Source organism: Adiantum capillus-veneris, chromosome 21 (assembly GCF_014529385.1).
Source record: "Adiantum capillus-veneris isolate H3 chromosome 21, ASM1452938v2, whole genome shotgun sequence".
Classification (NCBI taxonomy): Eukaryota; Viridiplantae; Streptophyta; class Polypodiopsida; order Polypodiales; family Pteridaceae; genus Adiantum; species Adiantum capillus-veneris.
In genome coordinates, this window is record NC_140951.1 from 5,689,285 (window position 1) to 5,761,373 (window position 72,089).

The following is a 72,089-nucleotide window of genomic DNA, read 5'->3' on the forward strand; positions in this document are numbered from 1 at the left end:
TTTTTTGCGGCCTCACATGACGGCATTGAAGATCCCAAAATGGGGCAAGAGGCAGATGATTTGAAAGTGGACATAGTGGGTTTGTGGTCAAGCTCCAAGGCCAGTGCATAGGCCAACTGGGCAAGGCAAAGCAGAGTACCCAATGCAAACAAAAAATGAGGCTTTTTTTAGTTTAGGGGATGGTTTTTTTGAGGGCTTAGAGGCCGCTTAAGCCAGCAGATCGCACTTGGCGGGCGGGGAAGAACCCATATGCGCAGCCAAAGGCTTGGAGGGCACGCTATATAAGATATCCTGTGAGCCCCATTAGGAGTATGAGTTGGAGAGAGGGGAGCTCCCTCCCGTTGGCTATGACATTTCGGTGGTGGGCGTTGCATAGGGGTGTCCGCGGCGGTTTTGACCGGGTGGGGCGGCACAGTGGCGCCCGCGTGAAGGTTTGATGGCGATAGTGATGACTTGGCAAGGCTCACCAATCTTTTGAAGCAACAAGAGGAGGGCAATAGTGACCTCGCTATTGCCCCCCCCCCCCCCCCCCCCCCCCCCCCCGCCCCCCTTGCATGCCAGAGGTTGGTCCCACAAAGGTAGAGCTCGGCCCGGGTTGGCCAAGGGGTTAGGTGCAAAGGGAGGAGTTCCCGTGGTGGGGTGCATAAAGTGAGAGAGGATGAAATCAATGGAGGCCAAATGGGCCAAGCCAAGGGTTGTCCGGGCAAAGTGAAGGCCAAGTGGACCAAAAAGCAAAAGGAGCAAAGGAGTCGCATAGAGAGAGGGAAAACAATCAAAATCAAGCAGTGCAAGGTTGGAGTCACAAAGGCGTAAAAATTGAAAGATAAAAAATAAAAAATAAGAAAGCTAGGGGGAAATAGCAACATCACTAATGCCCCCCCGCCAAGTGCAAAGAGTGAAGAAAAGAGCAGATAGAGCAAAGCGGTGCCCCCTTTCCCAAAAATGCCAATTCAAGGTGCCAAGTGGACCAATTAAAATGTAAATTCCCAAATTAAAGGCCCCCCTATAAAAGTAAAAAATGGATCAAATTAAGGGCTTTTTTCATGGACTTTTGAGTGCCGTTTGAAGCCTGCAAAGTGGGGTTCTCTAGCAAGATAGCCCCTTTGTAACTTTTGCTTGAAAATGGCCATGGTGATGGCAGTGCAAGTGGGTGTATATGTTTTTGGAAGTGCAATCAAGCCACAATTGACTCCCGTGCTGTTGTTTCCCTTTCCCCCCTTCTCTTTCTCTTGCTTCCATGTTTCCCCTTGGTGCCGGCTGTGTGGAAGTGTGTGCCCCCTCAGACTGACGGTGTTCTGAGTGAGAGAGTGAGATTGAGTGGCTGTGTGTGTGTGTAAGGGTGGAGACAGGTAGTGGTAGCAGGTGCACCTTGTGTGGTGGTTTGTGGAGTGTGTGAGTAGTGGAAATTGAGCAGACGGTGGTCTGGTAGTGTAAAGTGTTTCTTTGAAGTTGTTTTCTGACAGGATAGGGGTGCTGTGAATACCCTGAGCTATAGAGAGTCCTTTGTGTTGGTGCCGAGTGTGTTCCCCCATTCCCCCTCGCCATCTTCTGGTGCCCCCACGGAGGAGCACAGTGATTGCTCCTAGTTGATCGAAGAAAAGTGGTTTTTTGCGTTGGAAGTCATGGCAGCTAGAAGCTATGGACCGATTTTCATAGGAGAAGAGAGCCCTGATGAGTGGATGTCAAATTTTGAGCTGTATATGCTATCGTTGCGTATGCCGAACGAGGATAGTAAAATGCAGAGTTATCCTTTGGTGATGCGTGGTAGAGCTAAAGCATGGCAGGTGAGCCGAAGCAAGCATCGCTGGCTCTACGGGCGAGATTTCTTCACGACTTTCGCAAGGAGACTTCCCGAGTCGAGATGGATGAAAAACTGAAGGCACTTAAGCAAGATGTATGTGAAGAATTCAATCTGTTTCTGGCCATTTTGAAGAGTGTTGGACAGAATTAGCGGCAGCCATGCAATTGGCTAATGGGAACTACTTCAAGCTAGACAAGTTCATGGCGTGTCTGCACCCCAAAGTGAGATAAAAAGTCTTTTGAGAGCCCACATAATTACAATGGTGCGGTAGCGATTGCAAGGTCGAAGAGCAGAAAGATTTGTTCGAGCAAATGCAGGAGTTGCGGCTCAGTGTCATGGATAGAGGACAACCAAGAGGAGCAAGGGGCAGGGCAAGGCCACCCCCTGGTAGGTGTTATAATTGTGGAGAAGAAGGGCACTATGCACCTGATTGTCCTCAACCACAGAGAGAAAGAGGAGGCATTTACCCGCTGTTTGGTAGAGGTCGAGGTCAAGGACAATACAATGGTCCAAGAGAGCAAGCGGTGGAGAATCATGTGCAGCCAGCTCCGCAAAACGGAGGTGAGGTACCAAGAGTAAACATCATAGGGGTGGATAAGCAGGATGTTAAAGTTTTGGCTAATAAGAGGGCAAGAGCTGAGAGAGAGATAGAGACAAAGCGGGAAACTAGAGCTTGCAAAGGCAAAGAGAAGGTGTACGAAGGTAGAGAGCAACCCGAGCCTAGCAAAATAAGGAGGCGTCGCAAGATCAAGCAGGCGGATTTCCAGCTATAGGGCGTGGCCATCCTGAGTACAATCAGGTGAGTGATGTTCAAAATCAAAAGGCAAATGTTACTTTTGGTCAGCTGTTAGCTTTAAATCCAAAGTTAAGGAGACAATGGTCCACAAGTGTTAGCACCAGGCTGCCAAGAGTTAAGGGAAATGTGCAAGCAATGCAAAACATGGCTTTGAGGGTAGGTAGCCCCACCGATGTTCTTCCGTTGGTGGATGCGATTATAGATAAGAGGATGTAGGTACAAGCCTACATAGACGATGGAGCATAGGTTTGTGTCATGACGAAAGTAGCCATGAAAGAGACAGGAGTCAAGTCAGTAGTCAAGCCAAATGTATAAATGAGGATGGCTAACCATACTAAAGCCAGGTGTCTGGGTGGATGTAAAGGTCAAGGTGATGGGCATAGAGTGCCTGATTGATTTTTTTGTGATGAAGGCAGGGGGTAATGCTTATCCAATCATTTTGGGTAGGCCATGGCTTTTGACAACAGGAGCTAAGCAGGATTGGGAGAGCAAAGTGTTTACTTTGCCTGACAAAGAGAAAGGCAGACAAGTTGTGCTTGATTTGAAGACCAAGGAGAGCAGTTCTCATCCTATGGCAGTTAAGGATGAAGATGACACAACGAGCTATGAGTACGAGACCGAGACGGGCTATGATGAAGGCTATACTAGCATAGAGGAAGAGGAGAGTGAGTATGACATGTTGAAGATAGATTCATACTTATTCGGGGTCACCATAGACGACTCTCCACCTAATGAAGAAGGTATGTAGTCTCAAGCTCATGGTTTAAGCATAGAGGAGATTTCAAGCATGTTAAGTGAAGACTTAACCGAGGGTGAAAAGGAAGGCTATGTTCAACTGTGTGAGTCCTATTCAAATTTATTTGCAACAGAGTACAAGCATTTGCGAGGTGCAAAGGGGTGGAGCAAAAGATTGTTCTTAAGGAGGGACATAAGCCTAAATCACAGAAGCTGAGAAGACTAGGGGAAATCCAAAAGGAGGCCCCTTGGTAGGAGATCAATAAGCTGCTAGATGCTGGCATCATATTCCCTGTGAAAGAGTCAGAGTGGGTCTCTCCAGTGGTCATAACCCCTAAGAAGAATGGGAAATGGAGAGTGTGTGTCGACTACAAGCCATTGAATGCCGTGACCAAGAGGAATCACTATCCATTGCCATTTCAAGACAAAATCCTAAACCAGGTGGTTGGACATGAAAGATACTCAATTATGGACGGCTTTTCGGAGTACTTTTAGGTAGGTATTTCACTTGAAGACCAGTTGAACACCACATTCACATCTCCATGGGGTTGCTTCGCTTACCGCAGGATGACGTTCAAATTAGTGAATGCATATGCCACCTTCCAAGGATGGATGAACAGGGTATTTGGTCCATACTTGGGCCGTTTTATTAGGGTATTCATGGATGATATTGGCTACTACAGTTCAATATTGGAGCACCTATCGAAGCTCCGGTTATGCTTTCAAAGTCTCGATGAAGAAGGAGGTCAGCTGAATCCCAAGAAGTGCAAGCTAGCACAGCCTCGAGCGTAGCTGTTAGGTCATGTGGTGTCGCAAAACGGTATAGAGGCTGATCCCGAGAAGTTGAAGGCATTGGTGTTGATGGAGTCACCATCAGATGCTCAAGGTTTGGCTTCATTTGTTCATAAGTTGAAGTATTTATCACGTTTCTTTTGGATGCTGTCGCAATATGTGCATCCTCTTCAAAAGAGGGCTCAGCAGGTGCATGGTTATGAGTGGGATGAGGAAGCTCAGGAGGCTTTTGATAGAGTCAAGTAAATTTTGTGTTAGTTGCCAATGGTGTGTCCTCCCAATCAAGAGGATGACTTATATGTGTCTATGACAGTGGGCATAGTTGCTATTGGAGCGGTTCTATTGCAGAAGGTAGGGAGAAGCTACAAGCCAATATACTTCAAGAGCAGGGTTATTAGCCCAAGGGGAGGCTACCTACACCGAAGAAGAGAAATGGGTGATGGCTCTGGTCTTCGCTTGCAGGAAGTTCAAGGTGCATTTGATTGTGTGTAAGTTTTTTGTGTTGACAGCTAATAATCTATTGCTAGAGGTAGTGCTACATTTGAAGCCAGGAAGGAGGATTATGAAGTGGGTGTTGGAGCTACAGGAGTTCGAGTTCGAGTTCGAGCTCAAGGTAGATCACACGAGTCGGTCTAACCTGGCAGGCGTTCTTGTTAGCAAGGCCATCGATTTTCCGGCCTATCCAAGGGTGGTGCAAAATGAAGCTAAGGAGGAACCAGACTTGGAAGATGCTTTTACTATGTGGTTTGATGGAGCATATCGAAGGGTAGTGTAGAAGGCAGGAGGAGGTGTGGTGATACACGATCCACACGGCAAAGCTATATTCTCGAAGGAATATGATCTAGAGGATGTGCACACCAATAACAAGGCAGAGTATCTCACTCTCCATTTGGGTTTAAAGCAGTGCATAGAGTTTGGCATTTCAAGGTTGGTGGTGAAAGGAGATGCGTTGCTAGTTATCAAGCAACTATTAGGCCAATGGCAGGTAAAGCGCGATTCTTTGAAGCATTGGTTTTTTTCCATCAAGAAGATGTTGAACTCTTTTGAAGAGATCCAATTCAAGCATGTGAGGAGAGAGTAGAATCAAGAGGTGGATCAGCTAGCTAGCACCAACGTACAAGTGCATGTTGCAGGTTTATATGTAGCCCCATCCACTTATGTGGGTAGAGAGACTCTTAAGGAGATTGAAGGTTTTTTGGGCACGGGGCAATGTTCAGAAGGTTTGTTCAAGCTGCAAAAGAGAAGAGTCGTGCGAAAGGCCCGCAAAATTACACTGGTAAGCAAGGATCTTATGAACTATGGACGTGATGGAGTACTTAGAAGGGTGTTGTACAAAGAAGATATAGGAATGGTGCTGGAGCAATGCCACAAAGAAAGTGGGCATGAGGGCAAAGATCAAGTTCTCTTTCGAGTGCTTAGAGCAGGCTTTTGGTGGCTTTCCATTGTGAAGGACGTGCATTACTGGTGCAAGACATTCCACGAGTGTCAGACTATAGGTGAAAGACAACTGGTAGCAGAGTCAAGGGCGCCATCATCGCACAAAGTGCTTTCGAGAAGTGGGGCTTGGATGCCATATGCCCTCTCCCAAAGTCTACAAGCGGTAAGAAGTACGTGGTGGTAGCCATTGACTACCTTACAAGATGGGTCGAGGCCAAAGCATTGAAAGAAGTAAATGCTAATGTGATGGCTCAGTTCGTGTTTGATAACATCTGTTGCCATTTTGGTGTTCCATGGGTGTTATTTTTTGATAGGGGTCAGGGGTTTATAAGCAAGCTCATGAGTGGATTAGTGGAAAATTTAAAGATTCAACATCGGTTTTCCTCGCCCTATAATCCACAATGCAATGGTCTAGTCGAGAGTGCTAATGGGCAAATTGTCAAGATGTTAACGAAGTATGTGTATAAACAAGAAGCTGAGTGGGAAGAAAATTTAGAGAAGTGTTTGTGGGCGTATAGAACGTCCTATAAAGTGGCTACAAAATTCACTCCGTTCGAGCTTGTCTATGGTAAGGAGGCTGTGTTTCCAATGCATGCACAACTAGGTGCTTTGAAGGGTATGTGGCGTGTCAGTGCCACCCAACAAGGGGTTCTACAGGATCGGATAGCTAGTTTGGAGGCTTTGCAGATGGACAGAGAGGCAGCAACAGACTACTATGTGAAGCAGAGGGAGAAGCGAGTTGCCAAGTTCAATCAGAACCTTCCGGACAAGAAGATAGAGGAAGGAGACCTGGTCATGAAGTACGGAATCTACCTCGATTTCACATTCCATAAGAAGTTCAAGAAGAAGTGGACGGGTCCATATAAAGTGCAGAAGGCCTTTCAAAATAGGACCTATCAACTGGTAAGAGCGAATGGCAAGCTTCTTAGGAACATGGTAAATGGTGTACGGCTCAACTATATTTTGAGAGGGATCTAGTGCCTTAAGTGCAGCAAATTGTAGTCAAGGGGGGTGGACAGCCCACCTAAAGCATGCGGTGTGCGAAAGGAAGGAGATGAAGCTTTTGTACATACAATTGTCGTTTTGTGAGTGCTTTTAATCATCAGTTTGGTGTGCCAGTTTCAAAGTTGTGTACATATGCTTTTGGTTGAACATAAATGTTTGACGAGGTTGTTGGGCAATGATGGTACAACCAAATTTGGTCGAAGCTAAGAGGTGCTCTATGCCAGGTAGAGGCAGCAGTTGAGTGTAGTGCAGAAGGATAGGGCAGGTGCCAAGGCCCTTGGCAGCCAAAGGATAGCGGGAATGTATGCTTAAAGCGGTTTTTTAGGCCAAAAGTGTTGTGGGATGGTCCAGATGAGATGGTAGGTGAAGGTGTCCAAGATGCCAAATCACTGTGCTACAATGTAGTATTCTGTGTGCTCTAGAATCCGGTCTAGACGGCTCGTCAAATGGAGCCCCGGTGCTCAAGATATTGCAGTTTAAAGGAAGAGTGTGTAGTAGATCACCGACGGACAGCACAGCTGGGGACATATGGACCGGGCTGATGTCAGTGTATACATGTATAGTGCTCAAGTTATGGAGCATTCCGGTCTTCTCGGATTGCGAATCAGAGCTCTGGATAGCAAGTTATGGTCAGTGGAATTTTTTCGAGTGGGGGCCGAGCCTGAGTTCACTTGGCCGTAGTGGAGGATGCGCCATCTCGCAATTTTATGACCTCGCCAAAGTTCTCGATAATAGGGTGTGGCATGTGGAGCTAGCACAAAACGACGGTTTGTCAAACGGACACTCGGTCAGCTAGATGCCGCAGGACAAAGTCAGAAGGTAATGCCAAGAGGAGAGTGGCAGATGCTTTTTGGATTTTTTTGCGGCCTCAGATGATGGCATGGAGGATCCCAAGATGGGGCAGGAGGCAGCTGATTTGACAGTGGACACGGTGGGTTTGTGGTCGGGCTCCAAGGCCGGTGCATAGGCCAACTAGGCAAGGCAAAGCAGAGTACCCAATGCAAGCAAAAAATGAGGCTTTTTTTAGTTTAGAGGATGTTTTTTTTTTTAGGGCTTAGAGGCCGCTTAAGCCAGCAGATGCCACGTGGCGGGTGGGGAAGAACCCATATGTGCAGCCAAGGGCTTGGAGGGAACGCTATATAAGATATCTTGTGAGCCCCATTAGGAGTATGAGTTGGAGAGAGGGGAGCTCCCTCCCGTTGGCTATGACATTCCGGTGGTGGGCGTTGCGCAGGGCTGTCCGTGGCGGTTTTGGCCGGGCGGGGCGGCGCAGTGGCGCCCGCGTGAGGGTTTGGTGGCAACGGTGATGACATGGCAAGGCTGCCGGACAATGGGGCAATTCGCGCGGCCCAGTTGGGCTCTCCAATATTTTGAAGCAACAAGAGGAGGGCAATAGCGACCTCACTATTGCCCCCCCCCCCCCCCTTGCATGACAGAGGTCGGTCCCACAAAGGTGGAGCTAGGGCCGCGTTGGCCAAGGGGTTAGGTGCAAAGGGAGGAGCTCCTGCGGTGGGTTGCATAAAGAGAGAAAGGATGAACTCAATGGAGGCCAAATGGGCCAAGCCAAGGGCTATCCGGGCAAAGTGAAGGCCAAGTGGACCAAAGAGAAAAAGGAGCAAAGGAGTCGCATAGGGAGAGGGAAAGCAGTCAAAATCAAGCAGTGCAAGGTTGGAGCCACAAAGGCGTAAAAATTGAAAGATAAAAAATAAAAAATGAGAAAGCTAGGGGGCAATAGTGACATCGCTAATGCCCCCCCCCCTCCGCAAGTGCAAAGAGTGAAGAAAAGAGCAGATAGAGCAAAGTGGTGCCCCCTTTCCCAAAAATGCCAATTCAAGGTGCCAAGTGGACCAATTAAAATGTAAATTCCCAAATTAAAGGCCCCCCCCATAAAAGTAAAAAATGGATCAAATTAAGGGCTTTTTTCCTTGCCTTTTGAGTGCCATTTGAAGCCTTCAAAGTGGGGTTCTCTAGCACGCTAGCCCCTTTGTAACTTTTGCTTGAAAATGGCCATGGTGATGGCAGTGCAAGTGGGTGTATATGTTTTTTGAAGCAATGAAGCCACAGTTGCCTCCTGTGCTGTTGTTTCCCCTTCCCCCCTTCTCTTTCTCCTGCATCCATGTTTCCCCTCGGTGCCGGTTGTGTGGAAGTGTGTGTCCCCCTGGACCGACGGTGTTTTGAGTGAGAGAGTGAGATTGAGTGGTTGTGTGTGTGTTTAAGGGTGGAGAGGCAGTGGTAGTAGGTGTACCTTGTGTGGTGGTTTGTGGAGCGTGTGAGTAGTGGAAATTGAACAGACGGTGGTCTGTTAGTGTAAAGTGTTTCTTTGAAGGTGTTTTCTGAGAGGATAGGGGTGCTGTGAATACCCTAGGCTATAGAGTGACCTTTGTGTTGGTGCTGAGTGTGTTCCCTCATTCCCCTCCTTACTGGCCACCTATAGCGACGCCTGAGAGTAAACAATTTTGGTGGCAGGGCATTCACCCATCAACCATATTGAATGTTTCAATAATAGAGTAAACCTAATGAATCCAAGATAAGCCGAGATTCACCTTTGAAAGAAAGTGCAAGCTTAGATATAGACCCAAAGTAGTCACCCACAAGACAATATAACCATTAACTCCATCATTCATAGTATTGTTTACAGAATAAAGATACAAAACTAACAAAAGTAAATTGATGAAAGTAAATCAATGAAAATTGTACACATCAATAGGCAAAATCACTTGATTGTTAAACTTTGCAAATGGAATAGTTACAACACCATTGTCATTACAAAAGGAAACTAATGCTATCTAGCTACGGCTAAACTGAAAACAAAAACAAAAGATAGCTTTCTATAAGTATAAACATATAATTTACAAAACAATACAACAAATAGAAAAGAGTAGACCCTAATACTAACCATGCCGCAGCGAGAACTCAGAATGTCCATTAGAGCATTTAACCCCTTCCTGCCTGCGTACTCGCACTCGTACGGTGTGGGGTCACGTCCTGCCATTGACCTTTACTCCATGCTGCTGTCTATGACTTATACCACAACCAACAAAGATTATTGGTAGCCGTTCAAACATCTAGAAAGTCACTAGTCATACATTGTAAACTTACCTTGGTCGTGCAACCCCAAGAGTACTCCCACTCCTCCTCGGTCACTTCTTCACCACATTGTTGTGCGCTTTTCAATTGGTTGTGCAACCATCTTAAGATCATGAATGTTGGTAGACTCTCCAGACCCGTCGGATAGTGTATCAGTGGTTGTTTTTCTCGTCTCCACTCGATTCGTGCCATTTGTCGCTCTTTCTTTGCATCCTCATATTGTGAAATCCACTTTTGCATCACTGGATTGTGAAGCATGAAAAATCTGTTTATTTTAGCCTCTAGATCTTCCATCATCTTCTTCTCAACATCGAGATTGCACATGACAATCCCAGAGATGCGCTCATCATCTATGGTTCGCCATTGCGTATCCCGAGCTTTATCAAATCCATCTAGCCACTCTCCAATGTAACTAGGGATTCTGATACCAACCAACCTTCTGCCATGCTACCCTCCGGACGTGCCTTCTGATGCACATATCCCTTTAGTGTTCTCATGAAATGTTCTAAAATGAACATCCATCTGGAATGTACTATGCCAGCTATTTCCACCTCATCAACTATGCGGCCAATATTGCTCCATACGATCCACATTTCTAAGGTCAACCCTGGTTCCCAAAGTATCTTTCTTGCCGGTCAGATGGTCCCATAGCAGATTACCCACATTCTTGAATATGTGTATTGGATTGAGCAAGTGATTGATCATGAGTCAGGGCCAATATGGTAACTCGTAACATAGAGAGATTCTCTTCATCCCTGGGGGCAAACCGTCATCACACATCTCCTTCTGCTCTAACCATGCTTGTGCAGACATCCTCGGTGGCTCTCTTCCCAAAAATCCATCGTGTATACATGAATATCTGGAAGATACGGTTGATGACCTTCGTAGATTTTCTTCTTCAATGAGGGTGCCCAACGTGCATTCAGTCTAGGTCCACATGTGACACATGCTCGGTATCCACTTGTTTGAAGCCATGCATGTATACACATGATAATAGATAATCTTGAGAAAAACCAAGATTTACAGTGTTTGAGTTTGAGTGTAAATCACCTGAGCATTTTGTTAGTTCGGGATAGTCATGCATGGTCCACATTAGAATGCCTCTAATCAAAGCATTCCGTCGACCTGTGTCGGCTCATATCCACCACTTTTATGCCAACCCACAATTGTTGTAGCTCTTCCAATAGTGGACGAAGATACACATCCATATTCTTCACTTTATACCGCCCCAACACAATCAAGCTTAGCCATAGGTGCCCCTTCTTCGTAGTCAACCACGGGGGAATGTTGTAGACTGTAGTTGATGATAACAACGGGCCATACACTATAAGATGTTGCTATTTGACCGAATGGATTTACGACATCCGCTAATAGGCCTAGGTGCAAATTTTGAGCTTCCTTGGCAAAATCCAACCATGTTTCATCTATATGTTTCCAGGTTGCACAAACTGCAGCAATCCGTAGCACACCATTCGAAGATTTATTCTCCTCATGCCATGATGCTAGCGGCCATGTACTTACATTCGAAGAAGTGCTTGATGCGAGGAAGTAGAGGAAAATGTTGCAAAACCTTTTGTGGAATTTTTATTCCTTGGAGATCTACTCGACATCTCTCGGAATCACATTTCGGACACTTCTCCATGTCTATGTATTCCCCTCTGAAAAGAATGCAGTCATTAGCACAAGCGTGATTCGAATTGTAATCCATCCCCAACTTTTGCAAGATCTTTTTTGGTTCCTCTCTGGATCTAGCATCACATTATCAGTTGGCAGTATGTGCTCCTTGAGCAATCTACACATTGAAAAAAATGCGATACAATTCTGTAAGTAATCTATTAGATCATTATACATCTTGAGTTTTTTATTTAAGTAAACACATTGTGATAGATCACCTGAAAAGCGTTGTGAAGCTCGTGTCATTCCATTCCATCTTGAGTTTTTAATTTAAGTAAACACATTGTAATAGATCACCTGAAAAGCGTTGTGAAGCTCGTGTCATTCCATCCAAACTTTGTCTGCATATTGAGAAGAACCAGGAGCGCCTTCAATCTAAACACACGTGCTCCATCATACAATGACGTGTTGGGGTTAAGGCCTATGTGCCTTGACCGGTCGCCCAGGTCATGGGCGCCCTCCCACTGTTACCCTATACTTATAGTGAGTATACTGTATAGGGGGAGCTGCCACTTCACAGTCTCCCCACCCACATCGTGTGTGTGTGTCTCCTTCTCTCTCTCTCTCTCACTCTCCGTCTATGGTGCTCCCCGATCCCCTTCAATTGGTATGAGAGAGACAGGTGTGAGAGCGTAGATGGACGGCTTCGCGATGAACTCATCAACTATGGCGGAGAGGTCACAGATCTGAGCAAAGAAATAGAGGAGGTTTGTGGACAGCCATACAAAGGCTTGCAGGAGAGCTCTCAGGAGCTTCCTAGTGCTCACAGATCAGAGTTCCTCTACAGATCAGCCCACAGTGTACATCATTTTCCCTCTTCGGGCAAGCTTTGCAACGGCTACATCGACGACAGGTTGGAGCTTGGAGCTTCCATAGACATGGAAGCATTGTGAGATTGATGCATTCATCTCGCGCATCGAGGTGGGAAGTGAGTTTGAGCCTTTCTATGAGCTCAAAGAAGCACAGAAGAAAGTCGTTCAGTTTTTGGCAGTTTGACAACAGTCTACTGTTTTGCTCATAACTTGAGCTACAGAGCTCCGATTCCAAAACTTTTTGGTTCAAAACGGAGCTGGCTTTGAGCTCTACGACTTTGTAGAAGGAATTGTTTTCTGATTCAGAGTGCAGGTGAGTCTGAAATTAAGAACACAGAGACTATTTTTCATGACAGTTTTGGTCTTTGTTGTTTTCTTTGCTGCAGACAGCTTACCCGTGTACACTGCAGGTAGCAGGCACATATGAGGTGTTACAAGATCGGGTTTGACTCCCAGGTATAGGTTGAGTCTAGTACTCCCACAGGTGTTGCCAGTTGCGGTTGAGTGGTTCTTCTGCAGTGTTGTGGCTTGCATACATGGTGTTTGAGCGAGTAATGCTCTATGTATGCTTATGTGGTGAGCAGTAGATCTTGTGAGCAAGTGCAGAGGTTGGTTATGGATGACATGTATGATCACCTGTGGTACTCTTTGTGAGCATTTGTTGGACAGAGGTTTGCAGAGCTTATGCATGTATATTGAGTGTAGTTTGATGCGCATTGATTGCTCATTGTATTGAGCTTGCAGGACAATGGTTATTTTGTGCTGATAGCCATTGTGCGTCAAAACTCTGGCGAAATTTTCCCAGGAGTCTTATGCGTATCATTTATGTGATCTAGGTAGAGATTGCGGGTTGCACTCAGCATTTGTGTGCGGTGTTCTCTGCAGGTGGGAGATTTGTGCGTGTGTATGCATCGATACCGCACAGTGTGGGCTTGGTGATTAGCTCACAGATTGCAGTGTGATACTAGAGCATGCGAGGCTTGTATTGACATTGCGAGAGCTCTATTTTGGAGTGTGTCTCACAGGTTTTACATTGTGTTTCTAGCCATCTTTGTAGACAGTTTCCAAGTGTTGTTGGTGAGGTGGTTTTGCTTTCTAGTTTGCTACATTGTGCTTATGGCAGAGACAGGTGATCGATCAGATTGTGACCTCTCACAGATGCGCATGTTTGATGGGTCTGACTTTGCGGCATGGAGAGAGTGTATGCTTGATGCATTGACACAGCGAGGGTTGCATCGACCATTGAGTGGTGATGCAGGTAGACCTTCAAACATGTCTGACGATCAGTGGCAGGAGCTAGAGGAGATGGCACTATCTACGCTCTCTTTGCACCTTGCGGAATCTGTATATGCTCTTGTTATGTATGAGACTACTTCGAGAGCACTTTGGCGCAGATTACATGATATGTATGATAGATCTGAGTCATCACGGACTCGTGTGAGACATGTACATTCACGATCACGCCGACAGGTGACATGTTGGTATTGTGGTCATTCTGGACACGTTAGACGGCGTTGTTTTCGTCGTATGCGACATCGTAGGAGACATGGCAGTCTCAGAGATGTATGTAGTGATGCGATGGACTCGGTTGCTTTGACAGTTGAGGCAGATGTAGTGTCAGAGTATACTAGTGACGGGGATGTCACTTTTACCTCGAGCTATGCAGGAGATGCTATACATGTGGATAGTGCACTCCCTTCGCAGTGGTTGCTAGACGCAGATGCTATGTTTCATGTCACGCCGCATCGTACATGGTTTTGTAGCTATTCTAGCGGGATGCTTGGCAGTGTACGTTTGACCGATGGATCGGTGCATGCGATAGCAGGTGCAGGAGATGTGAGATTGTCATTACCGAGTGGTGCATCTTACTTTGGCGCAGATTACATGATATGTATGATAGATCTGAGTCATCACGGACTCGTGTGAGACATGTACATTCACGATCACGCCGACAGGTGACATGTTGGTATTGTGGTCATTCTGGACACGTTAGACGGCATTGTTTTCGTCGTATGCGACATCGTAGGAGACATGGCAGTCTTAGAGATGTATGTAGTGATTCCATGGACTCAGTTGCTTTGACAGTTGAGGCAGATGTAGTGTCGGAGTATACTAGTGACGGAGATGTCACTTTTACCTCGAGCTATGCAGGAGATGCTATACATGTGGATAGTGCACTCCCTTCGCAGTGGTTGCTAGACGCAGATGCTATGTTTCATGTCACGCCGCATCGTACATGGTTTTGTAGCTATTCTAGCGGGATGCTTGGCAGTGTACGTTTGACCGATGGATCGGTGCATGCGATAGCAGGTGCAGGAGATGTGAGACTGTCATTACCGAGTGGTGCATCTTACTTTGGCACAGATTACATGATATGTATGATAGATCTGAGTCATCACGGACTCGTGTGAGACATGTACATTCACGATCACGCCGACAGGTGACATGTTGGTATTGTGGTCATTCTGGACACGTTAGACGGCATTGTTTTCGTCGTATGCGACATCGTAGGAGACATGGCAGTCTCAGAGATGTATGTAGTGATGCCATGGACTCAGTTGCTTTGACAGTTGAGGCAGATGTAGTGTCGGAGTATACTAGTGACGGGGATGTCACTTTTACCTCGAGCTATGCAGGAGATGCTATACATGTGGATAGTGCACTCCCTTCGCAGTGGTTGCTAGACGCAGATGCTATGTTTCATGTCACGCCGCATCGTACATGGTTTTGTAGCTATTCTAGCGGGATGCTTGGTAGTGTACGTTTGACCGATGGATCGGTGCATGCGATAGCAGGTGCAGGAGATGTGAGACTGTCATTACCGAGTGGTGCATCTTACTTGTTACGACATGTGCGCTATGTACCAGATTTGATAGTGAGTTTGATCTCGATTGGTCAGCTTAGAGATTGTGGATGTCAGATTTCGCTACGAGAGCGAGATTTTGTGATGCATTTGGGTTCGCTAGTGATTGGGAGAGGTGCTAGGAGTGGTACAGGTTACCCAATTGCATGTGGATCACGCGAGAGACGGTGCTGGCTTTGTGATCATGCAGCCAGGTAGAGAGCGAGAGAGCAGGCGAGTCTCTGTAGCTTGTGGGTTGCAGGATGCTTTACATGGAGTGCAGAGCAGCGACCTTGTTGTGCAGGTTGCGTCTACGGATGCACAGGTAGAGCGGGACAGCTCTAGTGAGTCACAGCAGGATGAGTCATCAGAGGTGATGACAGAGATGACTCACATGGATGCTGAGATATCGGCTATTGTGGAGTCATTTCTTGATATGCTTATGCCAGAGCTTGATGCAGATTCAGGACAGATGGATACTCTTGGTACACATGTGATATGTGGTGGGCACGAGGAGTCACTCCAGAGCTTGGAGTCAGAGTGCCATGGTCTCTATGATAGGGGACAGGATTGCCATGAGTTGAGTTCTGAGTTGGAGGTGGCAGAGGTTGCTAGGGTTGCATCAACGTTCCGTGTCCTCATGTATGAGACGCTGATCTCGAGGCCCGACATAGCAGCTGCAGTGGGAGCATTTGCAGCAGGGTTGATTAGTTGTTCGATGACTGATCTCGGCATAGAGCATAGGGGAGGTTTGCAGGTATTGGACCGATACTTGTAGGAGTGCATGAGCTCTTGTAGACTCTTTGCAAAGCTTGGAGCTAGCTCTGTGTGGCTTCCGCAGCGGGATGTTTGTCTATCAGTAGAGCCGGATGCACTAGCTCATCGAGAGTCAGTGGGCATAGGTTGAGAGAATATGTCACCTTCTATTAGTTGTACACTAGTAGATCTTGCTTAAAGGCACATTGGCCTTTAAGTGGGAGGTTGTTGGGGTTAAGGCCTATGTGCCTTGACCGGTCGCCCAGGTCATGGGCGCCCGCCCACTGTTACCCTATACTTATAGTGAGTATACTGTATAGGGGGAGCTGCCACTTCACAGTCTCCCCACCCACATCATGTGTGTGTGTCTCCTTCTCTCTCTCTCTCTCACTCTCCATCTGTGGTGCTCCCCGATCCCCTTCATGACGTATCGCCTTCACTTTTCATATCATCATAGATAATCCTTTCTGAATCCATGATCGTCTCGATCATTTCATTGATCTCGGGCTCAAACATTGCCTTGTTGGAAATGTGGTCTACATAATCATCCCCCGAGCTGTCAGAGGCTACATCTTGTGGCCTCACATATGCTACTTGACCAAAGCGCCTGCGAACATGTATATTGGGTTGCAAGATTGCTGCCTATTGGCTAGCGTCAGAGTCTGACGAGTTATAATTGGAAACAATTGGACCTATAATAGACGGATTGATCTCTCCAAATTCACGAATGTGGTGCAAAGAAATGTGTCTTGTCCATTGCACAGCATGCTTGCATTGATTACAAGGATAAAAGATCCTCGTTGAGAGATAGGTGTTTTGGTTGGACGGCCCCACATCCTCGTCACTACTCATAATGAGGGTAAAAACCTTATAACCTACACATAAATTTAATCTTCTATTGGTGTCCTCCGTCTTCTCTCTCTCTCTCTCTCTCTCTCTCTCAGTGCAGCCGTTTTTTGACCTAGTAGACAGCAGTCCACTCTTTTGATCATAACTTCTTAATCCGAACTCCGATTTGGGTGATCTATAGCCTCAATCGAAGAGCACGAAGTCCTCTACGCATTGATGTAAAGACAGAAATTTTCAGAGTTATGGAAGGCGTTTCTGTAGCAGCATTTCCAAAGTGAACAGGTTCAACAAAATTGATTCTCATCTCCTATTTTACATACAATGTCTTCCGGCACTCGCAAGGGTTCTTCTTCTTCAACAAGGTCCACAACCATTGTGGAAAATGATCCAAAATCTCCTAAGTGTGGAGATAGCAACACAACCACCCAACCAACGACATCGGAAACCATGATCATGGCGTACTTGGTATCATTGCAAGAGACCGTAAACAAACAAGGCGAAGACTTACAAGCACTTGCAATGGAGAATGGCACACTAAGGGTACTTGTGGTTGAGAATGAGAATCTCAAGAGGACACTTAAGATGCAAACAACACGTTTGATGCAACTTGAAGAGGAAGTCAAGGAATGTAAACGCTCTCTTGTGGACTTGAATGCTTTGAAGGAGCGGATGAGCAAAGTGGAGCATGACCATGTATTGAAAGAGGAGAAATTTGACACTATGAGCCGGGATGTATGCGACATGAAAAATGTATGCACAAACAAGTCTTGGGCTGATGTATGTGGTAGCAATTTGGTTTCTAATTCCTCACTCATGCAAGCTATGGTTCAAACAAAGAATGTTGAGAATGTAGATGTGGAGGAGTTGAAGGAACGGGAGCGACGTTCCAAGAACATTGTTATTCGTGGAATTCCCGAAGAGAAGTTAGAGACACCTCCTTCTCTTGCCATTGTTATTGAAGATTTCTTCAAAACCCACTTTGGCATGTCCGGAGTTATGGTCTATGGAGCACATAGAGTGGGGAAGCAAGGAGCTCCTCGCTCGGGAGAACGGCCAATTGTATGCACCATGCCGGATGAGACCAAGCGAAAGATTATCCTTGATAATAGTTGGATCTATTTGAGGAATACAAAATGTTTTGTATGTGAAGATCGCACTATTAAGCAACAAAATATGCGTCACAAGGCATATGAGGAAAAGAATAATAAAAACAAGGAAATCTCTCATGAAGAAAATGTGCCCAAGGAGGAGGCAAGTCTCTCAAGCAAATAGAGATGCGTGACCTATGAGACCGAGTTACAATTGAAAATATGCTTTTGGAATTGTAATGGATACCCATGGAATGCGGGGGTTGGCATTGATGAACTAACAAGCAAAGCCGATGTTGTACTTCTTGTTGAAACTTGGGAGCATGATACACAAAGAATTAACGGCTTGGAGGATTACAATGTACATTCATTGATGTGGTCAAAGAATCTCAAGCAACGAAGAGGACAAGGAGGGTTAGCATGTATGGTTAAGAAAGGATTGGAAGATTTTGTATCAATTGTGAAAGATGACAAGTACAAACGTTATGTATGGCTGAAAATTATGACACCAAAAAGAGCACCCATTTTTGTAGCCGGTTGCTACATTCCTCATCATGATTCTCCCTTTTATGCTTGCATGGATAGAGATCAACCATTTTCTGATTTGGAAGAGGACATTGCTTATTTCAAAGGTGAAGGTGATGTTATTGTATTTGGGGATATGAATGCTCGCACAAAAACATTGCAACATGATACTCAACAATTTGATATGCCATACATTTCAAGGGAGTTGGAGGAAGTTCACTTGTATGATCGTACTTCAATGGATGAGAAAGAGCCGGATCACTATGGAAAGTTACTTTTACACATGTGTAATAGCACGGGTATGCTCATTGCCAATGGTGTATCTTTGTGGAGTGGAACCAATGGATTTACATGTAGAAGACATAATGGGGATAGTGTGATTGACTATATGCTACTCTCTGAAGCCATCATGTATCGCATAAAGAGTTTTATGTTTGGTCAATGGACCCCGGAATCCGACCATCGCACCTTATGTATTGACCTTTCATGTGGAGAAGCAACTAAGCATGATAATCTTAGCCAAAGGAAAGAGAAGTTATCACTATGTATGGATTTCAAACGGGCACCAATGTACATTGAAATGGTTGAGCAAAACTTATGGATGACAAAGCTTCAATGTGATGCACCATTGGAAACTAAATGGGAAGCTTTCAAGAAAGCTATTTGTTCTTGTGCGGAAGAATGCTTTGCCATAAAGCATCTCCATGGTATCAACAAAGATAGATCACGCAAAAGGTGGTTTGATAAAGAATGTCAAGATGCTCGAAAGTCCTTGATAAAGCTTGATGCAACTATAGACAAAGACAACTATCAAAGTCATTTGCATACATACAAGGCATTGATTCAAAAGAAGAGAAGAAGATGGGAAGTAAAGCAACAAGAATTTCAAGTCCAAGAAAAGGCACATGCATGTGGAAGATTTTGGAGAAACTTGAGAGGCAAGCGGGTTGAGAATTTTGCTAACTTGAGTCTAGTGGATATGTACACACATTGTAGGCAATTATATGAGCAAGAAAATACTGAAAAAATGCCATTTTATGGTTCACTCCCATGTATGCCGTCTTTTTTTACTATTGAGGATGTATGCGGTGGGCTTGAAAAGTTGGCCACTCGCAAAGCGGGAGATCTTCAAGGTATCAAGCCGGAGATGATCAAATGGACAGGAGATTTTACCCATGAGTGGATGTGTGATATGTTCAACCTTGCACTTCAACATGGTATGCCTTATGATTGGAGTACTAATTGGGTTAAGCCTTTGCATAAAGGAGGGGATGTAAAGAATGTAAGCAACTACCGGACTATAATGATTGGGTCTCTTATGGCAAAGTTATTTGGGTGCATAATGGAGATGAAATTGAGTGATTGGGCTGAAGAGAATGACAAGCGTGCAAAGGGACAAGCGGGTTTTCGTCGATGCCATAGCACCATTGATCATCTTGTCACTCTTCGTGTTCTCATGGAGGAAAGTCGGTTGAAAGGCAAGCGATTGTATTGTTGTTTTGTGGACTTTAAGAAAGCCTTTGATATGATTCCACGTAACAATTTGTGGAGAAGGATGGAAGAACTCCAAGTGCCAAGTGAGCTTATGCTTGCGGTTTCTCGAATCTATGAGAAGGTGATTTGTCAATTGCGCATGGGAAAAGAAATTTCAGAAATTTTTGTAAGCACTATTGGGGTTAAACAAGGATGTCCATTGTCTCCAACCCTCTTTGGTCTATGCATCGATCAATTGGAACAAATGGTACTTGACTTTATGCAAGAAGAAGGCATTGAAGAGGTCACTATTTGCAATGCGGTAATCATGCTTTTGTTGTATGCGGATGATGTAGTGCTTCTAACACACACTTTAGAAGATGCACAAAAGCTTATGGTTGTCCTTGAGAACTTTTGCTTGCATAGTGGGCTGATTGTAAATGAATCCAAAACAAAGGTTATGCTTGTGAAAACCAACCATAAGGAGAAGCCATGCATTGTGTACAACAACGAGACACTTGAAGTTGTTGAGAGCTTTAAGTACCTTGGCGTTGAGGTTCCATCCAATCACAAGTGGCATGAATGTGCTATGCGTCGTTTGGAAGCGGGAAAGAGAGCATATTATGCATTTGAGAACATGTGTAATGCGGGAAACATCAAGTGTTGGGTTCTCAAGAAGTATCTTTTTGATGCATTGGTGACACCGGTTCTTCTTTATGGAGTTGAAGTGTGGGGTGGGAGCATCTCAAAGTCTACTTGGAAAGAGTTTGAGAATGTCCAAAAGCGTTTTCTTACAAACTTTCTCCAAGTTAAGACACAAACACCATATATGCTCCTACTTCTTGAGTCGGGATCTCTTCCAATTGAGGTTATGGGCATGGAAAGGGTTGTGGAGTACATGATAAAGATGCGTCAAAACCCCTCACATCGACTTCCTACAATTGCATGAGAAGCAAGCAAAAAAGTTCAAAAGACGCATAAAAGCAAGATCTTGAGCACGGGATGGATGCAAGACATAAAGAAGTGGTTTGGGAGATGGGATGCATTACACTTGCTACATGATGCTTCAATTGACTCTCAAGTGAATGAAGCTTTTCTACAACGCCAATGTATTACGGCTTGGGAGAAATCCGGTGGGTCACGCTTCATACATTACACCACCTATATTGCCCCCAACTACAAAACCATGTTCTTCGCTGAGAGAGGAAACCGTACTCACACTTACATGCTTGAGCCTATTCCCTTGTCTGCGATACGCACTATCGCAGCAATTCGGCTTAGCTCCCATTTCCTTCGATGCGAGATAGGGCGTTGGGGAAATGGAGAAGAGTCAAATCGATTGTGCACATTATGCTCACTGCAAGTTCAAGAGTCTAAGTACCACACACTACTAGAGTGGTCAGCTTTTGATCACATCCGAACTTGCTTCTCTCACATTTTCAGCCATAACTTAGACCTACACACTTTCCTCTCCCAGCCAAAGTGTGGGCTCTCCATTGCGACTCTCATCACTACAATTTTGGAGCATCGAGAGTCACTCATCAGCCGTACACGTACTACATCACATGTAACTTTGGTCCCATAGGTCATATTTGACCTCCGAGGACGATAATAAAATCTATCTATCTATCTCTCTCTCTCTCTCTCTCTCTCTCTGAATTCATGAATTCAATGCGTTTTTCATAAACATAGAAGGACATCCCCAAAAGAAGTTTAAATTTAGATGTATTTTCTACCCAGCTCAAGTTCAAGTTGTACAAAGCACCTAGCCAGCCAGATGGGCCACAGACAGAGTCGTTACACACACACACACACACACAGAGGGCAACGTGGCAAACACAATCAGGCCATGCATATTAAGATTTGCAAGTGCACAAGCCAGATAGATACAATACTAGTATGCTCTCGAGCTCATGTAGTTAGTAGGAGGGCGAGCGAGAGACCACATGCACTGAGGAGGCCACAACTAGCAGGGGATGGAGGGGGGTCTGTAGCAGGAGCAACGGGCGGTGGAGGCACCTGGCGTGGCCGGTGCACAGCAGATGTGGACGGCATTGGGGTCGGTGGGCAGATTGTTAGCGCACGTCGTGATGCAGGCCAGAATGGGCGCGTACACAGGCGAAATCAAGGGTCCCTACACCACCAGGTTGCACTGTTGTGCGCTGGCGAAACACGCCCCTGCAGTGTATATATTCCAGGAATCCAGTTAGGTCCAAGTGCTGAGAGAGTGATATAAGGGGCATGGGCGAACAAAGAACAAATAAAGGCACTTACTCTGCACTTGCAGGAGGTGAGGCCCATGAAGGGCGAAGGCCACGAGAGCCGCCAGCACAACAGGACCTGTACTTTGAGGCTTTCCATTGATCTAAGGTTGCGAATTGCTTCTGGAGTAGAGTAGTGCACTACGTAGTACGTTCCAGCCGAGTGAGGCTTCCTTCTTTTATACATAGCTCGGGGTCAAAGCGTGACAGACTGCATTTAATGGGACCGGGGCCGGGGCCTCCTTATAATATAACAAAGGTTCTTTTGTTCCACTATGTAACCTCCTCATATGAATTGGAGTATGAGTAGTTTAATCGGGTTCCGAATCCAATCTTGATTTCAAAAGTTATCCATTCAAGTGCTTTGATTTGAGTTGAAGACCCTATCCTTGATTGGCAACTTGAATTGGCTCATGATATTTTTCGAGCACTTCTTAGAAGTGGCCTAGAGGGCGCTCGCTACTAACAAAGCACAAGTGCCGACGTGGCTCCATCCAGTTTAGGGTATTGCTCCAAAAGCTGTAGCAGCTCCCAATTGTCTATCCATTAACACCTTCACCCCTCACACTTGAAATTTGTGCCTTGCTACTTCTGAAACTTTTTGGCCACAAAGCTGGAAAATCAAGACTAAGTGGAATCTAAGGAGATGTGCTTCAATAATATCAATCCCTCTCTCTATCACGCAAAAATCTCAATGCATTTGTGACCTCTCCATGGCTTCGCATAAGGAACAGACACTTCCTCTCTACACTTCCGTTTCTCTTTATACCAGCCATTGCTCATCGCTTTTGCTTGTAGCTGCGGCATGCGCATCAATGGGCTAGGAGTTGTCAGTACCGCTTGCTTGTAGCTGCGAGTGATATAGGCATGGAGCCTGTGAAATGTTGTACACAATTTTTAGGCTTTTTGAAGCTATTTTCAAATGCTGCTTTTGGGTATCTTTTGAGCCATGCGTGAAATAAAAATCGTGCCTAGGTTAAAAAAGCATTGCCAATAGCAACAACGCAAGGAGACTCAAGTAGAGACGAGCTTGGTAGGAAGGAAGACAAGGTTTGCTGCTAGAGTTCTCTCTCTCTCTCTCTCCCCCCCCCCCCCCCCCCCCCCCCCCATTGACAAGTTAGTGACCACCTTGTTTACTCTTTTTGCCTCTCTTTCTCTCTTACAAATCTTATTTGTTCACTCTCTCTTATAGCTCTCTCTCTCTCTCTCTCTCTCTCTCTCTCTCTCTCTCTCTCTCTCTCTCTCTCTCTCTCTGTGGTGTGTTGGGTCCTTTCTATCACCACAGCTATTCATTAGTTTTCGAAGAATGGTGGGTGCACCCATTATTGCAAGAGGTGGTCGCCATGATGAGCTTCGTAGACACCACACGAAGAAAAGCAAGCACGAGCATGAAGGGAATGGGAAGGGAGATTTGTGGTCTTTATTATGCGAAAATAATTTATCAACGTTTGAAAAAACTTATGAGGATTAATAAAGTCCATAAATTTGTTACAAAACAATATGTGAACAAATCTTCCATGCATCTTAACATTGTGGTCAAAATGTAATAATCCATTATTTCTTGTGATAAGTAGACGTACCTCGTCTTCGGAATTTGGGTATTCAAGTGCTTGGGAGTATCCCTATACTCTTCAGATCCTCTGAATTGCCTTGGCTTCTTGCTTGTTGACGCCATGCTGCTTGGTGTGTGTGTGTGATCTTCTTCAATTGCTCCTTGCCTTTGGGAGGTTCGACTAGCTTTTGAAGAAGTGGCATCCCAGGCCAGGTGTGTATAGGACCAATCCTTTAGTTGCTTCTAGCATGTGTTCATGAAACTGGTAATAGATGATTACCGCATGCCTTAATTCAATTGGAAACGAAGAAACCCATGCAATAAAGGCATAAACCTGGGAGGGTCCCAATGAAAATTGCACAAACCTTGGTAAATTATGGAATACGTTCCACAAAAACTGATCAAACCAGATGATTGAACAGGAACAACTAGAGTTTGGATCCACCCTTTTTCACTGGCATTTAAGAAAGGGTCTATATGAATTCCAACAGTTTCTCAGAAACCGTTTTTGATCCTTAGCCCTGTCCAGAAGAGAGAGTCCCTTGGTGCGAGCAATGATTGAAGATCTTGAGAATTTTTTACCATTACATCAGATAATTTGACTTGTTTGAGCTCGAAGAGAACATCTTGTGCCAAAAGGTGCTTGGAGTGTAAGGCTAAAGTTTCACACTGCTCAACAATGTCCGTGGGAATACTACACAATAACCCTAGAGAGGAAATTGTTAAAGGTGCCTGATGGTTTAAAATTTCATAATCCCAGAGCTAGTAGTAATAGGAAAAGTAACTAAGGAAAAACCTTCCATGTTTATAAAAGCAGTTGTACTCAAAACTCTCACTAACAAATCCATAATTTAGCAGTATTATATGACATCTATGCACAAAGGAAGTTGGCATATACCTTCTTTCACACCTCTTAATGCTAGGTAGTAATAAAAAAAAAAAACCAATGGTTACACGCCTGAGTTCATCATTCTTACTTCTTACACGAGTTGTTGCCTTGTGTGTATCCTTATCTCTATGGTTCATACATCCGCATGATACTTTCTAAGTATATTTAATCTGTGAGTATTTTGGCAGCATCCTGCTTGTAAAACCTTTCTTTGTTAAAAAAAAACTTTCTTACACGATGACATCTGTTCTCACAGGAGGTTGTCGTATACCCCCTTTTTCAATCATTGATGCTAGATTTTCTTTTTTATTAAAAAAAGTAAATGGTTACACATGTTTAGCATTCTTAGATACTACACTAGATGTTGCTTTAGGGGCACCCTTATCTTTATGGTTTACAAGTCAGCACGGTACTTTATACGTATACTTAATTTGTGAGAATTTTGGCGACATTCTGTTTGTACGACCTTAATTTTTTCAAAAATATCCAGTCTTACAAAATGACATTTGTCCTCACAGGAGGCTGTCGTATACATTTTTGATATATTTTTATGCTAAATAGTATTCAAAAAACTGATAAGAAAGACTTTTCATTTTTTCTATTAGTGCTTACACATAATTGTATTTGAGGCTTTCTGTATCAAATCACCTGGTGCTTGCTTGTAGTAGCCATCTGTAGTGCTCCTCCTTCTCACTTAGTGCTCAAGGTAATTCACCACTTGAAATCGGTACCCTCGTTATGGTATTGATACTGCTCCAGACATGCTATCAAAAAAAGGAATTTTTTGCTTAATACCTTTTCTTTTGTTACTCTGTTTATAATATGCATATGCTTGCATGTGCTTGTCCGGCCATGAGCATGTTGGTGAGTACCATCCTAAGTGTAATGTTGTCTCTTATACTCTTTCATAAGTGTGTGTGTGTGTGTGTGTGTAGACATCGTACCATGGTTGTTCCACAAATACATGGAGTGTGTATGCATGTGTTTTGTGTATATAGTGCTTTAAACACATGTGTTTTAATATGGAATTCCAACAGTACATAGACGCTTTTTCGCGAATCGCAAAATGTGCCTTATGGCTCCGTTATTTTTCTCCCTATTCAAGTGCATGCTCTCCTCGGCAATTAATTTGACACAGTACCAAAAAACTCAGTTTTCACCTTGGTGTGTTGCACAACCGGATAATCCGCAGCATTTTTCCTTGGAGTGAGTTGTCGTTGCTTGCGTTATCCCTTGTAGCGGATGGTTGTCCGTATTACCTGGTATCGGTACCGTGTGTGTGTGTGCGTGTGTTGTTTGCCATGCAGCCTTGGCTTGTGTGTGTGTGTGTGTGTGTGTGTGTGTGTGTGTGTGTGTGTGTGTGTGTGTGTGTGTGTGTGAGAGAGAGAGAGAGAGAGAGAGAGAGAGAGAGAGACAACGAGTTCTGAATAGATCCATGTAGCCTTGGCTTCTGTGTGTGTGTGTGTGTGTGTGTGTGTGTGTGTGTGTGTGTGTGTGAGAGAGAGAGAGAGAGAGAGAGAGAGAGAGAGAAATCGAGTTGTGAATATCACTATGGTTTGCTGATAATAGCAAAACTCTTCCAAGCTTGCTGCCTCAACGAAAAAGCTTGCAAAAGGGTGCATCCGAAAATTGATGTGCTGGTCCTGTTTTATACCAAGCTTGTTGAACGGTGCCTTAAAATCCAGTCTCTACTACTTTGCCAGTTTTGGCATTCGGCTCATCTAATACCGCAAGTTGTTATGCAAGTTGGTTTTTTTTCAGCCTTTATATATAATAAAACATTTTTCTATGTATATACTGGCCAATTAGCCATTTGCGATAGGAAAATGTGGTGTTTTAAACCTTACTCAGTTTACGTGTAGGTATCCCCTTTTGTACTCTTTCTTTTAACACCGGATTACTTGGGGTTGGGAGGAATCAAGGTATACCAGCTTCGAACCAGGTTACATAACAACATTAAAATTCTCATGGCTTGTCCATGCCAATATTTGCAAATGAAAACTAAAAACCTAAAGGGGTTCGCTGGCCTTATAATTACGACTTGCATGAGTGGCATCAATTCATATTATCAATTTACAAATTGATATAGCACAAGTTAACATCTCTTTCATGAGTGAGCCAATTAATGTAGAGTGAACGTTTTTAGCCATTACATTGTAGTTGTGCCGGTGATTATCTTTGGGTCCGTGTACTCAGTGAATAAAAACAAGTTTATTTTGCATTTTTGTAGTGTTTTTATATTCCATGTCAATGAAAACCTGATACACTCAAAGATTCTTACACGCATATGGAGGCCAAGTTACCAAATAAATTACAAATTAAGGGGCTTGTCTATGCCATAAGCAAAAAAAAGGGGGCGGTTTCTGGCTTTGAAATCCATCATACACAAAAAAAAGGGGTTTCTGGCTTTGAAATCCATCATCTCGTCCTGCTTTTGAGATATCCTTTTTTCTATCAATCATCCGTCAATGATGTTGTTGCTTGTGTCATTTTTAGAAAAAACCTTTGGTAACATGTGAGCACGTGTGTTGTGTGGTTGTGTGTTCATAATATCTCCCCGTGTTTGTCGTCTTATTGCGTGTGTGTGTGTGTGTGTGTGTGTGTGTGTGTCTCATAAGATGTGTTTATACTTCACATAAGCAGGAATTGAGTCGAGTATGGTAAGCAAGGAGCAGCTCTTAAAAAATACAGTATAGAGTGTTGATCCTAGAGCGAGGGATTGACCCTATAAGCATGGGTGTGTGGGTTGGGAATTGAGAGGGGTGGATGTGTGTACTATCCCAGTGTGTTGGTTATGATCCTTAAATTGTGTGTGTGTGTGTGTGTGGCACTCCCCAATTCCTGAGGAAAGGTGCACTTGGGGGAGGATAGGCCACCAAGTGGACCTATCCTCTACCAATTCTTTGTTTTAAGGTATTGATGGTAAATCTTATGCTTGGGAATTGATTTCCCTCGATGAAATTAGTAATACATGTAATTATCTTCTCTTTTTTGAACCCATTTTCTACAAACATAGAGTTTAGTTTATTTAAATGTGTTACCACATATGATTCTTGGGATGCATTATATAGTATGGGAAGAACTTGTTATATGCATACATTGTATGCCATCTTTTTTGGCCGATTATTACTGGCTGCATGAATGAACGACACATTAGGGCATGGTAACTTATCTGTTTTCCATGCGGTGTATGTTACATACTCTCCTTCAATTGAATCGCACAATTGGATATGTGTATTTAAATATGTGAATTGGTTTTTCTTGTGTGTGGCTTTAATCCTAATAATGTCCAAAGGGTAAATTGTAAAGGGGTCCTCTTGGGACAAGGGTTTTTGGTGATTTAAACATTGCGAAATAAATGGATTATTAACAAATAGAAAATCATCCATATACCTCCATGAATATAAGAATGCCTTCATTATATCAAATTGTGTAAGCCGAGATAGCTTTTTTATGTATCCAATTTCACACCATGCTAAATATAGATTACACCATAATGGTGAACAATTATATCCCATTGGTATACCCTTCTCCTGGAGATAAATATGTGTGCCTAATTTTGTAAAGCAATTATCAAGAACAAACTCATTGATGTTATGTAAATACTCAAATGTCCAGACCACTTCTCTTTTCTTTTTGGTAAGCACAATTTGTCTGCGGCATTTCTTAAATCCAAGATATTTCATATTTTTTATGAGTTTAGCAATGTTGTCTAACACCTCGAGCAGACCATGCATGCCTTTATGAGGGATAGCCTCATAACAAGATGTTATATCAAAGGAATGAATGTTTGTAATACGCTTTGGTAGATTAATCAAAAAATCATATTGATTATTAATCATCTAATATCCATTAGTTTGTGTTCCAGAAAACAATTGTATCTTTTTATGTATAGTTTCGGTGTACTCTATAAACCCTTGTATTAGTCCTTTGAGTAATTTAGTGATTATGGTTGTAGCAGAAGTAAATACACAATTATGCGCATTAGTGATCCATCTGAAATTCATTTTATGGATTTTAAAATTTCCCATAAGATATGGGAGAGAGGACATAGATGGTGTATCTAACCCAATCTCTTGGGTATAAGATCCTATGGCCTGGCAAATTTTCTCCTCTTGTGAAGAAAGAAGACAGAATTCGGGACTTTCTAGCCTTTTCTTTGCTGCTAACTGAATGAGTTTCTTACATATGAATACTGGAGTTTGTGCAGATTTATCAAGTCCGCATATAAATAAGATTTGTAAAATATATTTTATTTCATCCATCAAATCTGTGTTCTTGTACTAGGGAGTTTGGTTTTGCGTATAAAAGGGAAATCTTTGGAAAAACATTTCATTAACTGAACCTTGGATATAATTGTAATGAGTTTTACTATCCTCACATCCTAAAAGGCTACATAATGTCTTCCACACATTGCTAAGTTCTTTTATTATTGACTTAGGGTTTACGTTATACCAGTATTAATGGTATGTGATTTAACCGTTTCTTGATAAACTCTTGGAAAGTTTTATGTCTAGCTATGCTAGGGTTAGTGGTGATAACATGTCTTCCAAAAGGTTCTAAGTCAACCAAAAAGTTGGAAAACCTTTTATGAGTTAAGCACCCACATGTTTGTGTTTCATCAATTTCTTGGGAGAACACAGAAGATGGTTGGTATAGAGTATGGTTCAAGTTTTTTTTATATTTCCAACCAAAGAAAATCCTCATCTCAGACAGGTCTTGATTAATGTGAAAATCATTTATCAACATTTGAAAAAACTTATGAGGATTAATAAAGTCCATAAATTTGTTACAAAACAATATGTGAAAAAATCTTCCATGCATCTTAACATTGCATTCAAAATGTAATAATCCATTATTTCTTGTGATAAGTAGACGTTCCTGGTCTTCAAAATTTGGGTATTCAAGTGCTTTGGGAGTATCCCCATAATCTTCAGATCCTCTGAATTGCCTTGGCTTCTTGCTTGTTGATGCCATGCTGCTTGGTATGTGTGTGATCTTCTTTAGTTGATCCTTGCCTTTGGGAGGTTTGAGTAGGGTTTCGATTGTATTGGAAACGGGTGTGTTGTGTAGCTTTTGAAGAAGTGGCGTCCTAGGTGTGTATAGGACCAATCCTTTAGTTTCTTCTAGCATGTGTTCATGAAATTGACAATAGATGATTACTGCATGCCTTAATTCAGTTGGAAACAAAGCAACCCATGCAATAAAGGCATAAACTTGGGCAGGTCCGGATGAAAATTGAAAAAACCTTGGTAAATTCTGGAATACGTATCACAAAAACTGATCAAACCAAATGATTGAAGAGGAACAACTAGAGTTTGGATCCACCCTTTTGCACTGGCATTTAAGGAAGGTTCTATATGAATTCCAACAGTTTCTCAAAAACCGTGTTTGATCCTTAGCCCTGTCCATAAGAGAGAGTCCCTTGGTGCGAGCAATGATTGAAGAGCTTGAGAATTTTTTACCATCGACATCAGATAATTTGACTTGTTTGAGCTCGAAGAGAACATCTTGTGCCAAAAGGTGCGTGGAGTGTAAGGCTAAAGTTTTACACTGCTCAACAATGTCCGTGGGAATACTACACAATAACCCTAGAGAGGAAATTGTAAAAGGTTCCCGATGGTTTAAAATTTCATAATCCCAGAGATTATGTTCAAGTCGAATAGCATCCAACTCAACCTGTCTGAGTGGTAGTAAAGGGATTACCTCTAGAAAGAGTTTAGAAACTACTCATTCCGGGGATGCACTATTTGAATCTGCTAAGAAGTTGAGAGCTTCCTTCTCTTCTTCCTCCAGTAGGTCTAGATCAATAAGGGGATTAATCACCTTTTCTGAGTGCTTGATTTCTATAGGCACTGTTGGAAGGTTATTGATAAAATATAACTTGTTTACAATAGTGGGTAGAGAAGTAAAATAAAAATCAAGATCTGAACTATCTTGTGCGTCAATAATGGGTAGCTTAGCTACGAAGGTATTAAAGGCCTCTAGAAACTTATCCTTCTCTTTTCTGGAAAGAATCAATAAGGAGAGCCAGTCATTTATAGAAGCAGTGTTTAATGCCGATATAGAGTGGGTGCTTAACACTAGGTTGGTAATGGGACACTTTTATGTCCTGGGACACTTTTATGTCATGTTAAGTGACCATTTTCCTTGAATTATGTCAAGAGTTTCAAAATGTATTTTGAGGTGCTATCTATCTAGAAATTTGTCTCATGAGCTGAAAAAAACTCGACATTTTTTTGGAATATGTCCTTGCACAACATTTCATAACCTAAACTGTGTGAAAAAACGGGTCCTGTTTTTGGCTTTTTTCAACTTTTTACAACTATACCACTCTAGAATTCATGTTTGTGAGGTCTATAATGCTAGAGAACTATATTTAGTAGTCCTCAACATGTCCTGATGCTTCTAGGGAGAAATAAATATTAAAGTTGTAAGTTATAACCAAATTACAAAAATTGTCAAATCTTGTTTTTTAGCCAATTTTAGGTCTTCTATGATTTTTTTGGTGGATTTCATGATATCCAAATGCATTTTTTATTTTTTATGTCGCATATTGTAACATAAAGCTAGCATTCCTTGAGTTTTGGGGCACCTAATACCCTATTTTGCATAGTACACAACGATGGTTGATTTTTTCAATTATAGAAGAAAACGAAACATTCTAGTATATCAAGTATAGCTTTTTCAATATTGTTAGTTTCTTGTGACAACTACATGCATTTCGTAGGTAGTAACCATATCTAGTCACAAGGATCAAATTTGGCTAGATATTGAATAGTTTCTATGGGATTCTACAACTCATAATGTTAAACCCAGTTTTTGCATGTTTGCTGTATTAAACACTTCATCTTTGTCCCCAAGATTCCCCTTGGTAAGAGATGTATTATTCTTTTGACATGCTCCATGGCTCCTTATGAACATAAAGGACAATAGGGAACTAAGAAAACATGCATATATTATTTTTATTGAGCGTGGCTATAGAAACTTTGATGATATGTTTGCAGAATGGTAAAAATTCAACTTTTTTGTACCTATTTATTTTGGCAAAACAAAAAATAGTGAGTGAGAAGCAATCATATGTTCTGATCACCAACCCATTGAAGTTAACTAGGGAATTTATCTCAAGTCCTACAAAAATCCTAAATCTTATTTTTATGCAACAAAACGTAAGAAATGATTGTTTTGATGAAAATGCACTGGTCCATCAACTTTGGAGGCTTGGTGTGACCAAAAGATGATAAATATTACAAGTTTCTTATTTTTTCCATGTGTAGTAGGCCTTGAACTATAACCTCATGAAAGGATTCTACAAAATGAGTGGATCTACTATGGTTTTGGAGGTTTTTTTCAAAACCCTGAAAGGACACTTTTATGTCCTGTTAGGTTACCAACCTAGTGTTAAAGCTTGTTTTTCAAAGTACAACAATTTTTTGTGAAATTCCACACCTTTGAAACAAGAAATTATACATTGGGTACCAACGGGTGGAACACGAATGCCTTCTTCCATTCCATATCCTAGATGGGTGAGAGATGGAGTCCAAAAGCCTGAATAAATCACAATACAATTAATAAGTCAACAATTATTTTTCACGACACAAACCGTACTAAGTTTCCTCAGTATATGATGGATACCCGACCAAAGGTATCCTGAGAAAATTGTGTGTGTGTGTGTGTGTTTGATTGAAAAATCCCATCATTTAGAATCATATACTGAGAGAAATTAAATACTATTTGTACTTACCATCTTTTGTAAAGACCAAAGAAAAGTAAAATCTTTTTGATATAAAACTTATTACAAGATACTTCGATACATGAAAAAGTAGGAGCTTTTAGCCGGAACTCCTAGTAGATGAAAGCGGGGATCTTTACCTGCCAACCAACCACAAGTACAATTAATTAGAATTAACTTGCACTAAATGGGTGACAGGTATATCAAGCAATCCCCACTGCTTGTTATCGCTATCACACCCCTAGACCCCAACCTTACTCCTAGTTATATGTTATGTTCTCCTTGGCTTGTCTATGTAAGTAGGGTCGATTACGGTCTCTGAAAGTTTTTATAGGTTTACAGGGTTTGGAGATGGGGTCCCTAATTGCTACTGGCTTGATTCTCTTTTTTCCTTCATGGGCTACCATGAGCTTTTCCCGAATCTGTTGTAGATTAAATACATCTCGAGTGATGCTCATCCTAGCTGTCTGCCTATATCCGTGTTTGTCACCAATGGTTAAACTTATGAGTTGAGCATTCTTTAGATATTATACTAGATGTTTCCATAAGGGCAGCCCTATCTTTATGGTTTCTAAGTATGCTTTCCAAGATATAAGTACATCTAATTTGTGAAAAATTTGGCAGCATTTCGTTTGAAAAACCGTTCATTTTTCAAAAAAACCGTCTTATACAATGACATCTATCCTCACAAGAGGTTGTCATATATCCCCATTCGAATCATTAACTCGTTGTTATATTAGATAGTAGTATTAAAGAAAAGTAACTAAGGAAAAACCTTCCTTGTTTATAAAAATAGTTGTACTCAAAACTCTTAGTAACAATTCCATAATTTAGCAGTCTTATATGACATCTATGCACAAAGGAAGTTGGCATATACCTTCTTTCACACCTCTTAATGCTAGGTAGTAATCAAAAAAAAAAAAACCAATGGTTCCACGCCTGAGTTTAGCATTCTTAAATCTTACACCAGTTGCTGCCTTATGGGCACCCTTATCTCTATGGTTCATACATCTGCATGATACTTTCTAAGTATATTTAATCTGGGAGTATTTTGGCAGCATTCTGTTTGTAAAACCTTTCTTTGTTCAAAAAAAAACTTTCTTACACAATGACATCTGTTCTCACAGGAGGTTGTCGTATACCCCCTTTTTCAATCATTGATGAGTATATGGTTACACATGTTTAGCATTTTTAGATACTACACTAGATGTTGCCTTCGGGGCACCCTTATCTTTATGGTTTACAAGTCAGCACCATACTTTATACATATACTTAATTTGTGAGAATTTTGGCCACATCCTGTTTGTACGACCTTAGTTTCTTCAAAAACATCCAGTCTTACACAATGACATTTGTCCTCACAAGAGGCTGTTGTATACATCTTTGATATATTTTCATGCTAAATAGTATTCAAAAACAGATAAGAAAGACCTTTCATTTTTACTAGTAGTGCTTACACATAATTGTATTTGAGGCTTTCTATATCAAATCACCTGGTTGTTGCTTGTAGTAGCCATCTGTAGTGCTCCTCTTTCTCACTTAGTGCTCAAGGTAATGCACCACTTGAAACTGGTACCCTCGTTATGATATTGATACTGCTCCAGACATGGTATCAAAAAAAAGGAATTTTTTGCTTAATACTGTGTACTTTTGTTACTATGTTTATAATATGCATATGCTTGCATGTGCTTGTCCGGCCATGAGCATGTTGGTGAGTACCATCCTAAGTGTAATGCTGTCTCTTATGCTCTTGCATAAGTGTGTGTGTGTGTCTGTGTGTGTGTAGAGATCGTACCATGGTTGTTCCACAAACACATGGAGTGCGTATGCATGTCCTTTGTCTATATAGTTCTTTAAACACATGTGTTTTAATATTAAATTCCATCAGTATACATACGCTTTTTCATGAATCCCACAATGTGCCTTATGGCTCATTTATTTTTCTCACTATTCAAGTGCATGCTCTCCTCGGCAATTAATTTGACACAGTACGAAAAAACCTCAGTTTTTACCTTGCCGTGTCGCACAACCGGATGATCCGCAGCGGTTTTCCTTGGAGTGAGTTGTCGTTGCTTGTGTTGTGCCTTGTAGCGGATGGTTGTCCGTATTGCCTGGTATCAGTACCGTGTGTGTGTGCATCTGTCGTTTGCCTTGCAGCCTTGGTTTGTGTGTGTGTGTGTGTGTGAGAGAGAGAGAGAGACAACGATTTGTGAATAGCTCCCTGTAGCCTTGGCTTGTGTGTGTGTGTGTGTGTGTGTGTGTGTGAGAGAGAGAGAGAGAGAGAGAGAGAGAGAGATAAAGTGAGTTGTGAATAGCACTATGGTCTGCTGATAATAGCGAAACTCTGCCAAGCTTGCTGCCTTAGCAAAAAAGCATGCAAAAGGGTGCATCCGAAAACTGATGCACTGGTCCTGTTTTATACCAAGCTTGTTGTGAATAGCACTATGGTCTGCTGATAATAGCGAAACTCTTCCAAGCTTGCTGCCTTAGCAAAAAAGCCTGCAAAAGGGTGCATCCGAAAACTGATGCACTGGTCCTGTTTTATACCAAGCTTGTTGAATGGTGCCTTAAAATCTAGTCTCTCCTACTTTGCCAGGTTTGGCATTCGGCTCATCTAATACTACAAGCTGTTATGTAAGTTGGTTTTTTTTCAGCCTTTATATATAAAAAACCCTTTTTCTATGTATATACTGGCCAATTAGCCATTTACCATAGGAAAATGTAGTGTTTTAAACCTTACGCTGTTTATGTGTAGGTATCCCCTTTTGTACTGTTTCTTTTAACACCAGATTACGTGGGGTTTGGACGACTCAAGGTATACCAACTTCGAACCACGTTACATAACAACGTTAAAATTCTCATGGCTTGTCCATGCAAGTATTTACAAATGAAAAGTAAACACTGAAAGGGGTTCTCTGGCCTTATAATTACGACCTACATGAGTGGCATCAAGTCTTATTATCTCTTTCATGAGTGAGCCAATTACTACAGAGTGAACGTTTTTAGCCATTACATTGTAGTTGTGCCGGTGATTACCTTTGGGTCTATGTACTCAGTGAATAAAAACCAGTTTATTTTGAGTTTTTATAGTGTTTTTATGTTCCATGTCAATGAAAACGTGATACAGTCAAAGATGCTTACACGCATATGGAGACCAAGCTACCAAATAAATTACAAATTAAGGGGCTTGTCTATGCCAGAAGCAAAAAAAGGGGGCGGTTTTTGGCTTTGAAATCCATCATAAACACAAAAAAGGGGGTTTCTGGCTTTGAAATCCATCATCTCGTCCTGATTTTGAGATATCCATTTTTCTATCAATCATTCGTCAATGATGTTGTTGCCTGTGTCATTTTTTAGAGAAAACCTGTTAACAAAACCTTTGGTAACATGTCAACACGTGTGTGTTGTGTGGTTGTGTGTTCATAATATCTCCCCGTGTTTGTCGTCTTATTGCATGTCTCTGTGTGTGTGTGTGTGTGTGTGTGTGTGTGTGTCTCACAAGATGTGTTTATACTTCACATAAGCAGGCATTGAGTCGAGTATGGTAAGCAAGGAGAAGATCTTTAAAAATACAGTATAGAGTGTTGAGCCTAGAGTGAGGGATTGACCCTATAAGCATGGGTGTGTGGGTTCGGAATTTAGTGGGGGTGGATGTGTGTACTATCCCAGTGTGTTGGTTATCATGCATCCTATATTCTATGCATTGTGTGTGTGTGTGTGAGAGAGAGGGGGGGGGGGGGGGGGGGGGGGGGGGGGGGGGGGGGGGGGGGGGGGGGGGATATATTCTAAATTTGAATTTTCATTGGAACTATCGTTACGGAAAGGCCTATGGGGAGGAATTTTGCTACCATCGCCATAGGGGATTTGGCCAATCAAGATTTTTTGTTTAAGAGTGTTCAGTTTATGTGGATGACGTGCGTGCAATAGCTATTTTTTCTTGGGTGGGCGTGAGAAAATTCAAAAGGGACCTACATTCGAAATGTGTTAATAAAGGCTTCTAGCATCATGGTGTGTGCAAAGCAAGGCCACACGCAGAAGCCTCAGTATTCCCTCTTGTCAGCATACGACAAGTTCTTTGTTGCGCACCAACATTGACAGTAACTCTTGTGCCACTACATTCTGTGCTATAAAATTAAATATGAAGTTGTTTGTCACAAGAAGGAGAAGATAGCCTCCTCAAGAATTGGACATGTGCTTTTACCTCATTGGATAGCTAGTAGCTTGACTAGGTCCACATTTAGCCATAGCAGCATTGCTCTTCCCTCTAATGAAGAGCGTTCTACTCACCCAATTGGGTCTCTCTCTCAACCACACAAGATTGAAAAGGATTGGAACTGCCTCCACCTTGGCTAGCTTGTTGTTATATGTCAATAGTAGAGAAAGATGGTGAAGTGCCATATAGGCTGCATCTTGGAGAGCCCCATTCGGCCTTGAGTGAAGAATTTGGACAATGGGCGGGACTATATTTAGCATGTCATTGAGCATCTTGGCACCCATTGGAAAGTACGTCCACAGAAAAATGAATAGCTCCCGCACTCGAGTGCATCCATCTCCACAGTACGGGGTTTCTTTGATCTCAAGAGTGGAAGAAAATCTTGAATAATATCTAGGAAACACAATAAAATGTAGTTTTTCTGCACTCATGACAGTCATCAAAGCTCACCAATCCCCCCTTCGTGTTCCTCTTCTTCCTTAGCTCTTAGCCTTTGAACAAGGGTAGATACCATAGATGGTGGGCATGAAAAATATTGTGTTGACTCGGGGACGAATATGTAGAGGGTCTGGTTAGCTAATGCGTGGTGATTCTTTGGTGCAAGAAGAGGTCGATATTATACATGTAAGGTTATACTCACAACATATTGGGTTCATGGCCCCATGACAATATCACCCTCCCTCCCTCTCCCTCTCTCTCTCTCTCTCTCTCTCTCTCTCTCTCTCTCTCTCTCTCTCTCTCTCTCTCTCTCTCTCTCTCTCTCTCTCTCTCTCTCTCTCTCTCTCCTCTACTTGCGATCTTTTGCTTGTGTGCAATCGTTCCGTGTTAGTGGTCTCGGTGCCGATGGCAGTGCGAGAAGAGGACTTATGTAGCCTGTAAGGATTGTGTGCGGAGAAGGGAAGAGGAAAACACTTTTCATTTAGACAACCCCAAGTTAACCCTTTAAATAATATTGGCTCATCACTAGCACACATCGTATTGAAAAGTGAGAAAGACATATATTTGTCTAACATGAGTCCGAAGTAGGCGGCATCACAGCTACTCCAAAAGATGCAGTGATGTTTACCGTAATATAAGCAATTTCAAGAGACCTCACCTACCTAGACAAAGAGAAGCATCAAAATGGATGAAATGTCAATCAATGAGCTCCCTAACGGCTGGCTACAAAAAGGAATCAAAGAACTACACATTGTTCAGATACGGGTGCATGATGTGGATCTATCACTCAAGCTACCAGCACCTTGGGATCAGAGTGAGCACCCTCCAACCATTAGGATCCATCAAAATAATTAAAAAGTGTGCAATTCATGAAAACCAACACAAATCAACCCTATCAATAGCATAAGAAGAAGTAACATGTGGAGACCACCTCTAAGTGCCAAAAGGTAAGTCCCAAAGTCGGCTATGTATGCATTGAGATGGTTGTCCACGAGAAGGTTGTTGCACGTAACATCCCAATGAACAACAGGGGAATAACAATCATGATGAAGGTATTCTATATCTATTGGGCTGCTCCAAAGCTATCTTTTACTCTTTGAGACATGCAGAAGAGGGTTTTGGTGTATCAAGTCACCTAGGCTACCATTGGACATGTACTCACATACTAAGAGTTTTATGTCTTTATGTAGTAGCAACAAAATAGCTTTTACAATGGGCTTGTGTAGATCTTTTCAAGTGTTTCTACTTTCAAATCAAATTCCTTGTTGTCACTACCTCCCCCATGGTTGGTTACCTTGTTTAGTATCTTTACAAAAACTCCCTCGCATTACTTAGCACAGTCTTGTAAGTTGTGGCAACACCTCCATTGCCATGTTTTGGATTGTCATAATCTAGACATTTCACAATGTGAAGGTCTTCAACTTGCACCTTGTGAAAGGTGAAATCGTCCAAGTGTTTGAGACTGATCAAAAATCAAACATATGCCTTCTATGGAGTGTGCATATTCCGTACATCTTCAAGCTGCATCCAATCAGGAATATGAAAGCCACCACAAATCTGTAAGATTCCAAGGCCATCATGATACATTTTGTTGTGGGATTTCTCCTAATGCCATGGAAAAGCTTAAAATGTCCACAACTAGAGATCCATGTCTCTTGACAAGCTCTTGTCAAAAATTGTGTTGGAAAACCCTAATGAAATAGGGTCTGAGAGGAGGAAACTTCCACAAAGATCCGTGTTTCTTACCAAGCTATGTTGGAAAACCCCAATGGAATAGGGCCTGATAGTCAGTTGTAGGAGAGGTCAAAGTTTGTTAGGCTTAGTGCTTAGAGCTCAGTCGGGATGAGTCCACTGAGATGTGTGTGAGACAACTTGAGAGTACACTATGGGAGAATGTTGTTGTTACCGCACAACATTACCGCATAAGAGGAGAGAGAGAGCTTCAAGAAAGAGAGAGATTGTATGGTGCAGACCCATCTACGCGTTTCCTGAATTTTCCGTGAGCATTACCGCACTTATCACCGCAATAATAACCGCCCATATTACCGCAACAGGAAAAGAGAATCCACGTGGCCCATTCCTCTCCCACTTTTCCCTTTCTATAAATCCTATTCTATTTTGTTACTTTTTAGAAATTGGTACCCCCTTTTTGCATGGAGTGTAAGAAATCCCATTCTTATTGGGATTTTTAGTACCTCTCTTCTCTTTGCTTGCCTCATCTATTGGTATGATTCTCCTACTCTACTCATTTGTACTCCATGAGATTCTATATCAAAAACTATTTTGTTTCCACCTCAAAATCTTATCTCAACTATGCATTCATATGGAAATGGCAAGCGAACGATGATCAAAATTGTATTGTCACCCCCTTTTTGCATGGAGTGTAAGAAATCCCATTCTCATTGGGATTTTTAGTACCTCTCTTTTCTTTTCTTGCCTCATCTATTGGTATGATTCTCCTACTCTACTCATTTGTACTCCATGAGATTCTATAAACAAAAATATTTTGTTTCCACCTCAAAATCTTATGTCAACTATGCATTCATATGGTAATGGCAAGCGAACGATGATCAAAATTGTATTGTCTTGTGTTCATAAACAAATAGCCCTTTTGTACAGCATAAGTAGAGAAAGAAGTCAAAATCCAAAAGATATTTATTAATTTTCATCCTCCAACAGATCTCTACAAGTGCTTACATCCATGTCCAACCCCATGGTAGCTAAATCAACAAATAAATCTATTGATTCATCCTCTACAGCCTCTCCTATTGAATCATCATCATCCTCTCCATCCTCGTCCTCCTCCTCACTATGGTTGGTTATTGGGAATGGTTGGTTCTCCTCGACCTCAACTGCATCATCGTCATTGGCGTCTTCTTGAGATGGTATGGTGGGATCTGCCAAAGTCTCTATGTTCGTATCTGCAAAGATAGATCTACTCCGTGGTGTGACTGGAATAACATACCATAGTCGTCTTCGATACATACAAGGCACATAAAACACCTGTAGGTCATAGAGCAAACAACAACATGAATGTAGTTTTGTATGTATCATATAATATTTTAGTGAGTTGCACATGGACTTTACCTACTCACAACTACTAGGTTGCACCAAGTTGTCGGTCTTCCCGCGATGAAATTTCCCGGAGTCTACCATATAGAGTCCATTCTCATTTCTCTTAACCTCACCCGCAAACCACCGGCGGTCAAAGAGATATTTGTGAAATGTTCTGAAATCCACTTTGATTATCCTCTCTATTGTTCCACAGTCCCTCACCTCTTGTGTTGTCGTGTCAAAGTTGCCCATAACTCCACTATCGTGAGTGGTTTGACGCTCATCTATCTTGCGGGTTTGAAAATGACGTCCTTCGGACCACATAGAGTTGAATGTAAAGGCCTACAAAAACCAATCAAGATAGATGAGAGAGAGAGAGAGAGAGAGAGAGGTGACACACATACACACACACACACACACACACACACTAAACACATTGAGTATATTACACTTGGTAGACATCCTCGCGCGTACTCCCATTCTTTAGGGCTTATTTGTTCTCCTTGTGCCTTGGCCTTGGTCATGGCATTTTGTATCCACCCAACTGGAATTAGATCAGGGTATTTGGCAAGCTCTTTAGGAAAGGGAGGTGCTCGCCTACCACCATGCGACCTCTTCCATGCTTTCCTCTCCCTTTCTCTCATTGTACACACCTCCACATACATATCCACCCATTTTCCCATGATGGGAGCATTGAGTAGACAATGGTTGTTGACTATGGATTGAAATTCCGTATCCAAAATCAAGAGAGAACCTTTCCCACTTGGAATGTTTGCGTGTTTTTTTGGATCCTCTTCCTCCGTCTTTAAACGAGGCAATGATGGGTCTATTGTGAAAAGATATTGAGAGACATACACAAAAGCCTCTTGTACAATCCAACCCTCTGCCATGCTTGCCTGAACACATGTACATGAAACCATTAGTGATTAAAGTAACCAATAAAAAGTTTTGTGAATACAATCCAATCCTAATAAGGTTCAAGGCTTAAGATCGATGAATACCTCTGGTTGTGATAGTTTCCTTACAAAGTCTTTCAAGGTCTTTAGGAACCTCTCAAGAAAGAACATCCACCTGGAGTGAACCACACCACAAATGGCTATCTCCTCAACAAGATGTAGCAATAGGTGAACTAGGCTACTAACAAGGATAGAACATGGGAATGCATCCTCAATAGCACAAGTTGCTTCAATCACTAGAAGTCGAGCTGTTGGAATGGCTGAAACTTCGATTTCTTTGGAACTCACAAACCTGTAACCAAAAAACCCTTCATAATCTTCATAGTAAAGCTAGTCTTCAAAGTAAAGTCTAGGAGGGAGGATCAAATGTTCTATACTTGACAACTTCTCCCACCTTGAATATTGTAGTCTTTACCTTCATGTCCGCAAATCCACTAATGCTAACTGGAAGCACAAACAAAAAGACTTTTTAGTATCCAGAACCCTAAACCACATACACACACTCACATATACACACACACACACACATTACCTGAAGAATCTTGTGCCAATCATGGGTTTTGAGCCCATACAGTTGTGTGGATCCTCCTTTCTTAGTTTTAGTGAAGGCACCCATGAGCGAACACATATAACCTGTTGGAGTAAGGATGGATGCAACGACTTGTTTCATCCGCTCTTGATCCATCCTTGATAGAATCGAAGGTTCCTTTGGAAGAACCATCTTCCCCTGAGGCCGCATGCGAGGTGTGGCCGAAGGAGGGAGCCTCCTTATGGCCTTCATATCCTCTCTAGCCCCCAATGAATCTTTCTTGCCTACTATGTGATCCCATATAGCTTGCCCAACATTTTTGAACACATACATTGGATCCAATAGGTGTTGGATTTTTAATGAAGCCCAATAGGGTAGTGATAAGAAAATAGAGTACCTAGAAATACCCCTAGGTGGATCATTGGGAGGAGGCAATGTGTTGTGATGCTCGTTCCAATGTCTTGCCCAATCGGCCATGGTCCAATGGAGTGGCTCCATCCCATTGCACGGTGGAGCATAAGATGGATGTGTGTGCGGCAAGAAGCGATGGTTATTGGGGTAGATCACCTTACCAAGTAGAGTGGGTCTCTCTGTCACGAGTGAGGGTCCACAAGTTGGGCATGCCCTATGTCCAGATGTCGATAGTCCTACAAAAACAAAATTCATAACTGCATATAAGTGACCAATGCAAAGACATTAAAGAGCGTCACAAAGTATAAGCTTACCAAAAATCTATCCAAGCCCGGGGTAATCATGCATGTTCCACATGAGAATGCACTTGATCATTGTGCACCGATCACGAAGTGGTCTTGATACATCAAAAACATCTATGCCGTTCAAAAGCTTTTGAAGCTCTTCAATCAAAGGTGCTAAATATACATCCATGTTCTTTACCTTGTGTTTTCCTAGGACTAGAAGAGAGAGCAAAATGTTCCCCTTCTTGGTTGACTCCCATGGTGGAATGTTGTAGTTCACAACAACCACCGGCCAAGTACTCCATGAGGTAGACCGATGCCCAAATGGGTTTACCCCACCACTAGCCAAACCAAGCCTCAAGTGACGAGTCTCTTCTCTAAACTCCGACCATGTCTGCTCAATGTCTTGCCATGCCAGCGAGTCAGCCGGCACTCTCATAATTCCATCGCTGGAGAGATTTTTCATATGCCATGTAAGAAGCTCGCTTGTTCCTTTGGTGCGGAACATGTGCTTGATGCGGGGAATGAGGGGGAAATGAGGAAGAACCTTGCAAGGTATTGTGGTTCCTTGCATTCCCTCCTTGTACCTTGATTCTCCACACTCAGGGCAAGCATCAAGCCCTGCATTTTCATTGCGGAATAGCACGCAATCATTGACACATGCATGTATGCGATCATAGTCCATCCCAAGCCCTGTCACCACCTGTCGTGCCTTCCTTTGATTTTCTGGAAGATGATTGCCTTTAGGCATCATCTTGCCTAATAGCCTATGACATAATTAAAGAACACTCATTATTGCATATAACCACGAAAAAACAACTAACACTTATTACACTTAAACGTACCTCAATAGTGCATCGACCCCTGCATTTCTCCATCCAAACATTGCTTGAATATTCAAGATCTCAAGAGACGCTCGTAATATGGAGTAGGAGCATCCCTCGTAAAGAGCGGTGTGTGCTACCTCTAGCAATGAATCTTTGGTTTTTTGGGTGGCTTCTTCACATGCACACTCAGGCTCACACTCATTCGCCAACTCACGTGCAAGAAGATCCTCAACCATGTTGTGCAAATGATCTTCCTCCACCTCCATGTGGGGCGGGGTGGTGGGGAGATCCCCGTATGTGGTGGATGTAGGATGCGCATGCGTTCGTGTAGACCCACCCACATCGGACGGCGGGTGTGACCCCCCTCCCATCACTGCTTCTTGGCGCAATCGCTCTTCCGTCCTCCTCCCGCCTCTGCCCCCGATCACACTCCAATGGGGAGCGACATCAATGGATGCCAAAACCCTCGGATCGCTAGTTTCCATTTGAGTGCATTTTCTCGGATCGTCTCATAGGTCATAATCATCCACGTGAGCCAAGCATATACGCCGAAGCCGTGCAATTGCACACGTACATGGACATGATTATCGCTCACTCAACCATCGAGTTCGTTCCGCGCCAACCGGCGGACGCACGTCATCCCAATTGTCTTGCACACACGACCACACACTAAATAAGAAAAAGAAAAATCAAGAATGTTGGTACTGACATGACTGACACTCATTAAAGATAGAGGGGAGGTGGGTAAAAGAGGTCATGCAGTCGAAGTAACCTTAATATCTCATCAGAGATTTTTGCGGTAATACTGGCGGTAATACAGCGTGGTAATACTCGCGGTAAAACTCCCTACAAATTTTTTTATATAAAGGGGGCACCTACGTGCCCCCACGAAATTGAATGCCAAAAATTCAAAAACGACCTCCTCTTTTGCACGGGCCTGCTCTATCTCCAAGCTCTCTCTCCTTCTCCCTCTCCATCTCCAACCTCTATTACTCTCTTCATCTCCATCCCCACCATTTCCAAACGATTGAGCTCACGAATGTAAGTGCTCAAACTCTCTCTCTTTCTTCTCGTTCTTCTACACACACACACAAACACATACACACACACACACACATGCACACACACACAATGCATACACATTGCACACACACACACACACATGCACTAACATGCACACACACATTGTACACACACGCGCACACACACACACAATTTTGTGCATTAGTGCATGCATGCGTTACAAGCACACACTATTGCTTGCATTAGGGTGTGCTTGTGCATGAACTAGTGTGTAAACACACTAATGCATGCACAAACACACACTAATGCAAACATTAGTGTGTGCATGCATTATACACACACACACTAATGCTTGCATTAGTGTGTGATTGTGCACAAAATAGTGTGTGGAAACACACTATTTTGTGCACAATCACAGAGTAATGCCCACATTAGTGCATGCATGCGTTACAAGCACACACTAATGCTTGCATTAGGGTGTGCTTGTGCATGAATTAGTGTGTAAACACACTAATGTATGCACAACCACACGCTAATGTAAGAATTAGTGTGTGCATGCATTATACACACACACTAATGCTTGTATTAGTGTGTGATTTAGCATAAATTAGTGTGTTTACACACACTAATTTGTGCACAATCACACACTAATGCAAGTATTAGTGTGTGCATGCATTAGTTAGTTTTTACACACTATTTTAGTCACAATGCATGCATTATACACACACACACTAATGCAAGTATTAGTGTTTGCTTGGGCATGCATTAGTATACCAAAACATACCTCCATTAGCATTAACATACCAAAACATACCTCCATGTGGGTGTGCGATGAAGTTGATTGAGACCCCAATGGTCACCGAGAAGCCCAACGGTAGATTAAGGTCCAACACACACACACTAGATTAATTTCTTTGCCACACACTAACGCACACACACAATAGATTAATTAGAAGCATACACACACACACTCTAAATGGATGAAAAAAAATAAGCACATAAAACATTTCTTAATTAGGAGATAAAAGGTATCCTATGCAGGGAGGAATCCTATGCAATAAAGAATCTCACTTTGATTAGAATTCAATGTTAATTAGGGTCCCTTTTTTTTGTGAAATTGTAGGATATGGCATCCTCTTCCACGTTTGGCTATCGATCCATAGAGGACTTTCTCGCCGAGGGCCTCTCTTATGAGGACACTTATGATGCTTACTACTCGCAGTCTTCCTCCCACCAATCATAATCCACCTTCGTCTTTCGATGGTTCCAAGATAGAGTACACGACCCTGACCTCGAGAGGGCATACCGCGCCCAGGCAGAGCGGCTATCCTCACAGCAGAGTCTTCGAGGGCGGTACACACCAGCACAGTTGGCTGCCTATGGGCTCTCACCGCTTGCGACACTGGGCGCCGGCACTCCGATCGTGCAGAGTGTGCCTCCTAGTGGGCCTCCCTCCACCTTACCCTCGAATTTCCCGTCACCTGCCACAGCTCCCTCCACCTTGCATTCGCAGCGATCCATGCCCGCACCGTCGAGTTATCCGTCGCCTACACCACCCAACGGTTCAGGTTCGGGCTCAGGCCAGTGCTCTTCCCGTAGTGGTGGCTCACGCTCTCGTCGAGGTAGTGGCTTGTGCTTCTTTGGTGGTGGAGGGGGCAGTGCTACAGATTCACCTCCTCCTACACCCCGACCTCCTCGCTCACCCCTTGGAGCTCCACATGAGGATGAGGACCGCGATGCGCCCACCCCGAACACTCGTGGCTACTACTATTATATACATTGACGGGGGGAGGTGGATCTAGGTTCCTCTTTGGGGAGGACATTTCGAGGGTACCTTAACCAACTGATCCACTCGACATACCAAGATTTCTTTAAATCTTTCAAAGATCAGGACCCAGCCGACTTGACGTACATTCACACGACATTGCTCATGCAGTTCCCTAATCCGCAAGTGGAAGAGTTCTCCAGGTAGTGGCTCGAGGAATACATCAAGAATTTCTTGAAAAATAAGAAGTCCAGTGTACGGAGGGCGGCAAAGTGAACATTTGAATCTGAGGGTCACAACTATCACCCTGGAAATGTTCACGATGAGGAGTGGGAGAAATGTAAAGAATGAGGATGCAAGAGAGCTACACAAGACAAGCACAAAGCACACAGAGATGGAAAGATTCTTCTTCTTCTTCACAGAAAAGAGAGTACAAAATGACTAAGTGCTAAAGCTGAAAAGTAGCACATATGTACATGCGGTCACTAAGTGTGAACTCGCTAGAAGCGTACTAGGCTAGCACTATAAGTGTAGTCCAGCTGTAGAATCACTGGCAGAGATCCTCCGTGTCGGTCACCTAACGCGCCAGTGAGTAAATGCCGTAAGCGACCAAGACCCGTAGTGGATGCCAGCTCAAGGTGTAGAGCTCGACATCTCAACACTCCCCCTCGAGCTCTGCATGTCGCAGAGTCCAAGCATAGTCCGGAAACGTCGAAGCTTCTCAGCTCCGAGGGCCTTGGTAAAGATATCCGCTATCTTCTCCTCTGTGCTGACGTAGACCAAGTCGATGTCGCCCGCCAACACTCGCTCTCGAACGTAGTGGTAATGGACCTCTATGTGTTTGGTCCTGGCATGGAACACTGGGTTCCTAGCCAACTGCAGGCTGCTGAGGTTGTCACAATGGATGAAAATCTGCTGGTCCACCTGCACTCCCAAGTCCTCAAGTAATGTGCGTAGCCAAGCTACCTCGCACGCAGCAACTGCTGCACCTTTGTACTCGGCCTCTGTGCTCGATAAAGCAACCGTAGGCTGCTTTTTGCTGCTCCAAGTAACAGCAACACTCCCAAAAGAGAACATGAAGCCACTCGTAGATCTCCTATCAACAATGCTACCTGCCTAATCTGCATCTGTATACCCATACAATGCTAATGGTGCATCTGCTGCATAGAACAATGCGTAGTCAAGAGTACCTTGCACATACCTAAGTGTGCGTCGTACTCCATCCAAATGTGGCTTCCTCGGAAGTTGCATGAACTGACTCTCCAAGCCTACTGTGTAGCTCAAGTCTGGCCTCGTGATAGTCAAGTAGATTAGACTACCCACAATCTTCCTGTACATGTTGACATCCTCAACAACATCACCCTTCTCTGCACTCAGCTTTGCATTCACATCCAAGTGAATAGAAATTGGCTTACAATCAGCCATACCATACTTTGACAACATGTCCAAAGCATACTGTCTCTGTGATAGCCATACACCCTCTGGAGTCCTGATCACTTCAATGCCAAGAAAGTAGCGCAACTCGCCTAAATCTTTCATTTCAAACTTCTGTTTGAGAAGACCCTTCACATGGTCAATCTCCATAGCATTGTCACCAACAATAATAAGGTCATCTACATATATGGCAATGACCACAATCCCCACATCACTCTCACGTACATAGAGTGAATGATCAGCATGAGCTCTCCTAAAACCAATACTGACAAGATACTTGGCAATCCTGTCATACCATGCTCTAGAGCCCTACTTCAAACCATACAAAGCTTTGAGAAGTCTGCATACATAATCTGGGTAGCCTGGATCGACATAACCAGGTGGCTGATCCATATACACTTCCTCTTGCAACTCACCATTCAAGAAGGCATTCTTTACATCCATTTGATGCATAATCCATCCTCTAGATGTAGCCACTGCTATGACAGCTCTCACTGTCGTCATCTTTGCCACTGGAGCAAAGGTCTCCTCATAGTCTATGCCATACGTCTGTGCATAACCCTTTGCGACCAGCCTTGCCTTGTGACGCTCAATGTTACCATCAGCCTTATGCTTGGTTTTATACACCCATTTACAGCCAATAGCTTTCTTGCCACTTGGCAATGGCACCAACTCCCATGTGTCATTTGCTTCCAATGCAGCCATCTCTTCATTCATTGCATCATCCCAATGCACATTTCCAACTGCATCCTCAAAACATGTGGGCTCCACATCCTGTATCACCTTAGCCATGTAGGCTTGGTGATGCGCTAGATACCCATCATAAGTCAATTTCTGAACTGGATTTCTGACTCTATAAGATCTGCGCGGTCCTTGGTCACTCCTTTGCCCTCTAGCATCTTCTTGTACTTTCCTTACACCAGGTGTCCTGACAGCCGGAATTCCAAATTCCTCATCAAGACTTTGTTCAGAACCATCTGAATCCATGTCTACATGTGAAAAACCTGATGATGCATCAACCATAAAGGGAGGTTCATCAACCTTTTCCTTTCCTTTTCGTGATACATTCCCTGTACCTGTTGGTGGAGTAACCTGCGTACGTAGTCTACCATTCCATGGTTTCTCAACAGAGCCACGAGAAGAGGACTCTTGTGGTCCACTCAAAACCTGTGACTGTGGACTCACATTTTGTACAACCACATCATCTTTTACATCAGCCCCAATAGTGCCATGTGCATTACTGTACCAGCTGCTCATCTCATCAAAGACTACATCTCTGCTCACTCGTAATTCTCGTGTAGTAGGATTGTAGCACCTATACCCCTTTTGTTCATGGGAATATCCCACAAGAATACATTTCTCTGCTTTAGGATCCAATTTCCTACGCAACTCATCTGGTACATGCACGTAAGCTATGCAGCCAAACACTTTCAAGTGTGCCAAATCAGGCTTTGTACCTGTAAACTTTTCCTCAGGTGTTACATCATGCACCGTAGCTGTAGGTGTCCTGTTCATAATGTACACAGCTGTATTTACAGCTTCAGCCCAGAAATGATGAGGCATGTTCTTCTCATTCATCAATGCACGTGCAACCTCTGCAATGTGCCTGTTTTTCCTTTCTGCGACCCCATTCTGCTGTGGAGTATATCTACATGTAAACTGCCTGTGTATACCATGCATTCGCAGAAAATCTGAAAAATCATTGGAGAAGTACTCTCCCCCTCCATCTGACCTCAATGTCTTGATTTGCATATCTGTCTCCTTCTCAATCATGACTTTGAAGTCTTGAAAGTGACCAAACACTTCACTTTTGTTACGCATGAAGTAGACCCATACTTTCCTTGTATGGTCATCAATGAAAGAGACATAATACCTGTAACCATGTATACTTGCAGTATCGGTTGGACCCCAAACATCTGTGTGCACCACCTCAAGTGTCTTTTTACATACATTGCGCTCATGTGGAAATGAGCCCTTTGACTGTTTTCCAAACTGGCATGCTGCACACACTTTATGCATACCATCCACCTTGAATTTGGGCAAACCTTTTACAATCTGTTTTGATTGCATGCTGCACAATCTCTGCTCATTGACATGGCCAATGCGTTTGTGCCAAATGTCAACATCAGCCACAACACCTGTGCCCTGTGTAAATAATGCAACTTTTACCTCAGGCATGTCTACATTCAGCGTAAACATTCTGCCCACACATTTGCCCTCTGTGATCAGCTTACAGCCATTCTGGAAATCTTCTACATAACAGCCATTTGGATTGAAGCGAACCTGCAAACCCTGCTCAACCATTTGTCCAACAGAAACAAGATTCTTTGTAATGTTTGGGACATGAAGTACATCTGCTAAGTACTTTGATTTCCCACTCTTCGTATTTAGAGGTATGTCCCCTACATGAGCAATGGGGTGAGCTGTGTCATCTCCTGTCTGCACATAGCCTGACACATCTGGTTTGCGCATATCTCTAAACCACTCTCCACGAGACGTCATGTGATTAGAGGCACCTGAGTCCACATACCAAACATCATCTTGGGTGGAATTCTCTGCAGTCATTGTATTCATTACATGCTACATAACAAACATGCGCTCGTTTTTGCTGTCATCTGCATCTCTGCTAGTAGATGCATAGTTGCCCTGTTCTCTCTTTCTACTTACTTTTCCCTTTGGACAGTCACGTGACATGTGACCTCTTTTACCACAAGTCCAACATTCTCTACTATCTGGAGTATGTTGCTGCCTGCTTGATCCTGCACCACGACCTCTTTGACTCCCCCTGCCTTGAGACTGGTTTCCCCTGCCACCTGTATTGTTTTGATTTGATTGACCTTCCAGAAATTGGCCCCTGCAACCCCTTGGGCCTCGACCACGACCTCTACCTCTACCTCTGTTGGAGTTAGAATAGAAGGCCTGTTCAGAATTATTTCTGCCATGAGAAGAAGATGTGTCAAGGTTCTTCTCCTCAAGAATAAGCATAGAAATCAAATCTTGGAACACGGGGATGTCGTCTCTTGTATTCATGGAAGACCTGAAATGTACATACTCATCTCCTAGACCATCCAAGCATGCATGGACAATGTCATCATCTTCCACTGAGACTTTAATAGATCCAAGAGCCTCAATGATACTCTTGATCTTCAAGGCATAATCATTGATTGAGAGGTTGTTCCTCTTAACCTGATTTAGCTCCGACTTTAGTTGAAGCTTCCTGGCCTTGGTGTTCACCTCAAACACTCTGCCTAAGTTTCTCCATGCAATGGCGGGGGTTTCAGCATCCTGTAGATAGCCCATCATGCCATCTGTGATGCTCATAGAAAGCCAATACATCACTTTGCTCTGGCCTTGTTGCCAGTCCCTCAAAGCTTTCCTTTGTTCTGCTGTAGCATTTGCCTCGGGAATCTCTGGTTCCTTTTCATTGTCTCCTTCTACATAGTCCCAATAACCTTTTCCTTTTAGGAAATTTGTTATTCTGAACTTCCATGCAGGGTAGTTATTTTTCTCAAGCTTCTCAGTAACAATCTGACTGAAACCGTCAGACATCTTGAAGCACTAAGACAAAATAGCTGCAATCTGCAAAAACCTGCAAATTTGCTGAACCTGCTATCGTGGTTCGTGTAACGCTTTCTACACTCAACGAGTGTCCACAATCAAGCGTACATACAACCACTGTACTTGTACAGTAAATCTCTGTATACTGCACTTTGGAGACCTGTTCAGAAATCTGGTCGTGGATTGCGAACGAAGGGATTGTGATGCTCTTGCTCTCTTAGCCTCTCTTGCCTGCACCAGGCTCTGATACCATGTAAAGAATGAGGATGCAAGAGAGCTACACAAGACAAGCACAAAGCACACAGAGATGGAAAGATTCTTCTTCTTCTTCTTCTCAGAAAAGAGAGTACAAAAATGACTAAGTGCTAAAGCTGAAAAGTAGCACATATGTACATGCGGTCACTAAGTGTGAACTCGCTAGAAGCGTACTAGGCTCGCACTATAAGTGTAGTCCAGCTGTAGAATCACTGGCAGAGATCCTCCGTGTCGGTCACCTAACGCGCCAGTGAGTAAATGCCGTAAGCGGCCAAGACCCATAGTGGATGCCAGCTCAAGGTGTAGAGCTCGACATCTCAACAAGAAAGCCCAGGGCGAGCTAGAGGTCGAGAGAGCGGCAGGTGCTAGGGCGCACACTCGGCAGGTGGAGGCGAGGGTGCAACAAACGCCCACGCATTACGGCTCGGGCGGAAAAGTAGCATGGAAAGATAAATTTGTGGGTGTGCGTATTTTCATTTGAATTGATTTAATTTGTGGTAATAAGGTTAGGTTTGTGATATTTTTTAATTGATATACAGCAAAATATTACTATGACCCGTCTAGGCCGAGAGATCCAGAGATACAGAGATACAGAGAGAGCCACTCCAAATATCAGACATGGTGCTAGCTGTATGAAAACAACAAAATCAATCGCGAAGAATTTGAAAATGCATGTCGTACACTACAGCCTATAAGTGTGAACTTTTTTTTTAAAATCATTGCATGCAGCTTTATGTATCCATTTGTATTAATTAAAGGTTTTGTTGTTTTTTTCTTTTCCAAAGTCAAGGAGTCCCTCGAGAGGTCCCAGGATCCGAGTAGCTCAATCCTCCAAGTATTTTTGGGCCCGCACGTCTTCTTTTTGCCACAGTTGTATCGCCTATTTGGGAAATTTTGTAATATCCAATATAATTAAACACTTGATTTTGGCCCAAAGTCTTCTTTTGGCCACAGTTGTATAGCCGCCATGCATCGCCTATTTGGCCAATTTTGTAATGAACAATTTCTTCAATATAATTAAACATTTGATTTTGGTCCAAAGTTTTGGTGCAATGAAATTGGAAATTGTTGTTTTTGAACAGTTTCTCCAATATAATTAAACATTTGATTTTGGTCCAAAGTTTTGGTGGAATGAAATTGTTGTTTTTTTATTTATTAAATGTATAGGGAAAAAAAGGCAAATGACCATTTGGATGGGTCCTACCAAGGACCATCCAAATGGTCATCTGCTTTTTTTTAAAAAATACTCGCGTGTGCGGTAATACTAGCAGTAAATACGGCGGAAATAAACGCGGAAAGGTAGCCGGGCTGATTACCGCGAACATTGCTAAAGGACCATTACCGCGAGTATTGACTCCAGCATTACCGCTCCCGAGATTTTTGGACTTAAACTTTTCCTTTGTTTTTGTGTGTCTATCTGAGCGGTAATGTGCTCCAAATGTCATAGTGGTAGTCATGGTAGGGAGGTTTCCAATTAGGGAGCGGGGAATCACAACAAAGAATTGATTACGGGTGAGTTGTAGGACATGTAATTTGGTGCAGAAAACAAGTGCTCAAGGGATTGCACCTAAACATTCATTCGATTGGATGTAAGTTTAGAGAGATGTTTTAAGTTGCCAATTTGTGGTGGGATGGTGCCTAAAAAGCGGTTGTGGGCGAGGGAGAGACAAGTATAATAAGGCTCCTTTAAATTGAAGCGCTCTATGGGTAAGCTGCTAAAGAAATTTGGACAAGTTCAAACCAATGAGGTAGTTTTCATTTAGTTGCAGAAGAAACAGAGTAGGGGAGCCCCAAAGGCCACGAGGCATGGAGCAAGATATCTGATTGCTGTTAAGCAGCACACACTGAAGAGTGGGCATTTTGCAAATAGTGACATGATACCTCCACTGGACCTGTTAGCACTAAGTTGCACTTCTTGCAAAGCTCCTTCACCCACAAAGTAGGTGGTAGGAAGTCTATTAAATTGTTAGAATACATAATCACCTTTTCTAGCTTATACACTTCACCCAAGTTTGGAGGCATGGCTTCACTGAGATTGTTGTTGAAGGCAAATAGCTCAGTCAGACTAGTAATGAATACAAGGCCAGAGGGAAAGGGACATGTGAGATAGTTGTGGGAGATATGGAGGCAGAGGAGGAAGGAGATGTTTGTAGAAATGGGACCTTCAAGCTAATTACGATAGAGTGCAAGTTGATTCATGCTCTTGAGATTTATAAGGCTTGGATGTAGTTCTCCTCCTAGAAAATTTTGGGATAAGTCTAGGATTGATAGCTTAAAGAGGTTATTGAGTGAGGGAGGGATCCCACCATGTAGATTGCAGTTGGCAAGCCAAAGGCCCACAAGCTTTGTAAGGTTCTTCAGTTCTAATGGGATGTTTGCCATGTTGGAAAGTGGATTGTCGGTAGGAGACAATGTCTACAAATTGCTCAGATTTTTCAAACTAATAGAGAGAGAGAGAGAAGAGAAAAGCACTTTATTGGCACTAAGATAGGGGCTATGGGGATGATTTTTTCACTCACGGTCATAGAGGATTTGGCTAGTTAAAATTCACCGTGTGAGGGTTTTTTTTTTAATGTAAAGGTTAAGTGTGTATGCTTTTAGATAGGATCTATCATAAAATCTAATATCTACCTGTTCCAAAAAGACTTTGTCATATTGAACTGATCATTTAATATGGGAACCATTCATCCTACGAACAGATCACCAAAGTCTTAAGTACTTCATGATGCGAACCTAGCTCTCCGACAAACAAATGAGATGGGTAAATTTTCTTTTCAATTCAAATTTCATATTGCTCACATTGCTGGCAAGCACAATCAAGTAATGGATTCATTATCACGATGGCCAAGGGCGAGCCAAGAGCCAATGCGATGTCCATAGCGACTCAATTATCTATCTTCCATGATAGATGAGTATGCTACTCACCCAGATTATAAAGATCTAATTTCAGCCCTTGCCTTATGTAAGAACAAAGAAACATTCACTTTGCAGGATGGTTATCTTCTCCATGGCAATCGGCTATGTGTTACTCACTCTCTTCACGAGAAAGTAAAGTATGAGTCCCATGCTCCTCCCTATGCGGGCAATGAGGGAATTCATCCTAGTCTTTGAGGAGTAGAGACGTATTTCTATTGGACTACCGTGAAAGTGTACATACAAGAGTATGTTTCAAAATGTGTGGTATGCCAAAAGGCCAAGTATGATAGGGGGAAGCAACGTGGATTACTCCAACCATTTCCAAATCCTAATTCACCATAAGAGAGCATATCCGTGGATTTTATCTTTGGATTGCCCAAGTCTATCCATGGGAATATGGGAATATGGATGATAGTTGACACGTTTAGGAAACAAGCACAATTTATACCTGCCAGAAAGACTATCAAGGCACAGCAAATGGCTACCCTCTTCATCTCCCAACTTTATAAACACCATGGCTTGCCAGAATCAATAGTGTCGGATAGAGATCCTCGAATGATCGATAATTTAGGGAAGGGTCTCTTTAAGAATCTACGTACATGGCTAAATTTATCTTCGGCCTATCACCCACAAATGGATGGCCAAAGTGAAATAGCCAAGCTTACGATTCTTGATCTACTCAAGACTTATGTTATAGAAGTAGATCAATGAGCCCAATGGGAGAAGTACTTACCTCTTGTAGAGTATGCGTACAATAACACTCTCCATACCACTACAGGGAAGGCTCCTTTTGAAATCATTGAGGGAAGACCTAAAAGTCTCAAGAGGCATAAAAGATTGTCATGCTTAAATGACTAAGGTGCTTGAAGTGTTCAATTCAAACATGATCTCTCAAGAGGCATAAAAGATTGTCATCCTTAAACAGAGGCAAGAGCGAGGAGAGGAAAGCCATGCAAAGGAAATGACAAAGGTGGATGAAAGGTGTGTGTGTGTGTGTGTGTGTGTGTGTGTGTGTGTGTGAGAGAGAGAGAGAGAGAGAGAGAGAAAGAGAGAGGGGGGGGGGGGGGGAGCGGGGGGGGCATATATATTCCCAATTTGAATTTCTATTGGCACTATTGTTACGACAAGGCCTATCAGGAGGAATTTTGCTACCATCGCCATAGGGGATTTGGCCAATCAAGATTTCTCATCTAAGAGTGTTCATTTTATGTGGATGACATGCGTGACAAATTCAAAAAAGACCTACATTCCAAATGTGTTAATAAAGGCTTCTAGCATCATGGAGTGTGCAAAGCAAGGCCACATGCAGAAGCCTCAATATTCTCTCTTGCCAGCATACGAAAATTTCCTTGTTGAGTGCCAACATTGACAGTAACTCTTGTGCCACTTCATTTTGTGCTATAAACTTAAATCTGAAGTTGTTCGTCATAAGAGGGACAAGATAGCGTGCTCAAGAATTGGACATGCGCTTTTACCTCATTGCATAGCTAGTAGCTTGACTAGGTCCTCATTTATGCATAGGAGCACTGCTCTTCCCTCTATTGACGAGCGCTCGACTCACCCAATTGGATCTTTCTCTCAATTGCACAAGATTGAAAAGGATTGGAACTGCCTCCACCTTGACTATATTACTTTTAACGTCAATAGTAAAGAAAGATGGTGAAGTTCCATATAAGCTGCATCTTGTTGAGCCCCATTAGGCCCTGAGTGAAGAATTTGGACAATGAGCGGTACTAAATTGAGCATGTCCTTGAGCATCTTGGCACCCATTGGAAAGTACATCCACAAGGAGATGAATAGCTCCCGCATGCACAATCCTAACCTTGTTTGGTTTCTCCATCGACAACGTAAGAACAAATGTGAGTGCATCCATCTCCACAGTACTGGGTTTCTTTGATCTCAAGAATGGAGGAAAATCTTGAATAATATCTGGGAAACACAATGAAATGTAGTTTTTTTGCACTCACGACAGTCATCAAAGCTCAGCAATCACCCCTTCTATTCCTCTTCTTCCTTAGGTCTTAGCCTTTGAACAAGGGTAGATACCATAGATGGTGGGCATGCAAAAGATTGTGTTGACTCGGGGACAAATATGCAGAGGGCCTGGTTAGCAGACAAGTGGTGATTCTTTGGTGCAAGAGGAGGTCAATATTGTACATGTAAGGTTCTACACATAGCCTATTGGGTTCATGGACCCATGACAATATCACCCTACCTTTCCATCTCTCTCTCTCTCTCTCTCTCTCTCTCTCTCTCTCTCTCTCTCTCTCTCTCTCTCTCTCTCTCTCTCCCTCTCTCTCTCTCTCTCTCTCTCTCTCTCTCTCTCTCTCTCTCTCTCTCTCTCTCTCGCTGCTTGTGTGAAATCTCTGCTTGCTAGTGGTCTTGGTGCCCATGGCAGTGCAAGCAGAGGACTTATGCAGCCTGTAAGGATTGTGCACTGAGAAGGCAAGAGGAAAACACTCTTAATGTAGACAACCCCAAGTTAAAACTTTAAATAATATCGGCACATCACCAACACACATCGTTGTAGTCCCATCCTGTGAAGGCGCAAAAAAAACGGGATGCCCTCTCTCTTATCTACACACACACACACCCGCCTAATCCTCTCCCTCCCTCACACTCATTCTCTCCCCACTCCTCTCCCTCTCTCTCTTGCGCTCTACATAGAGCCGCCCGCAATAAACTCTCTCTCTCTCCCTCGCGGGCTTGAGAAGGCGCAGAATATATATATATATATATATATATATATATATATATATATATATATATATATATATATATATATATATATAATATATATATATATCTACACACACACCACATACTCTCACACCCCCCCTCACCATCCTCTCCACACCCTCACCCTTGCGTAGCTGCAGCTGGCCGCCAACACGAAAAAAACAAGAAAAAAAAAACATATATAATATATACATTATATAGATAAGCCCCGTTCCCACGCACGCTTGCACACACACAGATTCACCCCTATCTACACTCACACACCCGTACACACGCCGCCAACAACAAAAAGGAGAAATGCGCCGAAGGCATGCCCTGGCGGAACCCGAAAAGAAGTATACTCTACACGGACGCACCGACAACACACCATTCGCCATCAACACACAACCACGATGCCATTTTCAGTAATTTATTGGTTATTTTAAAATCATTTCTTCAGTTTTCACCCAAGCCATTGTAAAATTCCCACTTTGTACATTCCCTCTCTCTAGGTGATGGTCACAAAGGCCCCCCTAGAGATTCTCATCTTTTAATAATCTCCCAAAACAAAGCAAGGGTCAACCACACCGGGACCACCACTTGCTTTGTCTCCCCGATTAAGCTTACCCTAATCACACCGGGATTACCATAATCCAAGCAGCCAACACCTATAAGTTGGCACTAAGAGGTCACGATCGGGGGGGGGGGAGTTCATGAGAGGTCAGCACTTGGTAGAGTGTAGTGGGAAGAGTTGACACTATCACCATCACGGGGAGGGAGATTGTGTGCTTGGTTTGCCTTGGGAATTGCACCATGAGAAGGGATCTACTTCCATCTCTCTACTCCAATGGTCGATGCATACGTGCATACACGCTCTTGGTAGCTAGCTTCACAATCATTGAGTCGTCTTAGAGAACACACCAAGAAGTTTGCACCATCTCTTCTCCCTACCTCTCTATCACCACGGTGTGCCATTTGTAAATACTGCATAAATAATTCTTCCTCACACCCCGAGGGTTTTCATCATTTGAAAATCTCTCTCTCTCTCTCTCTCTCTCTCTCTCTCTCTCTCTCTCTCTCTCTCTCTCTGTGTGTGTGTGTGTGTGTGTGTGTGTGTGTGTATCTGTGTGTGTGTGTGTGTGTGTAAGTTTGCGGTGTTCATATCATCGTGGTTTGCGTCCTAGCCGCTCAAAGCTAAGTGGTGCCCCCTGTTCGCTTTACTGTGAGAGGCTCGAGGCACACCATTCGGCCCCCAGCATTTTGAGAGTCCGTCCGGGTTCAAGGTTCGCCTTGCTCCCGTCATTTGGTGCCCCCACTGAGGAGGGCTGTCCAAGACCCTTCAGTTTACAATGCTGAAAGTGACGCCCACTATCAATCATGGACGAATGGCTGAAGGAATTTTCTAACTAGAGGACGGAAGAAGAGGAGACAAAGGAGGCACTAGCCACCTTCATTGAAGTACTACTGCCAGGTTGTAGTGTCATCAGTATTCAAGAGGTAAATTCTTCATCTCGTGTTGCTCGTTCTAAGCACAAATTGAGAGCATGAGGTAGGAGATCGGTGAAGTGCCATCACTGTTGTCAACCAAGACACACTGACAATGAGTGCCAGAAACGAAGGCAGCGAAAGGGCTGAAATCATCTACATCGACATTCATCGCGAAGAAGTCATTCACATCAAATAAGGAAAGAAAACGGTGCGGCCTCTTTTCCCTAAAGAAACTGCAGTTAAAGTGATAACCTTTACTCAAAAGTGGCCTAAAGGGGCTTCTCGAGCCAAAGGTAAGGAGAAGTTAAGACAGTCTGGAAACACATGACCCCGAAAGGAGAAGCATCTAGCCAAGCAAGTGCTTTAAGCTCAGAAAGCTAGGTTGTACCCAGCTTGACAAAGAGGAAGTCATCCTAAGCTAACCGGCGAAAAGTCGCCTACCGATTTGCATGACGCATGCGAGTGCTACCAATCCACTTCGACAATCCTAAAGAAGAAGTGGTAAGAAGATTCCCATGTTCTAGGGAAGAGTGGTTCGGCTACTGCTCTCGCTATTTTGGAAGACGGGTAGAGGAACTTCCTCCTCTCCCTGTACAACTTATCCTGAAGAACCTCTCTACCACGGGTGAAACCCAGTGGGCTGGGGAAGAGTTTCAATTGAATGGAGTAGAATTCATGCAACACGCCGACTACGGAAATTACCTGCAATTGCTACTAGCCAAGAGGCTGGGAGTGGTTAGATGTGTCGCCATCACCCCGTACGTGCTAAGCGATGAAGGAAAGGTAGAGCCCATGAAAGGCGACGACCTCTTGTGGATGTGCCGACTCATCAACACTGGCACAGTAAGAGTATAAGTAAGTATTCCACCCTCTGTGCATGATGGAAAACAGATCGACGGCATTCCCATTCAGATTCCTGCAGCATATGCATGGGAATATCTATGTAGATACAAAAGTCTTCTACCAACAGAAGATCGTATACCTATTTGGTGCGGCGGTACTAGGAGAAATCCTCAATTCCCCAAACCCTATCATTCTTCCCATATTAGATTATCATCATTCTTTTAATGTTTCTATCTTTATCCTATTTTAACCTAGCCACCCAACCTTGTAAAAAAGCCGCTACTGTTGTTAATGTATTAATCTTTAAAAAAAAATGTTTGTAATTTCTTGAGTCACTACCATGGCAAGTGTTTCTTTCCCCACGTTCAGTGAAAAGAAGGGAGAAGATCTCACTACCGACTTTTTGGATGATTTCGACATTTCTTGTGTCGTCTCCAACAAAGATGACGACGCTTCACGACTTTGAATTTTTCCTCTATTGATAAAAGTAGAGGCCAAGTCCTGATATAATTCATTTCCCCAGGCTACCAAGAATGCATGGGATGTGTTAAGGGCTGCTTTTGCAAAGAGGTTTGGTGGAGGCACAATCTCGGAGAAGCTATGGCAGCTACTGGCAGAATTAAAGCAAGGAGGTCTTCTAGAGTATGCCACCTACGAGTCCAAATTTGTGGACTTATGGGAGATATGGGTTGCTTCACTAGAGGAAGGCGAAGGAGCACCTAATTTCCTAAAGAAGGACCGTTTCATTGCTGTTCTATGGTCGCCTCTTAGAGAGAAGGTGAAGGGAAGGTTTCCTGAAATATATGAGTTGGCAGTCAAAGTAGCCCGCCTTAAAGACAAGAAGATGCGCATGCAAGCAAGAGTAAACGAGTCAGAGGAAACAAGCTCGGCCCGACCAACCCTAATAGCCAATCATAGAGCCCAACCGCAAGAGGCATCAAAAGAACAGCAAGACCTGCTGAGTCATATCACCACCCAACTAGAGAGTTTATCTGTGCATCTGGTGCAGCAAGGGTATGCACCTATCAGGAATCCAGAACAAGGAAGAAGACAACGAAGGCAGAACCAAGAGTACCACTATTACAACTGGGGGGAAGATGGCCATGGAATGTACTACTGCCCACACCCAAGGAGGCACAATTTCAATAAAGGGGGGAGACAGAATCAAATCTCTCCGCCAAGAGCAAGACCACCACCACCTAGGCAACCAGGACCAATCCCACCAGTCCAAATCCTTTGACCACCTATACAACAGTAACCACCACCCCAACCTCTCATTCCGTCACTTCCCCCACCACCTACTGTGAACCAAGCGGTGAGTGTTATTAGCTTGGAGGCTAATGGGAAGGCAAAGGTAGAAGATTTAGTTCGAGAGAATCACAGAGGGAAAGTGAAGGTAGAAGAAGTGGATGCTATGGGAGTGAAGACAGCCAGGAATGAGGAAGCATCTCAAAGAGAAGAGAAGATGAAAGGGAAGGCCGAGTCTAGCAAGCAAGCAGCTAAACCGCGATGGAAGATAAACATCGTGGACTTCTCATTAGGTAAGTATGGAAAACCCTATGACTTAGTTCAGGATGTGTTAATGCACGGCCCGAAGATAACTTGGCCCCAATTACTCCACCTTGCACCAAGGATGAGGAGGCAATGGACAAAAATGGTGAGTACCAGGAAGTCAAGACCCAGGATAACTGGGGCTATCTTTGAAAGGGATCTTGACAACATCCTACCAACCATGGATGCCCACATCAAGGGGAAACGAATCTCAAACGTCTACATAAATGGTGGCACGCAAATATGTGTCATGAGTGAAAAGATGATGCACCATCTAGGTCTAGAGGTAAGTAGGCTAGCACCCTGCCGAGCCAAGATGGAAAACAATTTAAGAGTGAAATGCATGGGCATTTTTAATGCGGTCAAAGTAAAAGCATTAAATACAGAAGTAGAGGTAGACATCTTCGTCATGCCACACAAAGGGGAGGGCTACCCCATCATTCTTGGGAGGCCTTGGCTTATGGCTATGGAAGCTAAACAATACTGGAGCACCAGGATGATTCAGATGAAGGACACTAAAGGGAAGTCCATATTCTATGACATGAGGACTAGAAAGCAACGCAACATGATCTTGGAGGCTTCAGAAGATGAGTCCACCAACGACTATTTGTCTACCTCAGGAGAAGAGACGACCACCACCGACGGAAGTGACAGTAGCATCGAAGTGGTGGGGTTCATTCTTAAAGACCCAAAGAGATTGACACAATCTGAAACACCCCCGGCAAACCAAGAGGAATCATCAGGTATGCAATCCTTGGAGGATGCAGGTAAGTTACAAAAAATGCTCTGAAATGAGTTAACCAATGAAGAAAGAAAGAAGTATGTCTCCATGCTAGGTAACTTCACTACTTTTCTCATTGATGGCTATGATAAGATCACATGAATTATAGTAGTGCAACACCACATAAAAATCAAGGAAGGCAGTAAACTAGTAGTACAAAAACTCAGAAGACTTGGAGTAGTCCAACAAGAGGCACTACTTAAAGAAGTGAGAAGTTTGCTACAAGCAGGTTTCATCTACCCCGTCGAAGACTCAGAATGGGTCTCCCCAGTAGTAGTCACACCAAAAAGAAATGGTAAGTGGAGGGTCTGTGTGGATTATAAACCTCTCAATGTAGCCACAAAGAGGGATCACTTTCCCCTCCCATTCCAAGATGAAATACTCAATAAAGTGGCAGGTCACGAACGATACACAGTGTGCGATGGCTACTGAGGATACTTTCAAATTAGCAATGCGGAGGAAGACAACCTTCATCACACCTTGGGGATGCTTTGCCTACAGAGTGATGCCGTTTGGCCTCATTAACGCCCCGGCCACATTTCAAAGCTATGTGACCTTTGTTTTCCGACCCTACTTTGGAACATCAATACATGTTTTCATAGATGATTTTTTCATATATAGTTCACAAGCCCTTCATGTAAGCAAAGTCTATGATGGCTTAACCAGGCTGCAAACCTTGGGTGGCCAGCTCAACGTGGATAAGTGTCACATTGGTGAAATCAAAGTCACTCTCCTTGGCCATGTAATTTTAGCAAGAGGGATTGAGGCTGACCCTAGCAAGATCTAGACCTTGGTATCTTTGTCGTCACCCACCACCGCTAAGCAACTGGTTTCTTTCCTTCAGAAGGTAAGATACTTAAGCAGGTTCATTCACTTGCTATCTCAAGTGGTCCTTCCTCTACAACAACTCACCCAGAGGGATGCCTTCTCATGGAGTGAAGAGAATGAGCAGCAGTTTACTGAGGTAAAGCAAATCCTAGCTAAGCTTCCCACCATTTCACCTCCTAAGTGGGACGAGCCATTTTTTGTGAACCCTAGTGTGGGAAGTGATACACTTAGGGCCGTGCTAATGCAAAATGATCCCCAAAATTCTTTCATGCGTCCTATTTACTTCTCTAGTCGTGTCATGACCCCGTCAGAAAAGGGATTTACTGAAGTAGAACACATGGTTTTGGCACTAATGTTTGGTACCTCAAAGTTCCGCTCCTATCTCCTGCCTAGACCCTTTGTAAACCTGACAATGGAAGAGGTTTTCCCATATGTAATGTGACACATGGATGTCTCATCTAGGATCTTAAAGTGGTTAATTAGATTACAAGAGTTTAACTACACCATGCAAGTAGAAAACTCCACCAGGGCTAGTTTAGCAGGAATTCTTACTCATCGCCATTATGAGAAGAAGCTGAAGGTCAACACGGAAGCAAAGGAAGAAACACCATTGGTAGAGAGTCCTAGGCTAGAAAGCTCTCACTCTCTTTTCTTTGACAGAGCATACAAGAGAACAATGGACGAGTCTGCAGGCAGGCATAGTCATTTTCAATTAACAACAAGAAAGAATGTTCTCCATTGGGCAGTTATTACACTCCCACTCCAACAATGAAGCAAGATATGCAGCCCTAATTCTTGGCTTGGAACAATGTATTTCACAAGGAACTCAGCGCCTAAATGTGTTTAGCGATGCTTTGCTTTTGATGAGGCAGATAAATGGCACCTCGGTTTGTAAGAATCATGTTTTACTTGGTCAACTCCACAAAGTTAAGGATCTTCTAAAGAAGTTTGAAGCAGTGAAACTATTTCATGTCCCCATAGCAGAAAATCAGGAGGCAGATGCTCTAGCCAAAGAAAGAATACAAGAGGTTCCCGTAGGAGCAATCAAACCGAAGCTACCCCTCTTCCAAGGTAGTGATACTATGCCTGATGTCGTCAGTTTTTTAGATACAGGAGAATGTCCAGAAGGATACACCAAAGGCCAGAAACAGTGGCTGGTAAGGAAGGCTACTAGGTACCGCCTGGTAAACGACCACTTGTATTGTAAGGGCAAGGATCAAATTCTCAGGCGGGTGCCAACCTCCAGTGAGATCACAGAGGTAATTTCAAGTTGCCATGATGGCGTCTGCGGCGGTCATTTTGCTCTAGATATCACCAGTAGGAAGATTCTACAAGCAGGATACTCTTGGCCTAGCTTGAACAGGGATGTACACCATTGGTGTAAAACACGTAAGGCCTGTCAAGTGGCCAGTGATCGTACATTAACCTACGAGCCACAGACTCCTATCATCTCATACGGTCCATTTGAGAAATGGTGAATAGATGCAATCGGTCCTTTACCAAGGGCCCAATCAGGTAAATTGTACATCATAGTGGGTGTAGACTACATGACTCGATCGACAGAAGCAATAACCACCACCCGCATTACAGCCCAAGAGGTAGCAAAGTTCATTTTTGAGCATATCTCTTGCCGTTGTGGCACTCCTCTTGAGATAGTATCAGATAGAGGACCGGGATTCAGAGGTGATTTGGTGGGAGAATTGATGAAGAAGTTAGACATCACACGCTGACATTCCACACCATACTATCCACAATGCAATGGTCTGGTAGAGAAGGTAAACGAAATGATTTGCAAAATCATCACAAAGCAGGTGAACAATCACACAGGGGACTGGGATAAACATCTCATGGCAACTCTTTCCATCTAGTTTATGGGAAGGAGGCAATTCTACCCATTGAGGTACAGATAGGCAGCTTACGAGTTTTGGCTAGCTAGATACATCGTCTAATTGTAAATCTCTGAAACCACATCTTGGATCTGGAGAGACTCCAACTAGATAGGTAAGAAGCAATCAATCACTATGCAACACAGACAGAATGACGCCGGCTCACTTTCAATCACGGGCTTAAAGAAAAGGGACTAGAAAAAGGTATGTTAGTGCTGAGATACGACAACAGATTCGACACCAGAAAGGACAAGAAATTTCAACCCAAATGGGAAGGGCCATTCATCTCATCAAGAAACGATTTGAAAACCGCAGCTATAAGCTGATGGAAGCAGATGGGAGAATTCACAAGACTAGGGTCAATGGATGGAGACTGAAAAGGTATTTTCTTAGGTTTGATCCAGAATTCATGCTAGACATTCCAGAAGAGGGAGAACCATGGAGAACCCTCTAACTCCACAGCTAAAGATGTAGAGGAAGGGATAGAATCATGAATGCTTCTAGCCAAAAGGAGAGGGCTAATGATGGACGATTTTTGGAAATCAAAGAAAAAAAAGAAAAAAAAACTTTTTTTCCTCTGCCGGAGCCTTGGCGACACTGTTGGAAGGCTCGGCAATGCCTGGTCAACCTCACGACACCTCTACAGGCATGGCACAACCCCCCCCCCACCCCCTTGATTGGCCGGCCTTATCACCCTCATGCCTCCGCTCGTCTATGCCCCAGCCTAGCCGGACGCCCTCGGTTTCACTCTCCCTTCTCTCTTTCCCTATAGTTTATTCCCGTGGCGGGCATCGAATTAAATATTCCCCCCCCCCCCTCTCTCTCTCTCTCATTTTCCCTACATACCCCTCTCTAATATCCTCTCTCTCCCTTTTCGGCACCCCCTTTCTCTCCCTCATCCAATCCTCATCTCTCGCTGACAGCTCGCCTTCCCCAGCTCTTGTCGCGGCCGCAAGCCCGCAAGCGGTCCGGCCAATCCTCTCTTCCTATCTCCCTCATAGCCTACCAATGGCCGATCACACTATCCTCTCTCTCTCTCTCACCCACACCCCCCCTTAATGGCCCCCCTCGGCTAGGAGCGGCCTCGAGCACTCACCCTGACCCCTCTCTCGCTTTCCCTCTCTTACTCCCTCTCTATCCAACCGCATGTGAACTCCCGCTCTCCCGTATTCTCATTAACACACCCGTCCCCTCTCACACTACCCCCCTCTCTCTCTATGCAAGCCAATAGCCGCTAATATTCTCCCTCTCTTCCCAACCCGCTCGCCTCATTTCCCTCCCTTGGCCCGCTAATATTCTCCTTCATGCCTAAATGTGTTTAGCGATGCTTTGCTTTTGATGAGGCAGATAAATGGCACCTGGGTTTGTAAGAATCAGGTTTTACTTGGTCAACTCCACAAAGTTAAGGATCTTCTAAAGAAGTTTGAAGTAGTGAAACTATTTCATGTCCCCATAGCAGAAAATCAGGAGGCAGATGCTCTAGCCAAAGAAAGAATACAAGAGGTTCCCGTAGGAGCAATCAAACCGAAGCTACCCCTCTTCCAAGGTAGTGATACTATGCCTGATGTCGTCAGTTTTTTAGATACAGAAGAATGTCCAGAAGGATACACCAAAGGCCAGAAACAGTGGCTGGTAAGGAAGGCTACTAGGTACCGCCTTGTAAACGACCACTTGTATTGTAAGGGCAAGGATCAAATTCTCAGGCGGGTGCCAACCTCCAGTGAGATCACAGAGGTAATTTCAAGTTGCCATGATGGCGTCTGCGGCGGTCATTTTGCTCTAGATATCACCAGTAGGAAGATTCTACAAGCAGGATACTCTTGGCCTAGCTTGAATAGGGATGTACACCATTGGTGTAAAACACGTAAGGCCTGTCAAGTGGCCAGTGATCGTACATTAACCTACGAGCCACAGACTCCTATCATCTCATACGGTCCATTTGAGAAATGGGGAATAGATGCAATCGATCCTTTACCAAGGGCCCAATCAGGTAGATTGTACATCATAGTGGGTGTAGACTACATGACTCGATCGACAGAAGCAATAACCACCACCCGCATTACAGCCCAAGAGGTAGCAAAGTTCATTTTTGAGCATATCTCTTGCCGTTCTGGCACTCCTCTTGAGATAGTATCAGATAGAGGACCGGGATTCAGAGGTGATTTGGTGGGAGAACTGATGAAGAAGTTAGACATCACACGCTGACATTCCACACCATACTATCCACAATGCAATGGTCTGGTCGAGAAGGTAAACGAAATGATTTGCAAAATCATCACAAAGCAGGTGAACAATCACACAGGGGACTGGGATAAACATCTCATGGCAACTCTTTCCATCTAGTTTATGGGAAGGAGGCAATTCTACCCATTGAGGTACAGATAGGCAGCTTACGAGTTTTGGCTAGCTAGATACATCGTCCAATTGTAAATCTCTGAAACCACATCTTGGATCTGGAGAGACTCCAACTAGATAGGTAAGAAGCAATCAATCACTATGCAACACAGACAGAACGACGCCGGCTCACTTTCAATCAAGGGCTTAAAGAAAAGGGACTAGAAAAAGGTATGTTAGTGCTGAGATACGACAACAGATTCGACACCAGGAAGGACAAGAAATTTCAACCCAGATGGGAAGGGCCATTCATCTCATCAAGAGACGATTTGAAAACCGCAGCTATAAGCTGATGGAAGCAGATGGGAGAATTCACAAGACTAGGGTCAATGGATGGAGACTGAAAAGGTATTTTCTTAGGTTTGATCCAGAATTCATGCTAGACATTCCAGAAGAGGGAGAACCCTCTAACTCCACAGCTAAAGATGTAGAGGAAGGGATAGAATCATGAATGCTTCTAGCCAAAAGGAGAGGGCTAATGATGGACGATTTTTGGAAATCAAAGAAAAAAAAAGAAAAAAAAACTTTTTTTCCTCTGGCGGAGCCTTGGCGACACTGTTGGAAGGCTTGGCAATGCCTGGTCAACCTCACGACACCTCTACAACCCCCCCCCCCCCCCCCCCCCCCCCCCCCCCCCCCCTTGATTGGCCGGCCTTATCACCCTCATGCCTCCGCTCGTCTATGCCCCAGCCTAGCCGGACGCCCTCGGTTTCACTCTCCCTTCTCTCTTTCCCTGTAGTTTATTCCCGTGGTGGGCATCGAATTAAATATTCCCCCCCCCCCCATCTCTCTCTCTCTCATTTTCCCTATATACCCCTCTCTAATATCCTCTCTCTCCCTTTTCGGCACCCCCTTTCTCTCCCTCATCTCTCGCTGACAACTCGCCTTCCCCAGCTCTTGTCGCGGCCGCAAGCCCGCAAGCGGTCCGGCCAATCCTCTCTTCCTATCTCCCTCATAGCCTACCAATGGCCGATCACACTATCCTCTCTCTCTCTCTCTCTCACCCACACCCCCCCTTACTGGCCACCCTCGGCTAGGAGCGGCCTCGAGCACTCACCCTGACCCCTCTCTCGCTTTCCCTCTCGTGCTCCCTCTCTGTCCAGCCGCATGTGAACTCGCGCTCTCCCGTATTCTTATCCACACACCCGTCCCCTCTCACACTACCCCCCTCTCTCTCTATGCAAGCCAATAGCCGCTAATATTCTCCCTCTCTTCCCAACCTGCTTGCCTCATTTCCCTCCCTTGGCCCGCTAATATTCTCCTTCACGCCCCACCCCTGGACTCTTCCCCCCCCCCTTCCCTCGCTTGCTTGTCGGAGACCCACCAAAGAAACCCCCCCTCGGCCAATCTCTCTCGCTCTTGTGCCAGCCTGTGAAGGCACAAAAAAATGGGATTCCCTCTCTCTTATCCACACACACACACACACACCCGCCTAATCCTCTCCCTCCCTCACACTCACTCTCTCCCCACTCCTCCTCCCTCTCTCTCTCTTGTGCTCTGCATAGAGCCGCCCGTAGTAAACTCTCTCTCTCTCCCTCGCGGGCCTGAGAAGGCCCAGAATCTCTCTCTCTCTCTCTCTCTCTCTCTCTCTCTCTCTCTCTCTCTCTCTCTCTCTCTCTCTCTCTCTCTCTCTCGCTCTCTCTACACACACACACCGCACACTCTCACACCCCCCCCCTCACCATCTTCTCCACACCCTCACCCTCGCGTAGCTGCAGCTGGCCGCCAACACGAAAAAAAACATATATAATATATACATTATATAGATAAGCCCCGTTCCCACGCACTCTTGCGCACACACACATTCACCCCTATCTAAACTCACACACCCATACATACATATACACACACATCCGTCCACATGCACCCATACGTATACACACACATATACGCACATAAATACAAAAAAAAACCGAAGGAGGTCTACGATTACGACATCGACAAAAAGAAGGAACACCCAAAGCACGCGCTGCCAACAACAAAAAGGAGAAATGTGCCAAAGGCATGCCCCGGCCGACCCTGAAAAGAAGTATGCTCTACACCGACGCACCGGCAACACACCATTTGCCAGCAATACATAATCACGATGCCATTTTAAGTAATTTATTGGTAATTTTCATCATTTCTTCAGTTTTCACCTAAGCCATTGTAAAATTCCCACTTTGTACATTCCCTCTCTCTTGGTGATGGTCACAAAGCCCACCTAGAGATTATCATATTTTAATAACCTCCCAAAACAAAGCAAGGGTCAACCGCACCGGGTCCGCCACTTGCTTTGTCTCCCCGATGAAGCTTACCCTAATCACGCCGGGATTACCATAATCCAAGCAACCAACACCTATAAATTGGCACTGAGAGGTCACTATCGAGAAGGGGGGGGGGGGGGGGGGGGGGGGGGGGGGGGGGGGGTAGTTTATGGGAGGTTAGCACTTGGTAGAGTGTAGTGGGAAGAGTTGACACTATCACCATCACGGGGAGGGGGCTTGTGTGTTGGGTTTGCCTTGAGAATTGTACCATGCGAAGGGAGCCACGTCCATCTCTCGACTCCAATGGTGGATCCATACGCGTATACACGCTCTTAGTAGCAAGCTTCACAATCATTGATTCGTCTTAGAGAAGCACCAAGTAGTTTGCACCATCTCTTCTCCCTACCTCTCTATCACCACGGCGTGCCATTTGTAAATACTGAAGAAATAATTCTCCCTCACACCCCCGAGGGTTTTCATCATTTGAAAATCTCTCTCTCTCTCTCTCTCTCTCTCTCTCTCTCTCTCTCTCTCTCTCTCTCTCTCTCTCTCTCCCCCTCCGTGTGTAAGTTTGCGGTGTTCATATCATCGTGATTTGTGTCCTAGCCGCTCAAAGCTAGGTGGTGCCCCCTGTTCGCTTTACCGTGACAGGCTTGAGGCACTACAAGAGGTTGTGTGCTCTTGTGACGCTGTTAGCGACGGAAATACACTGGATTTTTATAACCCCCGACGTCGCTAAAACCGTCGCTACGAGAGCGTCGCTATATGCGTCGCTATATGCGTCCCTATAAGCATCGCTATATAGAGACGCTCATAGCGACGGTCATAGCGACGGTTATAGCGACGTTTACACAGAAGTCTATAGCGACGCTCATAGCGACGCTACAGAGCCATAAATAGCGACGGTTATAGCGACGCCCGAGAGAATTTTTTTTTGGTGACAGGGCATTGAATGCCCTACCACCCATCAACCATATTGTACTTGATTCACTTTTTAAAAAAAGTGCAAGGGTAGATAATAGACCCAAAATAGTCACCCACAAGACGCATTGTTTGCAAAATTGACAAGCGTAAAATTGACAATTGTACACATCATAGGCAAAATGAATTGATTGGCAAATGTAATAATGACAATTGTACAACATCATAGGCATAAAGAATTGATTGGCAAAATGAACTGCGGTGACAAATATAATAATATACATGGTTCAAAAAGACGTATAAAATCCGTCTCATGATACATAAGCTATGAGAAACCCTAAACTAATGCTATCTAGCTACGGCTAAATTGACGTCGTCTAGTCAGAAGTCTCATCGCGTCCAAGCGGCGTATCTGTCGTATTCTGCAAAAAAAGACAATAAGACAGCTTTTAGTAAGTATAAACATATAACGACATTTATAAAACAATACAAAAAATAGAAAAGAGTAAACCCTAATACTAACCATGCTGCCGCGAGAACTGAGAATGTCCATCAGGGCGTTTAAGCCCTTCCTGCCTGCGTACTCGCGCTCGTACGGTGTGGGATCACGTCCTGTCATCGACCACTGTCAAAACATACAAAGATTTCATTATGTTAGAATTAAAAAACTCATAAACCCTAAACTATCGAACATAAAGAGCAATGCGAAAACACTTTCAAAATCGGCCTCAAATGATGCCCATCCACCGCTCCCCAAGTGGTGCGAGCTCCCTGCCTCTACTCGTGCTCTGGCTGCATCCTTTTGTTGCTTCCACTTGTCGGGATTCTCGTGCGCTGCTTTCTTTGCATTCTTCCAATCTTCTTTGACCAGCCAATCTGGCCTGTTCCACCCATGCTTGATTGCTTTTTGCACTTCGGAACGCTTGTGTTTGCAGTATTCGCGCATTCGAATCTTCATCAGTTCTTCATTGAAGCGCTGATCCCGTGTTGGAACGGGAAACTCATCATGAAGTATGCTGATGACTCTGTCTTTTAAATCACTTGGTACTTCACTCCATTTGTTTAGTATGTAGTGTCTAAACAGCTGAGAGAAAAGACCACGCATGCGCGAGATCACCTTCTTGCCGTCATCATCCATGATGATGCCCCCGCTGAAGTCGACGGAGTAAGGCAAGCCCTCTGGCCGGTGACTTGTGAACCTGGGTGTCCCGGCAGGGGTCTCTAGCGGCGTGTCGATGGGGGTACGGACGTCAGGTGTCTCCATCGGCGTATGGGCCCCGAAGCGAGGAGTGTCGAGTGGGGTGGCTCCTGGCGGAGTAGGTAGAGGTGTGTAGCTGCTAGGAACAGTCAGCCGCACAAAACCTGGCGTAGATGGCGATGTTGTGGCTGGTGTGGGGGCGGGCAAAGAAGGGGAGGGCAAAGAGCCTCGTCGAACACGAGGCGGTGTGGAGGCATCGGCGGCGGAATCCCCACAACAACCGCCACCACCGCCACTAGAGCGCCGGTGTCTAGACGAGTGTGAAGATCGTCTCGTCGACACCGAAGCTTCGGAGCGCGCCGAATGCTCTGAAAGAGAGGGAGATGCGGATGGAGTAGGAACGCGCGATGATGCGCCAGAGCGATGACGCTCCACGTACCACTGTCTCTGCTGCGGTGACAAAGAAGAAAGAAACTCCTCATCATCTATACCTGCATTAAACACACGAATATTTAAACTTAATATTGAATGAATAGAGTAGACAATGACGCAAAGACCATTAAATACAATGACGTAATGATGCATATAAATACAATGACGCAATGAATTGAGTGATAGAAGAGGCAAGTCGAAAACTCAGAATTTTCAATCAAAAGATGTGAGCGCGAGTAGAAAAGAGTGTTATACACCATGGAAGGTACTTAGAGAGCCAGAGCTTTTACAACACGGAGCCCTGCATGTATACACATGATAATAGATCAACTATGGAAAAAAACAAGATTTACAGTGTCTGAGTGAGGAGTGTCAATAGATCACCTGAGCATTCTGTTAGCCCGGGATAGTCATGCATGGTCCACATTAGAATGCCTCTAATCAAAGCATTATGTCGTCCTGTGTGTCGGCTCATATCCACCACCTCTATGCCAATCCACAATTGTTGTAGCTCTTCCACTAGTGGACGAAGATACACATCCATATTCTCCACTTTATATCGCCCTGGCACAATCAAGCTTAGCCATAGGTGCCCCTTCTTCGTAGTCAACCACGGGGGAATGTTGTAGTTGACGATGACAACGGGCCATACACTATAAGATGTTGATCTTTGACGAAATGGATTTACGCCATCCATAGCCATGCCTAAGCGCAAATTTCGAGCTTCCCTGGCAAAATCCGACCATGTTCCATCTATATGTTTCCAGGCTACGCAATCTGCAAGAATTCGTAGCACACCATCCAAAGATTTATTCTCCTCATGCCATGATGCTAGGGCGGCCATGGACTTACATTCGAAGAAATGATTGATGCGAGGAAGCAGAGGAAAATGTCGCAAAACCTTTTGTGGAATTTTTGTCCCGTGGAGATCTACTCGATATCTTTCGGAATCACATTTCAGACACTTCTCCATGTCTATGTATTCCCCTCTGAAAAGAATACAGTCATTAGGACAAGCGTGGATAGAATTGTAA

At 43.8% G+C, this 72,089-nt stretch overlaps 1 protein-coding gene and 1 pseudogene across 1 annotated transcript; one reads left to right on the forward strand and one right to left on the reverse strand.

Annotated features, from left to right (window-relative positions):
• The first annotated feature begins 21,413 nt into the window (after positions 1 to 21,413).
• LOC147430486 (uncharacterized) lies at positions 21,414 to 22,036 on the forward strand. Its single transcript, XM_086494543.1, is given in 2 exon segments — positions 21,414 to 21,866; positions 21,869 to 22,036. Coding segments are annotated over 2 exon segments (585 nt in total). The 5' UTR covers positions 21,414 to 21,449.
• An 8,068-nt stretch (positions 22,037 to 30,104) lies between these two features.
• LOC147430487 (uncharacterized) lies at positions 30,105 to 54,285 on the reverse strand (annotated as a pseudogene).
• Between the last annotated feature and the right edge of the window lie 17,804 nt (positions 54,286 to 72,089).